General features: G+C 42.3%; 3 protein-coding genes and 1 pseudogene across 4 annotated transcripts; 2 read left to right on the top strand and 2 right to left on the bottom strand.

Annotated features, from left to right (window-relative positions):
• Positions 1–13648: 13648 nt before the first annotated feature.
• LOC124004060 (serine incorporator 1-like) lies at positions 13649–38154 on the top strand. Its single transcript, XM_046312823.1, has 10 exons — positions 13649–14097; positions 18389–18550; positions 19092–19270; positions 23366–23445; positions 24421–24558; positions 25034–25203; positions 34693–34783; positions 35135–35336; positions 35597–35842; positions 37510–38154. Exons 1-10 carry the CDS (start codon positions 14059–14061, stop codon positions 37646–37648), a joined length of 1446 nt encoding a protein of 481 aa, XP_046168779.1. The 5' UTR covers positions 13649–14058; the 3' UTR covers positions 37649–38154.
• A 7341-nt stretch (positions 38155–45495) lies between these two features.
• LOC124004131 lies at positions 45496–46828 on the bottom strand (annotated as a pseudogene).
• A 463-nt stretch (positions 46829–47291) lies between these two features.
• Positions 47292–52779, top strand: slc2a10 (solute carrier family 2 member 10). 2 transcript variants are annotated; one of them, XM_046311751.1, is made up of 7 exons: positions 47292–47415; positions 48441–48523; positions 48920–50176; positions 50348–50470; positions 51827–51962; positions 52073–52172; positions 52476–52779. In XM_046311751.1, the coding sequence occupies exons 2-6, from the start codon at positions 48520–48522 to the stop codon at positions 52170–52172; spliced, it is 1620 nt and encodes a 539-aa protein (XP_046167707.1). In that variant the 5' UTR covers positions 47292–47415; positions 48441–48519; the 3' UTR covers positions 52476–52779. The 2 variants fall into 2 exon arrangements, with proteins under 2 accessions (XP_046167707.1, XP_046167708.1); XM_046311752.1 differs by having other exon boundaries at positions 52436–52779.
• Positions 52780–57494: 4715 nt separating this feature from the next.
• On the bottom strand, positions 57495–70149 carry LOC124003156 (casein kinase II subunit alpha-like). The gene is made up of 13 exons (XM_046311221.1): positions 70017–70149; positions 66657–66922; positions 66356–66467; positions 66122–66223; positions 65979–66029; positions 65067–65126; positions 64667–64750; positions 64294–64404; positions 63986–64087; positions 63608–63708; positions 61821–61969; positions 60474–60563; positions 57495–58913 (listed from the first exon to the last, which is right to left on the bottom strand). The coding sequence occupies exons 2-13, from the start codon at positions 66755–66757 to the stop codon at positions 58804–58806; spliced, it is 1173 nt and encodes a 390-aa protein (XP_046167177.1). The 5' UTR covers positions 66758–66922; positions 70017–70149; the 3' UTR covers positions 57495–58803.
• Between the last annotated feature and the right edge of the window lie 1940 nt (positions 70150–72089).

Below are 72089 nucleotides of genomic sequence, written 5' to 3'. Positions count from 1 at the left end.
GCTCGCATTAACTGTGTCCCCCCCTCTCCCCGACACTACCATCTTTCCCCACTGACTCAGGTGTTGAGCCCATGCAGCTGGGGGGTATTCGCATCTCGACTAAGGAGAGGGAACGGAGAATCACCAACCGCCTCTGTCTCTATTGCGGTTCCGCTGGTCATTTTGTTATTTCATGTCCAGTTAAAGGCCAGAGCTCATCAGTAAGCGGAGGGCGACTGATAAGCGCTACTACACTGTCCTCTCCGTCAAGTACCTGTACTACCTTGCCGGTCCATCTACGCTGGACCGGATCGGCAGCTTCCTGCAGTGCATTAATAGACTCTGGGGCGGAGGGCTGTTTTATGGACGAAGCCTGGGCTCGGGAACATGACATTCCTCTCAGACAGTTAGGGGAGCCCACGGTCATGTTCGCCTTGGATGGTAGTCCTCTCCCCAGTATATTATGTGAAACACTACCTTTAACCCTCACAGTATCTGGCAACCATAGTGAGACCATTTCTTTTTTGATTTTTTGTTCACCTTTTACACCTGTTGTTTTGGGTCATCCCTGGCTAGTGTGTCATAATCCTTCTTTTGATTGGTCTAGTAATTCTATCCTTTCCTGGAACGTTTCTTGTCATGTGAAATGTTTAATGTCTGCTATTCCTCCTGTTTCTTCTGCTCCCTCTTCACAGGAGGAACCTGGTGATTTGACAGGAGGGCCGGAGGAATATCATAATCTGCGCACGGTCTTCAGTCGGTCTAGAGCCACCTCCCTCCCTTCTCACCGGTCGTATGATTGTTGTACTGATCTCCTCAAGAAGCGTTTTGCATCCGCTCCTATCCTTGTTGCACCTGTCGTCACTAAACAGTTCATTGTCAAGGTAGACGCGTCGGGGGTGGGCGTGGGAGCCATTCTGTCCCAGCGCTCCCATACTGACGATGGGGTCCACCCTTGCGCATATTTTTCTCATCGCCTGTCGCCGTCGGAACGTAACTATGATGTGGCTAACCGCGATCTGCTCGCCATCCGTTTAGCCTTAGGCGAATGGCGACAGTGGTTGGAGGGGGCGACCGTTCCTTTTGTCGTTTGGACTGACCAAAAGAACCTTGAGTACATCCGTTCTGCCAAACGACTCAATGCGCGTCAAGCTCGTTGGGTGTTGTTTTTCGCTCGTTTCGAGTTCGTGATTTCTTATCGCCCGGGTACTAAGAACACCAAGCCTCATGCTTTATCCCGTCTCTTCAGTTCTTCTGTAGCGTCTACCGATCCCGAGGGGATTCTCCCTGAGGGGCGTGTTGTCGGGTTGAATGTCTGGGGAATTGAGAGACAGGTCAAGCAAGCACTCACTCACACTCCGTCGCCGTGCGCTTGTCCTAGTAACCTTCTTTTCGTTCCTGTCTCTACTCGTCTGGCTGTTCTTCAGTGGGCTCACTCTGCCAAGTTAGCTGGCCACCCCGGCGTTCGGGGTACGCTTGCTTCTATTCGCCAGCGGTTTTGGTGGCCTACTCAGGAGCGTGACACGCGCCGTTTCGTGGCTGCTTGTTCGGACTGCGCGCAGAATAAGTCTGGTAATTTTTTTTCTGCTTCTGCTCCTGGTCTTGCTGGGTCTCAGTCTGTCCCCAGCCACCGCATCTCTCCTGCCCTTGCTGTGTCTCAGTCTGTCCCCTGCCACCGCATCTCTCCTGGTTCTGCTCCTGCACTTGCTGTGTCTCAGTCTGTCCACAGCCACCGCCTCTCTCCTGTTCCTGGTCTTAGCCTTGCTGTGTCTCAGTCTGTCCCTAGTTGTTACTCTCCTGGCCTGTTTGGTCCTGATTGCTCACACGCTTACAGTTCTCTACCCGTGTCTCATTTTTATAAGAGTAATAGCCCTAGATTCCCTCTTCATCGTCTCCCGTTATGGTCCTGAGGAGAGGAGTTGGGTTCTTTCTCGGGACATGCTGGACCGTTTGTTGATCTATGATTTCCTCCGTTGCCGCCAGGGTTCCTCCTCGAGTGCGCTCGGTGAGTGGGGGGGTACTGTCATGTTTTGTCATATATTGTCTTGTCCTTGTGCTTTCCCTTCTGTTCGTTTCCCCTGCTGGTCTTATTAGGTTCGTTCCCTCTTTCTATCCCTCTCTCTCCCCCTCCCTCTCTCCCTCTCTCTCTCTCTCTCTATCGTTCCGTTCCTGCTCCCAGCTGTTCCTCATTCTCCTAACTACCTCATTTACTCTTTCACACCTGTCCCCTATTTTGCCCTCTGATTAGAGTCCCTATTTCTCCCTCTGTTTTCCGCTTCTGTCCTTGTCGGATCATTGTTTGATGTGTGCTGTGCTGTGTTCTTGTTCCGTCGTGTTTTTGCCTTCTTCAGATGCTGCGTGTGAGCAGGTGTCTATGTCAGCTACGGCCTGTGCCTTCCCGAAGCGACCTGCAGTCTGTGGTTGCGTCTCCAGTCGTTCCTCTCTACTGACGAGAGGATTTCAGTTTTCCTGTTTTTATTTTCCTGAGATAATTTCCAGGATTATCGTTTTTGTTAAAGACTGGACTAAAGACTCTGTTTCTGTTAAGTCGCTTTTGGGTCCTCATTCACCAGCATAACAGGAATAGGGTCCAGTATGCAGCTTGAAGGTTTAGAGGCCATGATTATTTTCATCATTGTGTCAAGAGATATAGTACTAAAACACTTGAGTGTCTCTCTTGATCCTATGTCCTGGCAGAGTTGTGCAGACTCAGGACAACTGAGCTTTGAAGGAATACGCAGATTTAAAGAGGAGTCCGTAATTTGCTTTCTAATAATCATGATCTTTTCCTCAAAGAAGTTCATGAATTTATTACTGCTGAAGTGAAAGCCATCCTCACTTGGGGAATGCTGCTTATTAGTTAGCTTTGCGACAGTATCAAAAATACATTTCGGATTGTTCTTATTTTCCTCAATTAAGTTGGAAAAATAGGATGATCGAGCAGCAGCAAGGGCTCTTCGATACTGCACGGTACTGTCTTTCCAAGCTAGTCGGAAGACTTCCAGTTTGGTGTGGAGCCATTTCCGTTCCATTTTTCTGGAAGCTTGCTTCAGAGCTCAGGTATTTTCTGTATCCCAGGGAGCTAGATTCTTATGAGAAATGTTTTTAGTTTTTAGGGGTGCAACTGCATCTAGGGTATTGCGCAAGGTTAAATTGAGTTCCTCAGTTAGGTGGTTAACTGATTTTTGTCCTCTGACGTCCATGGGTAGGCAGAGGGAGTCTGGAAGGGCATCAAGGAATCTTTGTGTTGTCTATGAATTTATAGGGCGGCAGGGTAGCCTAGTGGTTAGACTAGTAACCAAAAGGTTGCAAGTTCAAATCCCCGAGCTGACAAGGTACAAATCTGTTGTTCTGCCCCTGAACAGGCAGTTAACCCACTGTTCCTAGGCTGTCATTGAAAATAAGAATTTGTTCTTATCTGACTTGCCTAGTAAAATAAAGATAATAAATAGCATGACTTTTGATGCTCCTTGGTTGGTGTCTGAGCAGATTATTTGTTGTAATAAAATAGTGGTCCGATAGTCCAGGATTATGAGGAAAAACATTTAGATCCACAACATTTATTCCATGGGGAAAAACTAGGTCCAGAGTATGACTATGACAGTGAGTAGGTCCAGAGACATGTTGGACAAAACCCACTGAGTCGATGATGGCTCCGAAAGCCTTTTGGAGTGGGTCTGTGGACTTTTCCACGTGAATATTAAAGTCACCAAAAATTTGAATATCATCTGCTTTGACTACAAGGTCCGATAGGAATTCAGGGAACTCAATGAGGAACGCTGTATATGGCCCAGGTGTCACGTTCTGACCTTTATTTCCTTTGTTTTGTCTTTATTTAGTATGGTCAGGGCGTGAGTTGGGGTGGGCAGTCTATGTGTGTTTTTCTATGTTGGGGTTTTGAGTTCAGCCTGGTATGGTTCTCAATCAGAGGCAGGTGTCGTTAGTTGTCTCTGATTGAGAATCATACTTAGGTAGCCTGGGTTTCACTTTTGAGTTGTGGGTGTTTGTTTCCGTGTTAGTGTTTGTTGCCACACGGTACTGTTTTGGTTTTTGTTCATATTCACGTTAATTGTTTTGTATTTCATAGTGTTCAGTTAATGTCTTAAAATAAACGTTATGGACACTTACCACGCTGCACATTGGTCCTCCGATCCTTCTCGCTACTCCTCCTCAGAAGAGGAGGAAGAATGCCATTACAGAAACACCCACCAACCAAGGACCAAGCAGCGTGGTAACAGGCAGCAGCAGCAGGAGAGGCAGCGATACATTTACATTTACATTTAAGTCATTTAGCAGACGCTCTTATCCAGAGCGACTTACAAATTGGGTCTCAGTACCTGGAGAGATGGACTTGGGAGGAGATTCTGGATGGCAAAGGACCCTGGACTCAGCCAGAGGAATATCGCCGTCCCAAAGCAGAGCTGGAGGCAGCGAAAGCAGAGAGGCGCCGGTATGAGGAGGCAGCACAGCAGCGTGGCTGGAAGCCAAAAATGTCTTGGTGGGGGAACACGGGGAGTGTGGCGAGTTCAGGTAGGAGACCTGTGCCAACTTTCCGTGTTTACCGGAGAGTGAGAGGGACCGGGCAGGCACTGTGTTATGCGGTGGAGCGCACGGTGTCCCCGGTGCGTGTACATAGCCCGGTGTGGTACATTCCAGCTCCTCGTATCGGCCGGGCTAGAGTGGGTATCGAGCCAGGAGCCATGAAGCCGGCTCTACGCATCTGGTCTTCAGTGCGCCTGCACGGTCCGGTCTGCCCGGTGCCACCTCCATGCACCAGCCCTCTGGTGGCAGCCCCCCGCACCAGGCTGTCTCTCCATCTTCTCCCTACAGGTGCTCCCGCCTGTCCAGCGCTGCCAGAGCCTTCCTCCTGCCCAGAGCTGTCAGAGTCTCCCGTCTGTCCTGAGCCGTCAGCCAGCCAGGAGCTGCCAGCCGCCAGTCAGCCAGGAGCTGCCAGAGCCGTCAGCCAGACAGGAGCTGCCAGAGCCATCCTTCACTCCGGAGCTACCAGAGTCCATTCGGGACCCATTTCTAGGGTTCCCAGTCCGAGGTCGGCGGCGAGGGTCGCCGTGTTTAAGAGGCCACGGAGGCGGACAATGAGGTGGAGAAAAACTGTGGTGAAGTGTGGTCCACGTCCCGTGCCAGAGCCTCCACCGCGGACAGGCGCTCACCCAGATCCTCTCCTATAGGTTCAGGTTTTGCGACCGGAGTCTGCACCTTGGGGGGGGGGGGGTACTGTCACGTTCTGACCTTTATTTCCTTTGTTTTGTCTTTATTTAGTATGGTCAGGGCGTGAGCTGGGGTGGGCAGTCTATGTGTGTTTTTCTATGTTGGGGTTTTGAGTTCAGCCTAGTATGGTTCTCAAGCAGAGGCAGGTGTTGTTAGTTGGTCCTCCGATCCTTCTCGCTACTCCTCCTCAGAAGAGGAGGAAGAATGCCGTTACACCAGGAGGCCTGTAAACAGTAGCTATAAAAAGTGATTGAGTAGGCTACATAGATTTCATGACTAGAAGCTCAAAAGACGAAAACGTCATATTTTTTTGTAAACTTAAATTTGCTATCGTAAATGTTAGCAACACCTCCGCCTTTGCGGGATGCACGGGGGATATGGTCACTAGTGTGACCAGGAGGTGAGGCCTCATTTAACACAGTAAATTTATCAGGCTTAAGCCATGTTTCAGTCAGGCCAATCACATCAAGATTATGATCAGTGATTAGTTCATTGACTATAATTGTCTTTGAAGTAAGGGATCTAACATTAAGTAGCCCTATTTTGAGATGTGAGGTATCACAAACTCTTTCAACAATGACAGGAATAGAGGAGGTCTTTATCCTAGTGAGATTGCTAAGGCGAACACCGCCATGTTTAGTTTTGCCCAACCCAGGTCGAGGCACAGACACGGTCTCAATGGGGATAGCTGAGCTGACTACACCGACTGTGTTAGTGGCAGACTCCACTATGCTGGCAGGCTGGCTAACAGCCTGCTGCCTGGCCTGCACCCTATTTCATTGTGGAGCTAGAGGAGTTAGTGCCCTGTCTATTTTGGTAGATAAGATGAGAGCACCCCTCCAGCTAGGATGGAGTCCATCACTCCTCAGCAGGCCAGGCTTGGTCCTGTTTGTGGGTGAGTCCCAGAAAGAGGGCCAATTATCTACAAATTCTATATTTTGGGAGGGGCAGAAAACAGTTTTCAACCAGCGATTGGGTTGTGAGACTGCTGTAGAGCTCATCACTCCCCCTAACTGGGAGGGGGCCAGAGACAATTACTCGATGCTGACACATCTTTCCAGCTGATTTACACGCTGAAGCTATGTTGCACTTGGTGACCTCTGACTGTTTCATCCTAACATCGTTGGTGCCGACGTGGATAACAATATCTCTATACACTCGCCAGTTTTAGCTTTAGCCAGCACCATCTTCAGATTAGCCTTAACGTCGGTAGCCCTGCCCCCTGGTAAACAGTGTATGATCGCTGGATGATTCGTTTTTTAGTCTAATACTGCGGGTAATGGAGTCGCCAATGACTAGGGTTTTCAATTTGTCAGAGCTAATGGTGGGAAGCTTCGGCGTCTCAGACCCCGTGACGGGAGGAGTAGAGACAAGAGAAGGCCTTGGACTCCGACTCACTGCTTAATGGGAAAAACCGGTTGAAAGTTTCTGTCGGCTGAATGAGCGACACCGGTTGAGCATTCCTACAGCATTTCCCTCCAGAAACTATGAGAAAGTTGTCCGGCTGCGGGGACCGTGCGAGGGGATTTATACTAACGTTACTATCTGTACTTACTGGTGGCACAGACGCTGTTTCATTCTTTCCTACACTGAAATTACCCTTGCCTAACGATTGCGTCTGAAGGTGGGCTTGCAACACAGCTATCTTCGCCGTAAGGCGATCGTTTTCCTGTATATTATGAGTACAGTGACTGCAATTAGAAGGTATCATGTTAATGTTACTACTTAGCTTTGGCTGTTGGAGGTCTTGACAAACCACGTCCAGATAAAGCGTCTGGTGTGAAAAAGTTGAATGGAAAAAACAGAAATATAAACGGTAATTAAAAAGTAAAAACCGTAAAGTTGTCAGGTAGCAAAGTAAGGTTGGCAACAAAACGCACAGAAACACGTAAACAAGTCTGCAATTTGTGACCGGAAATGGCGTCAGCAATGCAACAATCAAAAATGCTTAGGCTATAGCCTGCAAATTGGTATACCACGTAGTTGTATACTATTGTTTGTTTCTGAACTGGCCAAATGGCAGAACTATCATTCAGCTGTCCTTCAGCACCACAAGTTGGTTCATCTTCTTTAACATCATTGCGTGATCCTGGCGCTGTCATTTCAGTACCACGAAGGGCTCCCATCCTTTAAAATAACACTCACCAAGATCTGTTGCCTACGCCTAATAGTCCTCCTCATCACTTATTGTTGTTATTGCCAGTGGAAGAGTATCACTTCTCACAATGGTGGTTGTTTGGCAAAGTTAGATCAAAGCTGAGTCAATGCTTGATTCAATGCTTGCAAGATCACATAATGATTCATTAGTATTTTACGTAAGAGAACCAAATATAATAGTATAGGATAGTAGGGCCTATAACGTTACTGTTACACCAAAAAACACCTCCTAATTTCTAACGAGATTTTAGGATGGTTAGCAGTTAGCCGAAGCTGAATAGTCTCAATTTTCTTCTCATGCGCCAAAACTCAGCACAGCGTATGGTCTTTCATTAAAACAAAATACAAGAAGACTAAGAGTTTGTTAACACCATCTGCTCTAATTTGCTCACAAAGCAGTAATTCAAGATCTAAATGCATATTCCCATGAAACTTATTGAGATCATGAAACTGATTGAGATCAATCAAATGATTGGCATGCCGATGCAGCTTCACCAGTAAAACGTGAAGAATTATCATTCAGGTTGACAACTATATATACAGAAGTATGTGGACACCCTTTCAAATTAGCTTCCCCGGTCAACTGTAAGTGCTGTTATTGTGAAGTAGAAACGTCTTAGGAGCAACAGCAGCTCAGCCGCCGCAAGCTCACTGAACAGGACCGCCTAGTGCTGAAGCGTGCAACATTCACTACAGAGTTCCAAACTGCCTCTGGAAGCAACATCATCACAATAACTGTTTGTCGGGAGCTTCATGGAATGTGTTTCCATGGCCGAGCAGCCGCACACTAGCGTGAGATCACCATGCGCAATGTCAAGCGTCGGCTGTAGTGGTGTAAAGCTCACCGCCATTGGACTCTGCAGCTCTAGAAACGCGTTCTCTGGAGTGATGAATCCCGCTTCACCATCTGGCAGCCCGATGGATACCAGAAGAACGCTACCTGCCCCAATGCTTAGTGCCAACTTTAAAGGTTGGTGGAGGAGGAATAATGGCCTGGAGCTGTTTTTAATGGTTCGTGCTATGCCCCTTAGTTTCAGTGAAGAGAAATCTTAACACTACAGCATACAATTACATTCTAGATGATTCTGTGCTTCCAACTTTGTGGCAACAATTTGGGGAAGGCCCTTTCCTGATTCAGCATGACAATGCCCCCGTCCATACAGAAATAGTTGGTCGAGATCGGTGGGGAAGAAGTTGACTGGCCTGAAGATTGGAGGCTGTTATAGCAGCAAAGGGGGGGCCAACTCCATATTAATGCCCATGATTTTGGAAAGAGATGTTCGACGAGCAGGTGTCCACATTTTTGTTATGTTGGGATCACCAGTTTTATCTTGTGATCTCGACAAAACAACTTTTGTTATATAGTGATCATGAGATAAATCAGTCGTGATCTCAACATAATGAGGAAACCATTTTTTAAATTAATATATGTCCTCTATGGACTTTTAATGCATTTTCTGAAACATACATTTTTGTAAATGTATCAATCATTGCCTTTGAATTATATATACAGTAACAGTCAAAAGTTTGGACACACCTGCTCATTCAAGGGTTTTTCTTTATTTTTTACTATTTTCTACATTGTAGAATAATTGTAGAATAATAGAGAAGACATCAAAACTATGAAATAACAACCAAAAAAGTGTTAAACAAATCAAAATATATTTGAGATTCTTCAAAGTAGCCACCCTTTGCCTTGATGACAGCTTTACATGCTCTTGGCATTCTCTCAACCAGGTTCATGAGGTAGTCACCTGGAATGCATTTCAATTAACAGGTGTGCTTTGTTAAAAGTTATTTGTGTAATTTCTTTCCTTCTTCATGCATTTGAGCCAATCAGTTGCGTTGTGATAAAATAGGGGTGGTATACAGAAGATAGCACTATTTGGTAAATGACTGTCACATATACTCCCTCTCCGGCCCCTAGGACATCAAGCTGCTGATTATCCCGCACACCTGTCACCATCGTCAAGAGCACCAGTGCCTCATGACACTCACCTGGACTCCATCATATCCTTGGTTATCTTCCATATATCTGTCACTCCACTTGGACTCTGTTCTATGTCGGTGCGTTGTTTGTGTTTCGTGTTTATTGTTTTGTTTTGTTTATTCATTAAAACACTCACTCCCTGTACTTGCTTCCCGACTCTCAGCGCACTCGTTACAAAGACGAAGTCCACACATTTGCAAGAACAGCTCAAATAAGCAAAGACAGTCCATCATTACTTTAAAAGACATGAAGGTTAGTCAATCCAGAAAATGTCAAGAACTTTGAAAGTTTCTACAAGTGCTGTCGCAAAAACCATCAAGCACTATGATGAAATTGGCTCTCGTGGGGACCGCCACAGGAAAGGAAGACCTAGAGTTACCTCTGCTGCAGAGGATAAGTTCATTAGAGTTATCTGCACCTCAGAAATTGCAGCCCAAATAAATGCTTCACGGAGTTCAAGTAACAGACACATCTCAACATCAACTGTTCAGCGGAGATTGCATGAATCAGGCACACTTAACCAGCATGGCTACCACCGCATTCTGCAGTTTCATGACCTTGTGCTACACTTGTTCTTAGAGCTTACTTTCTTACAACAACAAAATAAATTACAAAAAATGTACGGATGTAATATGTGGCACAAATTATAATCAAATTAACTCCCGCTGTTCGTTAGTGGAGAATCCTGAATTATCAAATAAAAACATCATAACCTTGAAGATGAGTTTATTTATCAAATCTTTTCCATTTTAGAACTGGTCAATAACACTATGTTATATCCCCTCTAGATGGCACAATTGTAACACTTTTAATCAAGTTTCTCCTGATGTTCCTTTGGAATTTATTAAAATTATTTTATATAGGCATATTCAATTTCTAAAACAAAACATAAACAAATCATATTCAAAACAGTTAAAAAAGAACTACAACCAAAAAGTAAGTGTACATTATATTCACTTTCATGGAATCACGTGACTTTAATCACTCAAGTCAGGCTCTGTTAATTGTAACTGGCAGTTACACTTCAGATGGTGATTTAGGCCCCAATTCCAACCCGAGTTAAACTCGCCTACAATGACAAGACAGCCTGTGGGAAGGAAGTCAGTGCCCTGGGAGAGGGGTGCAGGAAAATAACCTCTCACTCAACGTCAACAAAACAAAGGAACTGATCGTGGACTTCAGGAAACAGCAGAGGGAGCACACCCGTATCCACATCAACGGGACTGCAGTGGAGAAGGTGGGAAGCTTCTCCAGGAGGCTGAAGAAATTTGTCTTGGCCCCTAAAACTTTTACATTTGGAGAATGACCGGACCAAGGTGCAGCGTGGTAGGCGTACATTACCGTTATTAACATTCCACCAAAAACCAATAAACAACACAACGAACGTAAAACTTAGTAGTGCTAAACCTGCAACAAACAAATACAAAAAATGAAAGCGCACAGTTCTGTAAGGCTAAGAAACTATATAGCAAACAAGATCCCACAAAACCCAAAAGGAAAATGACAACTTATATGTGATCGCCAATCAGAGACAACAATAGACAGCTGCCTCTGATTGGGAAACACACACATGGACAAAAACAAAGAAATAGAAAACATAGACTTTCCCACCCGAGTCACACCCTGACCTAACCAAACATAGAAAATAATAAGGAACTCTAAGGTCAGGGCATGACGACAGATGCACAATTGAGAGCATCCTGTCGGGCTGTATCACCGCCTGGTACTGCAACTGCACCGCCTGCAACCGCAGGGTTCTCCAGAGGGTGGTGCGGTCTGTCCAAAGCATCACCGGGGACAAACTACCTGCCCTCCAGGACACCTACAGCATCCAATGTCACAGGAAGGCCAAAAAGATCATCAAGGACATCAACCACCCGAGTCAAACATGTTCACCCCGCTATCATCCAGAAGGCGAGGTCAGTACAGGTGCATCAAAGCTGAGACCGAGAGACTGAAAAACAGCTTCTATCTTAAGGCCATCAGACGGTTAAATAGCCATCACTAGGCGGACTCCACCTGGTTATGCAACCCTGCACTTTAGAGGCTGCTGCCCTATATACCTAAACTTGGAATCACTGGCTACTTTAATAATGGAACACTAGTCACTTTAATAATGTTTAAATAATGTTTCCATACTGCTTTAATCATCTCATATGTATATACTGTATTTTAGTCAATTCCACACCGACATTGCTCAAACTAATATTTATATATTTCTTAATTTCTTATACTTTTAGATTTGTGTGTATTGTTGTGAATCGTTTTTAGATACTACTGCACTGTTAGATACTACTGCACTGTTGGAGCTAGGAACACAAGGATTTCGCTACACCCACAATAACATCTGCTGACAATGTGTATGTGACAAATACAATTTGATCTGATTTGGTAAGGACTCACTCCATGGTGCTGAAAAGAAAGCTCTGCTGTTGGGACAGCTTTATGTAAGCCCTTGCAGTTCGTGGGCACCATTTGTCACAATATTAGTGCTATTAATGTATTGTTTAGAGTTGTGTAGTGGCTTTGCTGGCATGCTACAATCGCCACTGGACCAATGTAATGGTTGCCGACATTACTTTTCTTTTAGTAAAGGTGGCCGTTTTGGTAGGATGAGAAATAGGATGAGAAGTATCTGTTTTGTTAATGACTCTTCTCTCTTTAGGTTTTCAAGGATTGTGGTGCTCGGCTGTTCAAAGGTGTTGTGAATGTGGTCACACTAGGGAGCTGTTGACCAGGAGACTGAGCTGTCTGGCCCTATTACAGAGGCATCGCTGTTGATTCTGCAAAGGGGTAGAACCAGAACCAAAACCAAGCCATGAGGTTGAATGAACTGTCTGTAGAGCTCAGAGACAGGATTGTGTCGAGGCACAGATCTGGGGAAGGCTACCAAAACATTTCTGCAGCATTGAAGGTCCCCAAGAACACAGGGGCCTCCTTCATTCTTAAATGAAAGAAGTTTGGTAACACTAGACTAGTCAGGGTTTAGGGAAAGATGAATGGAGCAAAGTACAGAGAGATCATTGATGAAAACCTGATCCAGAGTGCTCAAGACCTCAGACTGGGACGAAGGTTCACCTTCCAACAGGACAATGACCCTAAGCACACAGCAAAGACAATGGCAGGAGTGGCTTCGGGACAAGTCTATGAATGTTCTTGAATGGCCCAACCAGAGCCCAGACTTGAAGCCGATCAAACATCTCTGGAGAGACCTGGAAATAGCTGTGCAGCGACGCTCCCCGTCGAACCTGACATAGTTTGAGAGGATCTTCAGAGAAGAATAGGAGAAACTCCCCAAATACAGGTGTGACCAGCTTGTAGCGTCATACCCAAGAAGTCTCGTGGCTGTAATCACTGTGAAATGTGCTACAACAAAGTACTGAGTAAAGTGTCTGAATAGTTCATATGCAAATTGGGATATTTCTATTTTTATTTATACATTTGCAAAAATTTCTAAAAAACTGTTTTTGCTTTGTCATTATGGGGAATTTGATGTAGATTGATGAGGGGGGAAAACGATTTAATCAATTTTAGAATAAGGCTGTAACGTAAGAGAATGTGTAAAAAGTCAAGTGGTCTGAATAGTTTCCGAATGCACTGTAGCTATGAGTAACACTTTTTATGAACTTAACATCATAACAGTGTCATAATAATGGCATAAAATTACTTAAGTGGGTAAGTAGTATTGTTTGGTCAACTTATGTAATTACTCCTGTTATAACGATTACAAAATGAGACAGCCTTGTCACATAAAATGTCATGACAGGTTTTGACATTTGTTATGTCATGTTTATGACCATGTTATGACGTACAGTTCAAATGAACTGTTACCAATGTATGGTTCGGGTTCATGAAGGCTAACATGTCATCCTAAAGTTGACAACATATGTTTATTTTGATGTTGTTGTTGTTTTCTCATGGGATATTGAATGGAAGCTTTATTAGGTCTACAATATATTTAATCAAGATCGTGTAAATTAAATCTGACAATTAGCCTCCACAGAGGAAATCATTCATATTTACATTTTATTAATGACAGATTTGTGTTTGTGTAGGTTACTAAATAAAATGTCAACTGTAGCTTAAACTGTATGTTGAGGTTCGAATTCAAACGTTTGATTTTACACCAATATCAGACAGCATTACGGGATGATTCCGATTGCAACAAGGTTCTCTCTAAAGTAAAATGACATTCGAATTCACAGCCACCGCAACATCGACGTTGCATCGACTGTACTGATGTTAACGTAATGACATCATCCTGTGTTACGCATAGTAAAAAATAATTCACCGCAAAGAAAGCACGCACCTTGCTATGCGGTATCCTTTAGAGGTCCATACTCTGACGTCCCCACACTGAAGTTGACATCTATAACGGTTAAAGTATAGGTTAAAGTTTGGGTTTAGGTAAGGGTTGTTGTTCAGGTTAGGGTTAGGATAATGGTTAAGGTTAGGATTTAGGGTGTGGACGTCCCAAGTATCCCGGTTTGCAGTAACCAAGAAAGCATAGACGATTGCGCGAGTTGAAGAAGTAGGGCTCGCCTGTACGACACGACAACAAAATCGTTTAATTCAAATATTTAGAATTTTCAAAAGTTGGTACTCTAATTGTATCTACATTTACAATTCAACCTGGAGGGACAGAAACGTAACGGGTGCCGTTACTGGAAGAAAAACGCTATAGATTTAGCCGAAACTGGAATATTATGGGAGCTGTTTTGGCGGCCTTTTCTGTCGCAAGCTGGGTACGTTTCTTCTCATATGATATCACGAACATATTTGTGCACAAGAACCAGGTTGACATATGTGACAAACATAAAGAATGGCATAGTATCAATCTTCGACTGAACTCATACAAGGTTGTCAGGATGATGTGACGTAAGCAACAGGTCAGAATCATGAGGAGGCGCAAGCGCCTGCCACTCATCTTGAAACGAATTACCTGAACTAGCGGACTCGAATGGTGGTAGCCTATGTGATTGACTAGGAGTTGGTTAAGTATCTGCTTGTGTGAAAAACATGGTTTTGATTTGCCTCTGCTTTTGCTCTGGCTTGCTCTGGTCTCCACAAATGTCAGGTCTCAATATGTGTTCACAGTTATAGACTAGAATATACATTTTCATAGGGAAAAGGGAAACAAACTATTTTCCTCTCCCAAGTAGCCCACAATACACACATATTATGGGGCTACTGTAAGTCCTAAAGGGTTAATCATGCTACTACTGGTCATCTGCTCTACTCATGATTAATTGGATTAACAGTGCTTGCTGCCTTGTCCTAGTCCAAAAACAAAGACCATGGCATGCTTAAACTGTTGCCATAATATGTATGTGGAGCAATCTACATGTAATAACGTACATATAATAGTCTACATGGAATAACGTACATACAATAGTCTATATGTAATAATGTACATAATAGTCTACATGGAATAACGTACATATAATAGTCTACATGTAATAACAGACATATAATAGTCTACATGGAATAATGTACATATAATAGTCTACATGTAATAACGTACATATAATAGTCTACATGGAATAACGTACATACAATAGTCTATATGTAATAATGTACATAATAGTCTACATGGAATAACGTACATATAATAGTCTACATGTAATAACAGACATATAATAGTCTACATGGAATAATGTACATATAATAGTCTACATGTAATAACAAACATATAATAGTCTACATGGAATAACAAACATATAATAGTCTAAATGGAATAACAAACATATAATAGTCTACATGGAATAACTTACATATAATAGTCTACATGGAATAACATACATATAATAGTCTACATGAAATAACGTACATATAATAGTCTACATGGAATAACGTACATATAATAGTATACATGGAATAACTTACATATAATAGTCTACATGGAATAACATACATATAATAGTCTACATGGAATAACGTACATATAATAGTCTACATGGAATAATGTAATATAATAGTCTAAATGTAATAACAAACATATAATAGTCTACATGGAATAACAAACGTATAATAGTCTAAATGGAATAACAAACATATAATAGTCTACATGGAATAACTTACATATAATAGTCTACATGGAATAACATACATATAATAGTCTACATGGAATAACGTACATATAATAGTCTACATGGAATAACGTACATATAATAGTCTACATGTAATAACAAACATATAATAGTCTAAATGGAATAGCAAACATATAATAGTCTACATGGAATAACTTACATATAATAGTCTACATGGAATAACATACATATAATAGTCTACATGGAATAACGTACATATAATAGTCTACATGGAATAACGTACATATAATAGTCTACATGGAATAATGTACATATAATAGTATACATGGAATAGCGTACATATAATAGTCTACATGTAATAACGGACATATAATAGTCTACATGGAATAACGTACATATAATAGTCTACATGTAATAACAAACATATAGTCTACATGGAATAACAGACATATAATAGTCTATGTAATAACATACATATAATAGTCTACATGGAATAACAGACATATAATAGTCTACATGTAATAACGGATATATAATAGTCTCCATGGAATAACGTACATATAATAGTCTACATGTAATAACAGACATATAATAGTCTACATGGAATAATGTACATATAATAGTCTACATGGAATAACCTACATAAAATAGTCTACATGTAATAACAAACATATAATAGTCTAAATGGAATAACAAACATATAATAGTCTACATGGAATAACTTACATATAATAGTCTACATGGAATAACATACATATAATAGTCTACATGGAATAACGTACATATAATAGTCTACATGGAATAACGTTCATATAATAGTCTACATGTAATAACGTACATATAATAGTCTACATGGAATAACGTACATATAATAGTCTACATGGAATAACAAACATATAATAGGAATAACAGACATATAATAGTCTATGTAATAACATACATATAATAGTCTATATGGAATAACAGACATATAATAGTCTACATGTAATAACATATATAATAGTCTATGGAATAACGTCTATAATAGTCATGTAATAACAGACATATAATAGTCTACATATAATACATATAATAGTCTACATGGAATAACTACATGTAATAATAACGTGTCTAATACATATAATAGTCTACATGGAATAACATACATATAATAGTCTACATGGAATAACGTACATATAATAGTCTACATGTAATAACGTAATAACATATAATAGTCTACATGTAATAACGTACATATAATAGTCTACATGTAATAACGTACATATAATAGTCTACATGTAATAAAGAACATATAATAGTCTACATGTAATAACATACATATAATAGTCTACATGGAATAACAGACATATAATAGTCTACATGTAATAAAGAACATATAATAGTCTACATGTAATAACATACATATAATAGTCTACATGGAATAACATACATATAATAGTCTACATGTAATAACAGACATATAATAGTCTACATGGAATAACAGACATATAATAGTCTACATGTAATAAAGAACATATAATAGTCTACATGTAATAACGTACATATAATAGTCTACATGTAATAACGTACATAGAATAGTCTACATGGAATAACAGACATATAATAGTCTACATGTAATAAAGAACATATAATAGTCTACATGTAATAACGTACATATAATAGTCTACATGGAATAAAGTACATATAATAGTCTATATGGAATAAAGTACATATAATAGTCTACATGGAATAACATACATATAATAGTCTACATGGGATACATGTATCTCTGTCAATCTCATACAGTGTTATCGTCATATTATAGCCTAGACTAGAGACGTCATATTATAGCCTAGACTAGAGACTAGAGCAAAATATGTTATGATGTAACAACAAGAGGACAAAGGGGCATTTGTCCTGCATTGGGCGCAGCTCAGAGATAAGTTATACAGTCGTACTTTATCTCAGACCCAACTAATAAGTGTCGGCCAAGCAACCAAATACACATCCACCACACAACGTTGCCATGAATAGTTTCAAAAACATTAGTAGGCCAGGACGTTCAGTAGCTACTCTAGTACATGCCGCTAGACATATGAATTTAGGCTTAGCTGGGGAGTAGTATTGGGATTGAGACACATGCATACAACAACAAGCCTAATCCAATGCCTTCCGACCTCCATTTTAACTGTCTAGCTATTAGACAGTCAACTTGTGATTCCTGGTTCTTCTCCACATTGACCCAGCTAAAGCTGATGTTCAAATGTTCATAAATGACCAGCATGGTCAAATAATAATAATCACAGTAGTTGTCGAGGATGCAGCAAGTCAGCACCTCAGGAGTAAATGTCAGTTGGCTTTTCATAGCCGATCATTGAGAGTATCTCTACTGCTCCTGCTGTCTCTAGAGAGTTGAAAACAGCAGGTCTGGGACAGGTAGCACATCCGGTGCACAGGTAAGGGTTCTCATCAGTCATGTGTAAAAGATTTGTCTTGCCGGCTTGCCCATATTCTGGCTACCCATGGCTAAGCTGACCTTGTGTCTGTCTGCCTGGGGTATTACGTTGTTTACAAGCTAGTAGGCTACTTAGGGCTGACAGAGTCAGGTGTCTTAAAGGTACAATGCCGTGATGCCTTTGTAATGGTTACTGTAACACTGTTGTATCACTGTTGTGGTGGATTAGACATGTTTTTTGTTTCTCTGTCTTGGTTGAATATCTCGAATTCTCCTAAGTACACTTGATTTTACCCCCACGGTCAAAAAGACAGTTGTTTACTTGTTTTTATTGCGTTTGGATTAGGTTCAGGCCTACCACCACATTGCTGCAGTATGTAGTGTTTCAAGTGCCAAGACGAAGGTTAATCAGTCCATTCAGTGTCTGCACTGACTCTGGCTTGTCCCTAGCTGACCTACAATGTAGGGGAATGTTTCGCAATGATTTCCCACCCTATCTACAACCGCACAGGAACGTTTGACAATGGTTTTCCCTCCTCTATTTCCCTCTAGGTGCCGTGTCTGTGTAGCAGTGCGACATGCTTGTTGTGCAGATGTTGTCCCCAGAGCAAGAACTCCACGGTAACGCGAGTCATCTACGCCTTCATCCTGTTGCTAGGGACCATTATAGCCTGTATCATGCTGTCACCAGGAGTGGACGAGCAGCTAAAAAAGGTAGGAGACGGGCCAATCAATTGAATTCATACACACACTTCCTGTGTGAGACATGAAGTGTGTGTGTGTGTGTGTGTGTGGAGGTGTTATGGAGACGATGAATCATGCTGTGTCAGTAGATGTTTGTGTATATGGTGAATGATCATTTGTTACTTAAATAATGCTTGAATACATGGGGAGGCTATTGGTGAAAAGAGTCAAGTCACACATACCTAAAACGGTGGGGGCCTACACACAGAGTTGCAACTTCCAATGCAACCTTACTGTATGTTTAAGGTTGCATTAACATTGCAACTATGTCTAAATTGAAACATTGACATATATTCATTCCAAATGGGAATTTTGAATGACTATGGTTGGTTACTTAGAAATTGTGACAGTTTTGTGGTACAGTACTGATAGTAGCCAACTTGTTGATTTACAGTACCAAAGCAAAAATGTAATGTTATTGAATTGCAGACTCGCACAGCCAGACTATGGAAATGGACAGTAGATAAGACTTACCTGAATGGTTTATGCCTATGTCCGTCTGTGCCTGTAGATTCCTGGGTTCTGTGAAGACGGAGCAGGCATCAATGGAAACATCAACTGTACGATCTTAGTGGGCTATAAAGCCGTGTACCGGGTGTGCTTCGGAATGAGCATGTGTTTCCTGGCGTTCGCTCTGATCATGATCAACGTGAAGAACAGTCGTGACCCGCGCTCCGCCATCCACAACGGGTAACCACCCCATAACGCAACGCACCCATCAGAAAAATAAAAAGGGCCCACATGCTACATGTAATTAAACTTAAATGCCAACTTTGACTTTAAAGTCAGTATTTCATTGAATACCTTTTATTAGTAACCTTTTACACTTGTGGGAATTGGTCTATATGGGTAGGGCTGAATTGACATGTTTCTTACAGATGAAATATGGAAAGCCTATATGCATAACCATGGTAACAGTGGAAAGGGAACAGTTTGAGATTATGGTAAAATGATTAGACCAAAGGTGAGGAAACAACAGTTCACCTGACACAAGACGGAATCCAAACATTACACTGTTGATTTTATGTTAAGTTGACATTTACTGTACTTTTCACCAGTAACATGTTAAGAATATTCCTGTAAAATGTGTGGTAGGTGCAACATAAGACAAAAAGACATGACAAGGGTTAGAGTGAGAGGACTAACCGGTGTCTCCAAGTAGCCACACACCTCTCCAAAGTGTGCACAGTTCCTAAGTCATTTCATGGCACTTTTATGACTCAAAGAAGAATCTTCAACTATGCGTTTTTGTTGTTGTTTTGCTTTCTCCTCCTGCCGTTGAGGAACCAGAGCAAGCGCACTTGTAGTTGTTTTGTTTGTAACACAACCATGCGTCTCCGCTCTAACACAATTACTGATGTTGTTTACACAATCCAAAAAAAACGGTCCATTATGAATCGCAATCTGGTTCAGATGGGCATCATTTGAAAGCCTGGTCTATTGCCAACGTGAGTAGCTAAGTTATAAAATATCCAAAATTACACCTTTAGGCTTTCACAGTGTAATTAATGGAAACAAGATCTTCATTTTGGTGCCCATAGAAAGGAGCAATGAGTGCATTCAGGTGTGTGTGCCAAGACACCAAAAAAAAAATCACAATAGACAAACATAGGCTCATTCTGTTCAGAACAACCAATGGTATAACACCATGTCATCTTGTAACTGTACATCGAGCATAGTGATCATAAATGTTGACACTACAGTATATGACATGAGTTTCATGATACAGTGGGGCAAAAAAGTATTTAGTCAGCCACCAATTGTGCAAGTTCTCCCACTTAAAAAGATGAGAGAGGCCTGTAATTTTCATCATAGGTACACTTCAACTATGACAGACAAAATTAGAGAGAGAAAATTCCAGAAAATCACATTGTAGGGTTTTTAATGAATTTATTTGCAAATTATGGTGGAAAATAAGTATTTGGTCAATAACAAAAGTTTATCTCAATACTGGTGTTCTTTGGATGTCAATAATGGTGTTCTTTGGATGCAACTCAGCATTCTTTGTCCTCCAAACACAGCGAGTTGAGTTTTTACCAAAAAGTTATATTTTGGTTTGATCTGACCATATGACATTCTCCCAATCTTCTTCTGGATCATCCAAATGCTCTCTAGCAAACTTCAGACGGGTCTGGACATGTACTGGTATAAGCAGGGGGACACGTCTGGCACTGCAGGATTTGAGTCCCGGGCGGCGTAGTGTGTTACAGATGGTAGGCTTTGTTACTTTGGTCCCAGCTCTCTGCAGGTCATTCACTAGGTCCCCCCGTGTGGTTCTGGGATTTTTGCTCACCGTTCTTGTGATCATTTTGACCCCACGGGGTGAGATCTTGCATGGAGCCGCAGATCGAGGGAGATTATCAGTGGTCTTGTATGTCTTCCATTTCCTAATAATTGCTCCCACAGTTGATTTCTTCAAACCAAGCTGCTTACCTATTGCAGATTCAGTCTTGCCAGCCTGGTGCAGGTCTACAATTTTGTTTCTGGTGTCCTTTTGACAGCTCTTTGGTCTTGGCCATAGTGGAGTTTGGAGTGTGACTGTTTGAGGTTGTGGACAGGTGTCTTTTATACTGATAACAAGTTCAAACATGTGCCATTAATACAGGTAACAAGTGGAGGACAGAGGAGCCTCTTAAAGAAGAGGTTACAGGTCTGTGAGAGCCAGAAATGTTGCTTGTTTGTAGGTGACCAAATACTTATTTTCCACCATAATTTGCAAAAATCCTACAATGTGATTTTCTGGATTTTTTCTACTCGTTTTGTCTGTCATAGTTGAAGTGTACCTATAATGGAAATTACAGGCCTCTCTCATCTTTTTAAGTGGGAGAACTTGCACAATTGGTGGCTGACTAAATACTTTTTTGCCCCACTGTATGTAACTGTGAAGTGCACATTTGGACTCACGGCTGTTTGGCTTGCTTTTATGACATCAAAGCGGTATTTATTATAATCCTCAACGTCTCATCTTTCAAAATACATTGTCCTCCTTAATTTACAGAATTTCCCAGCATTTACAGACAATAAAGTATGTGCAAGTTTGCCAAACTAGCAGGAGGGATGGGGGCAACTTCTTGTCGCGTGAGATGCTCAAGTTCAGAACGTCTGTCAGTCAAAACCCACACAGCGCTGTGAAGCGCAGAGCCAGGGCTCTTACGTCATGTATAGCATGTTACTGTACAGCCACCGTGTTCCAATTAAGGTGTTTATGGGGCGGCTACGTAGCCTAGTGGTTAGAGCATTGGCCTAGTAACTTGAGAGGTTGCAAGACCAAATCCCAGAGCTGACAAGATACAAATCTGTCGTTCTGCCCCTGAACAAGGCAGTAAACCCACTGTTCCTAGACCGTAATTGAAAGTAAGAATTTGTTCTTAAGTGACTTGCCTAGTTAAATAAAGGTTAAAACTTCTTAGGGGTCAAATCCTATTAGCGGGAAGGATTTGACAACATCCGGTGAAATGGCAGAGCACCAAATTCAAATTAAATTACTATAAATATTTAACTTTCATGAAATCACAAGTGTAATACATAAAAATAAAGATTACCTTCATGTTAATCCAGCCACCATGTCAGATTTCAAAAAGGCTTTACGGCGAAAGCAAACCCTGCGATTATCTGGACAGCGCCCCATAATACAAATGCATGACAAACATTTTTCAACCAGGGAGGTGCGACACGAAAGTCAGAAATAACGATATAAGTCATGCCTTACCTTGAAAGATCTTCTTCTGTTGGCACTCCAAAATGTCCCAGAAAAAATGTCCCAGAAATATCATAAATGGTCCTTTTGTTCGATAAATTGCTTCTTTATATCCCCAAAATGTCCATTTATTTGCGCGTTTGATTCAGAAAAACACCGGTTCCAACTCGCCCAACATGACTACAAATGATCTAATAAATTACCTGTAAACTTGGTCCAAACATTTCAAACAACTTTCCTAATCCAACTTTAGGTATCCTAAAACGTAAATAATCAATAAAATTTAAGACGGAATATACTGTGTTCAATAGCGGATAAAATCAACGTGGTGCGCACGGCACCAAACTAAAGTACACTTGGCTTGACACTCAGTCTGAACAGCCGTACTTCTTCATTTCTCAAAGGAAAAACATCAACCAATTTCTAAAGACTGTTGACATCTCGTGGAAGCCAAAAGAACTGCAACCACAGGTGCCTCATAAATCTAGTTTCCCATAGAAAACCAATAGAAAACACAGTCACCTCAACAACAACACGATTTGTCCTCTGGGTTTCACCAGCCAAATAAGTTCTGTTATACTCAAATACATTATTTTAACAGTTGTAGAAACTTTAGAGTGTTTTCTATCCAAATCTACCAATTATATGTGTATCCTAGCTTCTGGGCCTGAGTAGCAGGCAGTTTACTTTGGGCACGCTTTTCATCCGGACGTCAAAATAACGCCCCCTATCCCAAAGAAGTTTTAAAAAGTGCCCAAATCTGCCATTTTCAACCCATATACAGGTACGATTGTAATGTGCTACCTCAAAAAAGCATGTAGACTGCTTGTAACTTAACAATTCTCATAATGGGGGACTGGTAAGACACTGACAACTTTCACTCATATGATTATCACACTGCCGCAACCAAGGGCAATATTAGTGAAATGATCTCATACACAACGGGTCACTCAGCTAACGTGCTTCAGGCCACCATGCCGAGGAACCCGAGGAGAATAGCTGAACTAGAATTTTCCGTAGCAGCTAGACATCATAAGCCTATTCACGTATATTTACTAGTTGATAAATTACCTCTCTTTCCCCCCCAGGTTTTGGTTCTTTAAGGTGGCTGCCATGGTTGCCGTGACAGTCGGTGCCTTTTACATTCCTGAAGGGCCTTTTACTCGCAGTAAGATTGACACAATTTAAATCCTTTCGGTCATAGATTATTTTGTGATAGTTGATATTTGTATATTATTATGATTTATCAATGCAGCCTTTGACCATGCATACCATGCACAATCAGCATACATGAGTGATATACAATTAGTCTGATATTAAAATGTAGTGTAATATTAACACTATTAATTATTGATATACACAATGATAATCATGTAATAGTAATATTTTTTGAAACTGCTTGTTGATACGTGTAATATAATGATGAGGGCCTCCCGATTGGTATCACTACAGACCCGGGTTCTTTCCCAGGCTTTGTCACAACTGGCCGTGACCGGGAGTCCCATAGGGCGGCGAAAAATTGGCCCAGCGTTGTCCGGGTTAGGGGAGGGTTTGGCCGTTGGGGTTTTACTTGACTCATTGCGCTCTAGCGACTCCTCCTGGCGGGCCAGGCGCCTTGCAGGCTGACTTCGGTCATCAGTTGAGCGGTGTTTCCTCCGAAACATTGGAGCGGCTGGATTCCGGTGGGTGTTAAGGAGCGTGGATTGGTGGGTCATGTTTCGGAGGACGCATGACCTGACCTTCGCCTCTCCTGAGCCCGTTGGGGAGCTGCAGCAATGAGACAAGATCGCATTTGGATTGCAATTGGATATCACGAAATTGGGGAGAAAAGGTGGTAAAAAAAGTATAATTAATATTTATCATGACTGTAAGTCGCTTTGGATAAAAGCGTCTGCTAAATGGCATATATTATATTATTATTTCTTTTTTAAGTGTCATGTGATGATGGTCTCTGTGTGTGTGTGTGTGTGTGTGTGTGTGTGTGTGTGTGTGTGTGTGTGTGTGTGTGTGTGTGTGTGTGTGTGTGTGTGTGTGTGTGTGTGTGTGTGTGTGTGTGTGTGTGTGTGTGTGTGTGTGTGTGTGTGTGTGTGTGTGTGTGTGTGTGTGTGCGCGTGCGCGTGCGCGTGTGCGTGCGTGTGTCTAGCGTGGTTTGTGGTGGGTACCTGTGGGGCGTTCTGCTTCATCCTGATCCAGCTGGTTCTGCTGGTGGACTTTGCCCACTCCTGGAATGAATCCTGGGTGGATAACATGGAGAGAGGGAACTCCAGGGGCTGGTACGCAGGTGAGTCTTCCTGGCAAATCAAATCCACTTTTAAATCCACTTACGATCGCAACACACTTAGTAAACAGTAAAGCAATAAAATGAAAGCGGGGGTGAAAAGAACAAACACACACACACTCAAACAGTCAGAATGATTAGCCAAATGAATGATGTTTTGGTGATTAGGAATGCTGATGGGAGGTTTAGTTTGATGTTTCAGCAAGTATTCACCTTTTTTTAAAGTAAGTGATATCAATTCACCACAATTGGTAACTACCTGGTACCAAATAGCACATAACAGTAATTATTTGAATGATTCCAAAAGAGTAATTACTGTATTAAGTAAATACCAGCTAAATAAATGGTAACTGTAACATACAGTAAGTGCAGGTGTCAATAGTGCTCACACTCTGTATAATGCTCTTAGACAGAATATGTTCTGCTTCATAATAACAACGCAACTTGAATCTGATTCGGTCTATCCTCTCGTCTCTAGCCTTGCTCGCTGTAACTGGACTCAACTACGTCATGGCCTTTATCGTTATCATCCTGATGTACATGTTCTACACTCGGTCAGAGGGCTGTCTACTCAACAAGTTCTTCATCAGCTTCAACTTGCTCCTCTGTGCCGTAGCCTCTGTTGTGTCTATCATGCCCAGAGTACAGGTGAGCCCTCATTCAACAGATAGGACTATTAGAGTGTAAAATAGGGACCTTGTAGCAGTCGCAAGGACAAAAAAAATCAGCACGAGGCAGGGAGGTAGAGGTGGAAATGAATGTTGTATTTATTTAGACAGCGCTGGTGATGACGGTGATCAATTCACAAGTAGATATATTTACAAATATCTGACTTCAAAATGTCAGTATTGAAAAAGAAAAAAGCCTCCTATCAGACATAACCTGTCCTAAGCATAAAGAAACAGGTGGGGTCTACTACACTCAATTGCATCCTACCCAAACGAATTGTCAAACAGAACTGACCAGAACATACCCAAGCGGGCACTTACAGTGCCTTCAGAAAGTATTCACACCCCTTGACTTTTCCCACATTTTGTTGTGTTACAGCCTGAATTTAAAATGTATTTCATGTAGATTATTTTGTCACTGGCCTATACACAATACATCATAATGTCATTTGTACATAAATGGAAAGCTGAAATAACTTGAGTCAAGTATTCAACCCATTGTTGTGGCAAGCCTAAATAAGTTCAAGAGTAAACATGTGCTTAATAAGTTGCATGGACTCACTCTTTGTGCAATAATAGTGTTATATACCCTGATGAAGACAGCTTGTCTGTCGAAACGTTGGTTATTCAATTATTGCATCTGAGCTCCTAGTGTGCAGCTCTCCTTTCATTTTTCAATAATAGTGTTTACCATGATTTTTGAATGACTACCTCATCGCTGTAACCCACACAAATAATTATATGTAAGGTCCCTCAGTCGAGCAGTGAATTTCAAATACAGATTCAACCACAAAGACCAGGGAGGTTTTCCAATGCCTCGCAAAGAAGGGTACCTATTGGAAGAAAATAAGTGAATATTGATTGGGATATCCCTTTAAGCATGGGGAAGATATTAATTACACTTTGAATGGTGTATAAATACACCCAGTCACTACAAAGGCACATATCAGGTATGAAGGTAAGACCCAGATGCAGACCACTTCGAATAACCAATAGTTTAATATTCCAACAGGGGGAGGCAATAGACAGGTCAAGGCAGGCAGGGGTCAGTGAACCAGAGGTGGGGCAATGGTACCGGACGGCAGGCAGGCTCAGGGTAAGACAGAGGTCTGTAATCGAGAGGGGGGCAAAGGTGCAGGTCGGCAGGCAGGCTCAGGGTCAGGGGCAAGCAGAGTGGTCAGGCAGGCGGGCTCGGAGTCAGGACATGCAAGGGTCAAAAACCAGGAGGGTGAGAAAAGAGAGACTGGAAATAACAGGAGCTGAGACACAAAACACTGGTGGACTTGAACAAACAAGACGAACTGGCAACAGACAAACAGAGAATGGGAGAAAAAGGGCTGAAAGGTGTACTGTATACAAAGGGTACGAGCTGCACCCTGGACATAGGCTGAAACCAACCCACCACCGTTTTCACCTTCTCGGGATCCATCGTTGACACTCCCAGCAGAGATGATGTAGCTCAGAAGGGAATGGTGGAGCGATGGAGCTCACACTTTTCCGCCTTAACGAACAACTGGTTCTCCAGAAGGCGCGGGAGAAGACGAGGATGTCATCAATGTAGACGAAGGCGAACTGGTTCAGCATGTTGCGGAGAACGTCATTCATCAGAGCTTGGAACACGGCAGGGGCGTTGGTGAGGCCAAAGGGCATGACCAGATATTCGTAGTGGCCGCTGGCTGTGTTAAAGGCGGTCTTCCACTCATCCCACTCTCGTATCCACACCACGTGGTAGCCGTTACGTAGATCCAGCTTGGAGAACTCATTGGCCCCCTGGAGCAGCTCGGAGGCAGAGGAAAAGAGTGGTAGGGGATAACGGTTCTTTACAGTGATGTCACTAAGCCCCGATAGTCAATGCACGGACGCAGGGTTCTTCTTCGTGGAGATGAAGGACAAGACGGCGGGAGAGGAAGACGGATGGATAATTCCAGTAGCTAGGGAGTGCCCAATGTAGTCCTCCATAGCCTTGGAGGCGAGTACAGATGCCCCTGGGGCGGCGTGGTGCTATGGAGAAGGTCAATCCCGAAGTCATAGGGGCGGCGCGGCGGAAGGGAAATGGCCCAGGACTTGCTGAACACCTCCCGGAGATCCTGGTACTCCTCGGGAATGGCGGAGAGATCCGGAACCACCTCAGAGGGCCCAGGAAGCTGGTTGCGGGGCTGGTCCCGGGGCTGGTTGCGCCGACTTCAATTGAACTATTTAACCTTTATTTAACCAGGTAGGCCAGTTGAGAACATTTTCTCATTTACAACTTCGACCTGGCCAAGATAAAGAAAAGCAGTGCAACACAAACAACAACACAGAGATACACATAAACAAAAGTACAGTCAATAAAACAATAGAAAAAATCTTTATACAGTGTGTGCAAATGAGGTAAAATTAGGGAGGTAAGGAAATAAATAAGCTGTAGTGGCGAAGTAATTATAATTTAGCAATTAATCACTGGAGTGATAGATGTGCAGAAGATTAATGTGCAAGTAGAGATACTGGGGTGCAAAGGAGCAAAACAAATAAATAACAATATGGGGATGAGGTAGTTAGATGGGCTATTTACAGATGAGCTATGTACAGGTGCAATATCTGTGAGCTGCTCTGACAGCTGATGCTTCAGTGATTTTTGCAATTCGTTCCAGTCATTGGCAGCAGAGAACTGGAAGGAAAGGCGACCAAAGGAGGAATTGGCTTTGGGTGTGACCAGTGAAATATATCTGCTGGAGCGTGTGCTATGGGTGGGTGCTGTTATGGTGACCCGTGAGCTTAGATAAGGCGGGGCTTTACCTAGCAAAGACTTATAAATGACCTGGAGCCAGTGGGTTTGGCGACGAATATGAAGCGAGGGCCAGCCAATGAGAGCATACAGGTCATTGTCACGGATCTCATCGTAATGAGGATCGGACAAAAACGCATTATGGTAAGTAGGGTAGCCTAGTGGTTAGAGCGTTGGTTAGAGCGTTGGACTAGTAACCGGAAGGTTGCAAGTTCAAATACCCGAGCTGACAAGGTACAAATCTGTCGTTCTGCCCCTGAACAGGCAGTTAACCCACTCTTCCTAGGCCGTCATTGAAAATAGGAATTTGTTCTTAACTGACTTGCCTAGTTAAATAAAGGTAAAATAAAAAATAAAATAAAAATTAACCAAAACACTTGAACAAAATAACAAAGTGAAAAAACCTAAACAGTTCTGTAAGGTGCATAAACCATACAGAAAACAACTATCCACAAAACACATGAGCGAAAAAGGCTGCCTAAGTATGATTCCCAATCAGAGAACACGATAGACAGCTGTCTCTGATTGGGAATCCTACTTAGGCAGCCTTTTTTCCTTTTGTATTTGTGGGTCGTTGTCTTCGTTTGATGCAGGTATAGCCTCACGGAGCTTCATGTTCGTTTTTGTTAATTATTGTTGGCGACATTTAAAGAAATAAAGAGAAAATGTACGTTCACAACACTGCACCTTGGTCCGGTCATTTTCAAGACAGCGATCGTGACAGTCACAGTGGTGGGTAGTATATGGGGCTTTGGTGACAAAACGGATGTCACTTTGATAGACTGCATCCAGTTTGCTGAGTAAGAGTGTTGGAGGCTATTTTGTAAATGACATCACCGAAGTCAAGGATCGGTAGGATAGTCAGTTTTACGAGGGTATGTTTGGCAGCATGAGTGAAGGATGCTTTGTTTTGCAAAATAGGAAGCTGATTCTAGATGTAATTTTGGATTAGAGATGCTTAATGTGAGTCTGGAAGGAGAGTTTACAGTCTAACCAGACACTTAGGTATTTGTAGTTGTCCACATATTGTAAGTCAGAACCGTCTAGAGTAGTGATGCTGGACAGGCGGGCAGGTGCGGGCAGCGATAGGTTGAAGAGCATGTATTTAGTTTCACTTGCAATTAAGAGCAGATGGAGGCCACGGAAGGAGAGTTGTATGGCATTGAAGCTCGTCTGGAGGTTAGTTAACACAGTGTCCAAAGAAGGCCAGAAGAATACAGAATGGTGTTTTCTGCGTAGAGGTGGATCAGAGGATCACCAGCAGCAAAAGCGGCATCATTGATGTATACAGAGAAAAGAGTCGGCCCAGATTTTAACCCTGTGGCACCCCCATAGAGAATGCCAGAGGTCCGTACAACAGGCCCTCCGATTTGACACACTGAACTCTGTCTGAGAAGTAGTTGGTGAGCCAGGAGAGGCAGTCATTTGAGAAAACAAGGCTGTTGAGTCTGACGATAAGAATGTGGTTATTGACAGAGTCAAAAGCCTTGGCCAGGTCAATGAATACGGCTGCACAGTATTGTCTCTTATCGATGGCGGTTATGATATCGTTTAGGACATTGAGCGTGGCTGAGGTGCACCCATGACCAGCTCGGAAACCAGATTGCATCGCGGAGAAGGTAATGTAGGATTCGAAATGGTCGGTGATCTGTTTGTTCACTTGGCTTTTGAAGACCTTAGAAAGGCAGGATAGGATAGATATAGGTCTGTAACAGCTTGGGTCTAGAGTGTCCCCCCTTTGAAGAGGGGGATGACCGTGGCAGCTTTCCAGTCTTTGAGGATCTTAGATGATACAAAAGAGAGGTTGAACAGGCTAGTAATAGGGGTTGCAACAATTGCGGCAGATAATTTTAGAAAGAGAGGATCCAGATTGTCTAGCCCCGCTGATTTGTAGGGGCCAGATTTTGCAACTCTTTCAGAACATCAGCTACCTGGATTTGGGTGAAGGAGAAATGGGGAGGCTTGGGCAAGTTGCTGTGGGGGTGCAGGGCTGTTGACCAGGGTAGGGGTAGCCAGATGGAAAGCATGGCCAGCCGTAGAAAAATGCTTATTGAAATTTTCAATTATCGTGGATTTATCGGTGGTGACAGTGTTTCCTAGCCTCAGTGCAGTGGGCAGCTGGGAGGAGGGGCTCTTATTCTCAACAGACTTTACAGTGTCCCAGAACTTTTGGGAATTTGTGCTACAGGATGCAAATATCTGTTTGAAAAAGCTAGCCTTTGCTTTCCTAACTGCCTGTGTATATTGGGTCCTAACTTCCCTGAAAAGTTGCATATCTGGGGGGCTATTTGATGCTAATGGAGTACACCACATGATGTTTTTGTGCTGGTCAAGGGCAGTCAGGTCTGGAGTGAACCAAGGGCAATATCTGTTCCTGGTTCTACATTTTTTGAATGGGTCATGATTATTTAAGATGGTGAGGAAAGCACTTTTAAAGAATAACCACCAGGCATCCTCTACTGACGGAATGAGGTCCATATCCTTCCAGGATACCCGGGCCAGGCCTGCTCGCTGAAGTGTTTTAGGGAGCGTTTGACAGTGATGAGGGGTGGACGTTTGACCGCAGACCCATTACGGATGCAGGCAATGAGGCAGTGATCGCTGAGATCCTGGTTGAAGACAGCAGAGGTGTATTTAGAGGGCAGGTTGGTCAGAAGGATATCTATGAGGGTGCCCGTGTTTACGGGGCATGGCAGAATGGACTCCAGCCCATTATGTCACCCATAGACCAGTTGACTGGGTTGTGTCGCTGTAGCCAGTAGAATCCCAACACCGTGGGGATTTGGGGGGACTTGATGAGCAGGAACTGAATGGCCTCACTGTGATTCCCTGACACACGTAGGTTGATGGGAGTGGTGTTATCTGTGACCCGACCTATAGAGCGCCTGTCCAACGCTCTAGCATCCACGGGAATGGAGAGGGGCTGAGTGGGGATGTTCAGCTCGGAAGCCAGAGTGGCGTCCAAAAAGCTCTCATCGTCCCCGGAGTCAATGAGGATACGGTGAGATTTGGACTGGTTTCCCCACAGCAGAATGACATGAAAAGGGGTACTCGCTCCTACCTGTGAGCCTGGTCTTTTACCTGGCACGAAGACACAAAATGACCAAAAGTCCCGTAATACAGACAGCTCCTTGTGCTGATCCGGTGTTGCCGTTCTGCTGGTGACAGCCCAGCCCTGTCTAGTTGCATAGGCTCGGCAAACAGTGCCTCTGCCCTCCTCGGTGACTCTCGAGGAAGGTCGGGAAATCTTGGGTCCTCTCGGCCACGGGACCGTCGGGGACTTCCGGGATGACTCGGAGGTGAAAAGGGGTACAGTAAGGGAAGCAGAAAAGCTTCTTTCCTGGAGTTCCCCACCCCTCCATGGCCCACCAGAGTACTCGCTCCTACCTGTGAGCCTGGTCTTTTACCTGACACGAAGACACAAAATGACCAAAAGTCCCGTAATACAGACAGCTCCTTGTGCTGATCCGGTGTTGCCGTTCCGCTGGTGACAAGCCCAGCCCTGTCTAGTTGCATAGGCTCGGGAAACAGTGCCTCTGCCCTCCTCGGTGACTCTCGAGGAAGGTCGGGAAATCTTGGGTCCTCTCGGCCACGGGACCGTCGGGGACTTCCGGGATGACTCGGAGGTGTGGTGGAATCCCTGGACGTGCAAGTGAAATCAAATTTACTCTCCATCCGTCGTTCCCGCAATTGGCCATCATTGCGGATGGTCAAAGCGATGAGGGAGTCAAAATCTGTGGGTAACAACCGAGCCGCAAGCTCGTCCTTAACCTCCTCCAAGACAACGTGGAGGAACATGTCGAACAATGCTTCCGGGTTCCACGCACTCTCTGCTGCCAACGTGACGGAAATCCACGCAGTCCACTACTTATGAAACGGAGATAACCCGGTCGGACACGCGCAATCTGGAAAGGCTGCGAACAGGTGTGGGAAGACTAAATGATTGATTGGCTTTCTGCTTGGACACCGGGAAACATAGGGACGACAGAACTCCTCCAAAACTGTGACGTGAATTGGTGGCCTCTGTCTGAAACGGCATCTAACGGGAGGCCAGAATTCTGAACACATTCTCGATAATGATTTGTGCCGTCTCCTTAGCGGAAGGAAGTTTAGCGAGGGGAATGAAATGTGCCGCCTTAGAGAACCCTATCGACAACCGCCACAGTGCAGGCGTCCTGCTGGAGCTGGATTAGCTTCCGGGCAGCTTCATTCCCGGAGAACGGGGCATCAACGACCTTCCTCACAAACTGGAGACTCTTCCTAAGGCACTTGAACCCCTCAGACACCTCTCACCACGGCTCGAGCATATGACCGGCTGCTGTTCCCATACAGCGGTAGCCCAGTTGAGAGCCCTTACAGACAACCGCGTTATGAGGTAGGCTAATTTGGAGCGATCCGAGGGGAAGGAGGAGGGCTGAATCTTAAAAATGAGGGCACACTGAGCTAGAAATGCCCGACAAGTGCTCATCTCTCCATTAAAGCGTTCTGGAGGAGGTAATTGGAGCTCCTGGGAAGATGGAGTGGCCGGTGGGGCGGCGCTGCTAACCGCCAAGTTGCTGAGAGGCGGTGGGGTTACCACTGTGGCAGGCTGCCCCCCAGATGACCCACCGAATTGCTCTAACAGCATTTCCAACGCCTGGGCATGGGGCTCAGCCAACGTTTGGACACCTTCCATCAGCCCACGAAGCAATACCTCGTACCTACCAATGGAGGCTCTTTGGGAGGAGATGGCATTGCGCAGCTGGTCCGGGTGTGCTGGGTCAGTCATGGCCAGTTTGTACTATCAGGTATGAAGGTAAGACCCAGATGCAGACCACGTTGAATCAACAATAGATTAATATTCCAACAGGAGTAGGCAATAGACAGGTCAAGGCAGGCAGGGGTCAGTAAACCAGAGACAAATAATATACAACACATTGTTGAGTGCTGCTCTCTATATTTTCAAGCATAGTGGTGGCTGCATTATGTTATGGGTAGGCTTGCAATCGTTAAGGACTGGGGAATTTTTCATGATAAAAAAAAACGTAGTAGAGTTAAGCACAGGCAAAATCCTAGAGGAAAAGCTGGTTCAGTTGGCTTTCCACATTTCCACAAAGAATTCACCTTTCTGCAGTAAAATACCCTAAAACACGAAGCCAAATCTACACAGGAGTTGCTTACCAAGAAGACAATGAATGTTCCTGAGTGGCCAAGTTACAGTTTTGACTTATATCTGTTTGAAAATCTATGTCAAGACTTGAAAATGGTTGCCTAGCAATGATCAACAACCAATTTGACAGAGTTTGAAGAATGTTGAAAATAATAATGGGCAAATATTGTACAATCCAGGTGTGCATAGCTCTTAGAGACTAACCCAAAAAGAGTCAAAGCTGGAATCGCTCCCAATGGGGATTCTAACATGTATTGACTCAGGGCTGTTAATACTTATGTAAATGAGATATTTCTGTATTTCTATTTCAATACATTTGCCAAAAATTCTAAAAACATGTTTTCACTGTGTCATTATGGGATATTGTGTGTAGATGGGTGTGAAAAATAATAAATGTAATCCATTTAGAATTCAGTCTGTAACACAACAAAGTGTGGAAGGAGTCAAGGGTTATGAATACTTTCTAAAGGCACTGTAAATACCATAAGCCACACCTATCCTGGCACGCAGGCCAGGTACATCTATGCGCGCTTAACCGTCTGGGAAACCAGACGTGTTCCAAACAAAGATAATTAAGAAATTGCCAGAAAACTGGTAAATAGAATGAAATAAAGCTAAGCTTCTCCATCAAAAGTGTTGCACAGTTATTGAGCGCTCCAAACAACGTGTCCACTACGAGAATGAGAATGGTATATGAATAATATTATATTCAATGAATTAGCAGAAGTCACCATAACCAAACATTCTAGATTACTGGGGAAATGCGCCGATTAACAGTAACTTCAATACTGAGTATATATTTAATGGGGAAGTGATAAACATTGACAAACAAAGGGCACACCATTGACACAAAGAATGCTCACTGATTTGGTGGGTGCTGATATTTGTCCTATTTCACACATGTACACGGGTTTATTAATACACGTGTGAATTGGATATCCCAACTCTCCCTATTATCAACAGCAACCCTGGAGCAATCAGGCCTAAGTGCCTTGCTCAAGGGCACATCAACAGATTTTTGACCTTGCCAGCTTAGAGATTTGAACTTGCAACCTTTTAGGTTACTGGCCCAATGCTCAAACCACTTTGCTACCCTGCCACCCATTTGCAAGAGTCAGTGTGCATCTAGTGGAGAGACGTGTCTAAACTAAGTTTCAACTCATATTCAGTTGATTCTGAGTTGTGACCAACTTTGTGATGCAAGGCGCAGCCACAGCCTAATTTAAATGATCAAAAATGTCACAGTGGGCCTAGTACAGCTTAAAGTACATACTAAAATGTCATGTGGTCAAGAACAAACCCAGTCCCTAATTATAACACACGTCTGCCAGTAGCGGCTGATGATTTAAAAACTTGTGGCGGTTAACAGATGAAAAGTATTAAAACAAATATTTATTACAAGGAGGATTTTTAAATATGTTTTTATTGTTGTTTTAAAACGGAGGTCCATCCTCCCTTTGCTACGTGGAGAAACCCCCACTGAGGCCTAGTCAGACAGTATTTCCATGTTTGGTATCCCTTTGTAAATCACGGTTACTTTTTTTTTTTTTTTTTAGGAATCCCAGCCCCGATCTGGTCTACTCCAGTCCTCCATCATGACCATGTACACCATGTATCTGACCTGGTCTGCCATGACCAACGAGCCTGGTCAGAGCCACTGTTATACAAGCTGCTGACCTAACAGCACTGCCTCCCTGACTTGTTCATCTATGTTCATTATTCATTTAATACCAAAAAATTAACAGTTCATTGTTCATATATCTAACCATTTAAATGCAATCATATTCATAATTATTGGGAACGATCAAATAGCTTCTCAGTCAGACTGACATCCTTTGAAACATTTGCCCATGAATTGCAAACACACCGCCATTCTCCATGCTAAATGCAAATGTATTTGTTCAGCTCGAGTTAAACTCAAAAGTCATTATTCATATTAAAATATAAACAAAAGAAATAATAAGAAAAAATACATATCTTTTTAAATTCCCCTCTTAGACCGGACATGCAACCCCAGCCTGCTGAGCATCTTCCAGCAGACACTGGTGCCCACGCTGGCCCCTCTGGAGATTAAGAACCAGACGGCCGTGGTGATCATCGGCACCGAGGAGCCCATCCTGTCCTCGCCCTATCTGCAGTGGTGGGACGCCCAGAGCATCGTGGGATTGGCCATCTTCGTTCTATGCATCCTCTACTCCAGGTATGATTCGGTGACTGGTGACTGGTGACTGGTGACTGGTGACCCCCCCCCGTTCATGAAATTAGAATATCAGTTTGCAGTTTGAGCACTCTGAAAAGGACTTTATCAATCCAATCCATGATTGTGACTTTTTAATCTAATACCTTTGGTTATACTTAATTATAACTTTATTGAATAATTATACATGCTTATAAATATTTACAAATGCTTATAAATGCTTTCGAAGTTATTATAAATTGTAAATGCTCACGTCCTTGTAGCATCCGCTCATCCAACACCAGCCAGGTGAACAAGTTGACCATGGCCTCCAACGACACGGTGACCCTGGAGGAGAGTAACGCGGGCACACCGGACGAGGAGGTGGGAGGGACGGGTACGGGGAGGAATGGACCCGGGCGTGTGGAGGACAACGAGAGGGACATGGTCCAGTACAGCTATTCCTTCTTCCACTTCATGCTCTTCCTGGCTTCGCTCTACATCATGATGACTCTCACCAACTGGTATAGGTCAGTAAGGCCAAACTACACAGATTACCAACGTCGTGAAGTGCTACATCTGAAAACGTTACTAGCTGTCAAGTCCTTGCTTCCTTCGCCCTTGTTTCCTTCGCCCTTGTTTCCTTAATTCCCCCTTAAGGATTTGTTCTTGACAGACCTTGGAGAGGATCCAAGGTCCCTCCCTCACACATCCTTCTCCACTGAGTTTTAAAAGTAATTGAGAAAATAAGGACGGAGGAAGCAAGTATTTGACAGCTAGTAACATTTTCAGACACAGCCATGGTGTCAAGTTTGGTTATGCAGATTTGGATTGAAGTGAAGTTGACTTCCAAATCAAATTAAATAAAATGTTATTGGTCACATACAGGTCACATACAGGTGTTTTTAGTAGATGTTATTGCGGGTGTAGCGAAATGCTTGTGCTTCTAGTTCCGACAGTGCAACAATATCTAACAAGCAATATCGAACAATTTCACAACATATACTAAATACACACAAATCTTAAGTAAAGGAATGGAATTAAGAATATATAGTTATATGGATGAGCAACGTCAGAGTGGCATAGACTAAGATACAGTAGAATAGTATAGAATACAGTATATACACTACCGTTCAAAAGTTTGGGGTCACTTACAAATTTCCTTGTTTTTGAAAGAAAAGCACATTTTCTGTCCATTAAAAAAACATCAAATTAATCAGAAATACAGTGTAGACATTGTTAATGTTGCAAATGACTATTGTAGGTGGAAATGGTTAATTTCTTATGGGATATCTGCATTGGTGTTCAGAGGCCCATTATCAGCAACCATCACTCCTGTGTTCCAATGGCACGTTGTGTTAGCTAATCCGAGTTTATCATTTTAAAAGGCTAATTGATCATTAAAAAACCCTTTAGCAATTATGTTAGCACAGCTGAAAATGGTTGTCCTGCTTAAAGAAGCAATAAAACTGGCCTTAAACTAGTTGAGTATTTCGGCATTTGTGGGTTTGATTACAGGCTCAAAATGGCCAGAAACAAAGACCTTTCTTCTGAAACTCGTCAGTCTATTCTTGTTCTGAGAAATGAGGGCTATTCCATGCGAGAAATTGCCAAGAAACTGATCTCGTACAACGCTGTGTACTACCACCTTCACAGAAGAGAGCAAACTGTCTCTAACCAGAATAGAAAGAGGGGTGGGAGGCCCCGGTGCACATCTGAGCAAGAGGACAAGTACATTAGAGTGTCTAGTTTGAGAAACAGACGCCTCACAAGTCCTCAACTGGCAGCTTCATTAAATAATACCCGCAAAACACCCGTCTCAACGTCAACAGTGAAGAGGTGACTCCGGGATGCTGGCCTTCTAGGCAGAGTTCCTCTGTCAAGTGTTTGTGTTCTTTTGCCCATCTTAATCTTTTCTTTTTATTGGCCATTCTGAGATATGGGTTTTTCTTTGCAACTCTGCCTAGAAGCCCAGCATCCCGGAGTCGCCTCTTCACATCTTTTATAGTTCAACATTTATATTTAAACTCTCTCACGCAACACAAGGCAGCTCTAGCTCTCTAACATGAAAGTGACCGCAAAGCAACACAGCAATGCTGCAACGCAATACTTCAACCATAGATATTTCTCTTAAAGATCCACACCATTACATTTGTTCAGATATTAATATAGAAATCTTACTTTTTTTCTTATACAGTCCTGATGCAGAATACAATGCCATGACCAGCAAGTGGCCGGCGGTTTGGGTGAAGATCAGCTCCAGTTGGGTGTGTCTCACCCTCTATGTCTGGACCCTGGTCGCCCCCATGATCCTCATCAACCGGGACTTTAGCTGAAAAGGTTTCCGCTAACGCAGTATTCTTCTTTCACTTTCCTTATCTTGATTCCTGATTTTGCTTCGTTTTTTTACGTTTTACATAAACATTGACCTTATTGCCTACTGTACATTTCACGTGATTTTCAGTCAAAATGGACTGTGTTGTTTTGTGTATTAGATGTTGATGGTTTTTCATAAAAATATCTCTTTAGTTAGCGTTTTAGATCTATTACAGTAGATAGATCCACACGTGAACCTGGTGTTAAATCTCCAGCCTTGTGGTACATTTGACATTTTATGCAATTTGGGACCAAACGCAGGGATAGTTGACCTTCATGTCAAAGGAACATCTTTCATTTAAAAAAATGTCCTTTATCTCATAGCAAGAAAAGTATGTTAACCCTTTGGAATTACCTTATTGATCTGATCTTCATCTAAGTCACAACAATAGACACACCAGTGTGCTTAAACTAATAACACACAAATTATTATATGTTTTGTCTATATTGAATACATCATTTAAACATTCACAGTATAGGTTGGGGAAAGTATGTGAACCCCTAGGCTAATGACTTCTCCAAAAGCTAATTGGAGGTAGCTAACCTGGAGTCCAATCAATGAGACGATATTGGAGATGTTGGTTAGGGGAAAGTATGTGAACCCCTAGGCTAATGACTTCTCCAAAAGCTAATTGGAGGTAGCTAACCTGGAGTCCAATCAATGAGACGATATTGGAGATGTTGGTTAGAGCTTGCCCTATAAAAAACCCTCACAAAATGTGAGTTTGCTATTCACAAGAAGGATTGCCTGATGTGAACCATGCCCCTAACAAGAGAGAATTCAGAAGAAATAAATAAGATTAAGAATTGTTGACTTGCATAAAGCTGGAAAGGGTTACAAAAGTATCTCTAAAAGCATTGATGTTCATCCGTCCACAGTAAGACAAATTGTCTATAAATGGAGAACATTTAGCACTGTTACTACTCCCCCTAGGAGTGGCTGTCCTACAAAGATGACTGCAAGAGCACAGCGCAGAATGCTCAATGAGATTAAGAAGAATCCTAGAGTGTCAGTTAGACTTACAGAAATCTCTGGAACATGCTAACATCTCCGTTGACGAGTCTACGACACGTAAAACACTAAACAAGAATGGTGTTCATGGGAGGACACCACGGAAGAAGCCACTGCTGTCCAAAAAAACATTGCTGCACATCTGAAATCTGCAAAAGTGCACCTGGATGTTCCACAGCGCTACTGGCAAAATATTCTGTGGACAGATGATACTAAAGTTGAGTTGTTTGGGCCTGGACAACTTGCTTTCATCAACGGCCAAATGAAGTCCCAAGTTTATCAAGACATTTTGCAGGAGAATGTAAGGCTATCTGTCCTCCAATTGAAGCTCAACAGAAGTTGGGTGATGCAACAGGACAAAGACTCAAAACACAGAAGTAAATCAACAACAGAATGGCTTCAACAGAAGAAAATATGCCTTCTGGAGTGGCCCAGTCCTGACCTCAACCCGATTGAGATGCTGTGGCATGACCTCAAGAAAGCAATTCACACCAGACATCCCAAGAATATTGCTGAACCCAAACAGTTTTGTAAAGAGGTGGTCCAAAATTCCTCCTGACCGTTGTGCAAGTCTGATCCGCAACTACAGAAAACATTTGGTTGAGGTTATTGCTGCCAAAGGAGGGTCAACCAGTTATTAAATCCAAGTGTTCACATACTTTTCCCATCCTCCACTGTGAATGTTTATACGGTTTGTTCAATAAAGACATGATAATGTAGAATTGTTTGTGTGATATTAGTTTAAGCAGATCAAATTTATGACCAATTTATGCAGAAATCCGGGTATTTCCAAAGGGTTCACATGCTTTTTCTTGCCACTGTATGTTATGCAGGTGAGTGAGGACCCAAAAGCGACTTAACAGAAACAGAGTTTATTCAAGTCCAAACAGAAAAATAACAAATCCTGAATCCTTAACAGGAATTGTCCAAACGGGGATAACAGAAATCCCCTAGTTTGTAGAGGGGAACAACAGGATTAGCGGCCACAGACTGCAGGTCTCTTCGGGTAGGCGCAGGCCGTAGCTGACAGAGACACCTGCTCACACGCAGCATCTGATGAAGGCAAAAACACGACAGGACGGAACAAGTACACAGCGAACAGCAAACAAGGATCCGACAAGGACAGAAGCAGAAACAGAGAGAGAAATAGGAACTTAATCAGAGGGCAAAATAGGGGACAGGTGTGAAAGAGTAAACGAGGTGGTTAGGAGAATGAGGAACAGCTGGGAGCAGGAACAGAACGATAGAGAGAGAGAGGGATAGAGAGAGGGAAAGAACCTAATAAGACCAGCAGGGGGAAACGAATAGAAGAGAAAGCACAGGGACAAGACATGACAATATATGACAAAACATGACACTGTATGTCTATGGATGTTATATTCCTGCATTATGGGAAATGTTGGGTTAACAATAGACTCAAACTACGAATCTGACCAGTCCTGACCCTCTCCAAGTACCATAAGTGGTGTAAGGAAAATATTGTTCAACCAATGTTATATTTGGCCCACAAATATTTAGCATTTATAATCACATCTATTGACTATGTCACAATTATTGCTTGATATCTGAGTTCAATTTTTATTTTCAAAAGCATTGATTCCCTTTTCTGTTATATTTATCTTTGTGCTTGAAGAAGCTGCTTAGTATGACCTTTGGTGACATGATTTTCGGTAACTGTTTTGTTTGTACTTATACCCTGAAAGTTTTCAGTCTTACAGATGCTTATTTAATTGTAGCCAACACTGTTCAGTCGTAATTGAATTTGCATGGGTTTATCCTTACATTATTTGATATTGTAGTAAGCTGCTATGCCTTCCAATGCCTTACATATCTGTAAATGTGTGTATTTTGAATTGAAATCATCACAAAATAAGAGAGCTTAGCAATCAGTGTTTTGAAAAATTACGTTTTTGGAAAGCGATCCACAATCGACTTAAATGATTTATGCTTCTGCCAAATATTTGTGTTATCTTATCATGTTCGTGTCTTGGAGATTGAATGTAATTGACTGAATCAATAATGCTTACTGAAGGAATTTAAGCATATTTTGAAATGCATGTGCAGTATCTACAACAAAAACCCAGCGTAATTTGTTTTTAAATATAGGCCTCCACAAGCCATCTAGGTATGTTTTTGCAATTTATGCTTTGCATTTAGTTCTACGGTTCAGTTCCAAATGGACATACATTATGTCATATTCACATACCACAAAATGTTAGCGGATATTTAGTAAAAATGACATAATTAGAATGATATCCTCAAGCTCAGTTATGACCGCAAATACAAAGAAAAAAAATGTTGATGCACTTGATCGGCGCACGATGGTTTATAGATTAACACTGCCATTGTGATATTGATGAAAATGTATCATAAGTATTTAATTTCATTCTGAGACCAAAACCTTCTGTAAGCTGTAGTTGTGATGAGAGTCTGCTTATGGAACCTGCTTCAGTTCCCATTGAACCACAACTGTTTGGAAAGTCTTGTACAATAAATAAAAATAAAGTTTATTACAAATGTTTGGTGCAACTGTGAGTTATATTTGAGGCGGCATGCAGCCTAGTGATTAGAGCATTGGGCCAGTAACCAAAAGGTTGTTGGATCGAATCCCCGAGCTGACAAGGTAAAAAAAATCTGTTCTTCCCTGAGCAAGGCAGTTAAATCAAGGTTAAATTAAAAATATATACTACATATACTATATAATATATACTACATACTATGACTGTGTCACACCCTGATCTGTTTCACCTGTCCCTGTGATTGTCTCCACCTCCTCCATGTGTTGCTGATTTTCCCCAGTGTATTTATCCCTGTGTTTCCTGTCTCTGTGCCAGTTCATCTTGTATGTTTTTTCAAGTCAACCAGCGTTTTTCTGTTCTCCTGCTTTTTTCTATTCTCCTTTTTCTAGTCCTCCCGGTTTTGACCCTTGCCTGTTTCTGGACTCTGTACCCGCCTGCCTTGACCACGAGCCTGTCTGCTACTCTGTACCTCCTGGACTATGATCTGGTTTTGACCTTTTTCCTGTCCACGCCCATTCTCTTGCCTACTTTTGGATTAATAAACATTGTAAGACTCCAACCATCTGCCTCCTGTGTCTGCATCTGGGTCTCGCCTTGTGCCATAATAGACTGTCTAGCAACAAGAGAATTACGAGTAACTAACGCTGACTGTAATTCTCTATCAACAAAGCAGGACATCTTCTCAATGATCAGGGCCCGTATTCATTAAGTGCTAATCTAGGATCAGTTTAGCCTTTTAGATCATCTGATCATAGATCAGCACTCAGACTCACGTCAACATTTCCCATCTTTTGAGGATGAATAGAGCGAATGAAATAAACAAAAACCAGGTTAAAGACATCAAACTACTGAACGTACAAAAATAACTCTACATAATGCTACAAACTTGAGCGGCAATATCCTTCTATACATCCTTTGACTATGCCTTAGCACTCTGGTTGTACAACTGATGTACAACCCATCCTCACAATGGTCGTGATACATCTGATGTTTTTGCAGACATCACACAACTATTGTATCACAACCATTGTGTCAAATGCTTTGTACAATCTGAGTGTGTCAGTTGTACAACCTGAGTGTCAGTTGTTGAGTATACACTATACACTAGTATACACTAGGCCTATGGGCTGTGACCACACTCTCTGAGGGTGTCATGGGGACAAAAAAAAACATTTCCTATTCACACATTGGTATAAAACACACTTGTACATGCGTGAAATAGGACAAACATAAGCACCCACAAAAGTATTATTATTATGTGCCTATGATATCTGACAGTGTGAACACTCTCTCCACGGCACCTGAACTCTGAGACGTAGTCCTCCGTGGTGGGACTCAGTTTGAGGAAGCTCCACATAGAGTACAGGCCGTTGACGTTCAGGCTGGGCGGTGAGTTGAAGACCCTCGGTCCGTCCTTAGACCAGCTGACCGACACTTGTTCAGGACACAGAGGTTGAGCGTGCACTCCTCATCCTGCAGAGGGCGTAGTGGCTCACACTTGATAAATATCACATTCATAGGGGTGCCTGTTGAAAAACACACATGGGTCCTATTGATTAGGCACAAAATGGAAGAGAATTTACAGAAACAGGGATGGAGTAGCTGGACTTTTTGTTTTGTAAGCCCTAGTGAACATAACATGATGAGGCACATTACGTTTGCACTAAAAAGTTATAAGAAGACACTTGAATATATATCTTGAATATCAGCTCCATCAGATATATTCTGTCTCTGTTGATGCATTCTCCTGACCAAAATTATGAAAACCAAACATGTAGAATTCAATTCAATTTCCAGGATGAAGACTTCCCCACTAACTTGTATTTCATCTACGCTCAATCAATATGACAATTACCACGATATAGCCAAGCTCTGATTGGCAGAATACATTTGTGAGATAAACAGGAGTCTCAAACTTGCGGCCTGTGTGCCAGAATGTGTGCCCAGGGCCGAACAGGTTTGTGACCCAGAGCTAAAATGGCTACCATGTCTCTGATGAGTTAGTTACCTTGTGTGTTGATATGATCAACAACGTATTTTGTATACTGGCCCAGAGAAACTGGAGTGATACACGCGGCACGTGTCGACCGCCCTCTTGTCCTCCTGAGCCATGGTCATCTCGATTTTACTCCACATGCTATATACCTGCTCCCAATTGTTTCTCGACCACTCGAGGTGGACTTTGTCTGGGTAGAACTTCTCAACCCGACAGCATAGCACCAGCAAACCTCTCCACCTTTGGGATCTGAGGAATGCTGGACATTTTTAAGAAAATGGGAAAGTGAAGAGTGAAAAGAGTGTGTTAATTCTAAGTCTAAGTATTCAGACCCTTTGACTTTTTCCACATTTTGTTACGGTACAGCCTTATTCTAAAATGTATTAAATGTTTATTTTTCTTCCTAAATCTACACACAATACCCCATAATGACAAAGTGAAAACAGGTTTTTAGACATTTTTGCAACTGAAGAACAAAAATAACTTATTTACATAAGTATTCAGACACTTTGCTATGAGACTCAAAATTGAGCTCAGGTACATCCTGTTTCCAATGATCATCCTTGAGATATTTCTACAACTTGATTGGAGTCCACCTGCGGTAAATTCAATTGATTGGACATAATGTGGAAATGCACACACCTGTATATATAAGGCCCCACAGTTAAAAGGCACGTACATTGCAGCCCACTTGGAGTTTGCCAAAAGGCACCTAAAGGACGCTCAGACCATGAGAAACAAGATTCTCTGATCTGATGAAACCAAGATTGACCTCTTTGGCCTGAATACCAAGTGTCACAACTGGAGGAAACCTGGCACCATCCCTACAGTGAAGCATGTTGGTGGCAGCATCATCATACTGTGGGGATGTTTTTCAGCTGCAGTGACTGGGAGACTAGTCAGTGATCGAGGGAAAGATGAACGGAGCAAAGTACAGAGAGATCCTTGCTGAGGAAGTAAGACTGGGGCAAAGGTTCACCTTCCAACAGGACAACCACGCTAAGCACACAGCCAAGACAACACAGGAGTGGCTTCGGGACAAATCTCAGCCAGAGCCCAGACTTGAACCCATTCAAACATCTCTGGAGAGACCTGAAAAAGCTGTGCATCGACGCTGCAACCTGACAGAGCTTGAGAGGATCTGTAGAGAAGAATGGGAGAAACTCCCCAAATCCATGCCAAGCTTGTAGCATCATACCCAAGAAGACTCGAGTCTGTAATCGCTGCCAAAGGTGATTCAACAAAGTACTCAGTAAAGGGTCTGAATACTTATGTAAATGTGTTATTTATTTTACATTTGTAATAATATGAAATGTGGAAAAAGTCAATGGGTCTGAATACTTTCCGAATGCACTGTCAATGGCTTCTCCACTCCCTGCGGCTGTAGCCTGGAATTGATTCAACTGCTCAAACTGTAGGTGCCGTCTGGATTGAACACAGCCATTCCGGTACACACGTATTGTGTGAGGGTCCTGCGGGCAAGATATCACCATAAAAAAACATGCATAGCATAAACAGCTACCCTAGGATGTATTCGCATACATTTAGTAATACAACAATAATAAAAACTGAACTTGTTTCATAGCCAAGACAAGTACTGTTGTTTGCTTGTAGGGCTGACTTTGACATTTGTCCCAATAACGTTACTTCTATGAAAACCCTAGTGATATTGCCATGACAATCAAAATACTGATCGTTGTTCCTCATACCTTTACAATCCAAAAGGATGAGCATAATTGTGATGGCATTGTTAATATCCCAGCAGCTATTCATTGGGATTCACGTTTGGTTGGGATGTTTACCGTGACAGGACTGGAGAGCAATTCTGAAAGTAAACATTTACGCGCCTATCTCAGTCATGTGATTTCCCAGGTCCAATTGAAACAGGAAAGCTCATAAAATAACTTCCCAGCTACAATTGAAACAGGAACGCTCATAAAATATCCCAAGTAAGGACTTCCTTACATGACAAGGGATATGATTGTGGGCCATCAGAAAGGCACAATAGAAATTGGATTGAGAAATCATTGCCTGCCTGCACACTGTGTGGGGCAGAATGAAGAACCTCATTCTAGATTCTCATTACATTGAATTAACCAGTGAAAGAAGTGGTCCTCTGTAGCTCAGTTGGTAGAGCATAGTGCTTGCAACACCAGAATAGTGGGTTTGATTCCGGGAACCACCCATCCTTAGAACGCATGACTGTGAGTCACTTTGGATGAAAGCGTCTGCTAAATAGTGTATATTATTATGTCAAGAAAAAACACAAACAAATAAAGCCAAGGATCTTTTATTTCAATAACAAATATTTGTAGTAACATAACATTATCGGACCGACAGATTCTCCACGGTCTATGCCTATATGCTACCATCTAAATATCAAATAGAACACTTAACAAATCAGTGCCAAACGGGACATGTCCTTGTAAATGCATTGGTACAAACGATCTCATAGGATTCCTTTAACAGACCATCGACCTCTTTCTCCCACTCACCCGAACTTTATCAAGCTTATTGACAACGGCGTGGGGCTTCTTGGACGAAGCTGCGTAGGCCTTCAGCAGCTTCTCGAACAGAACCTCTGTGTTGGGGTGGGTGCTCAGGAAAGCGTTCTCCAGCCTTCAGCAGCATGATGGACGTGGTCAAGTCTCCATGCACGGTGTCCTCGTCACGCATTTTGGCCAGAATCTGACCCATCTTCTTAGCGAGCTGTTCCAGACGGTCCTCTGGGATTTTCTGGGTGGAGGAGAGCTGCGTGGAGGCGATGTGGTCTCTGACGGTGATGTAGCCCACAATGTCTTCAAGAAAGATGCAGTGGGAGGTGTAGTCTACAAAGTAGACGACTGGTGCAGATATGCCTGGAGAGAGAGAGAGGGAGAGAGAGAGGAATATTAGACACTAATAAAGATTAATGGTAGGCAGGCATGTATATTACAAACTGGGTCGTTTGAGCCATGAATGTTGATTGGCTGAAAGCCGCGGTATAGCAGACCGGTATACCACGGGTATGACAAAACATTTATTATTTTTACGTTGGTAACCAGGTTATAATGCAATAAGGCACATCGGACGTTGGTGTATATGGCCAATATACCATGGTTAAGGGCTGTATCCAGGTACAGTCCTTAGCCGTGGTATATTGGCCAAATACCACAACCTGTTGGGCCATATTGTTTAAATATATTATTTGATATGTATGACCTCATATAAATAAGATAACATACTTACCGTATAGACCTTCCAATCATCAACATCCTGTAAATCGGAAGTATTTCACAGTTGTCCAGCTCACAAAGACACCACAGCAACATCTCTGCAGTGCGGTGCAGCTCTGCAACTTCAATTTATTTCATGATTTGAAACCATGTAGATCCCCAGCAGTCACTCAACAGCTTTTCAACAGCGAAGTATTGAGAGCACCTCTTGCATGATTCTGCGATGTGTGCGTTTTTCATCCAGCACCGGTTACCTATACAATTTAGGAAACCTTTACTTTACAATGGTCGGCCTGCCCAAAAACCCCCCGATATACACGGGCTTCTGCACCCTGTTTCATCAGTTCAATTTTCTTGAGAAACTGCAGGAGGGCCACACTGTTCGCCTCAACAGCCATGTTTACAAATCACTGTTTTTTTCTGCTTGCAGACAAGTGGCACAATTGCATGTATTTAAAAGTTCTGCCACCCTTAGTTTCAGTGTAAAACTGACAGGGATATTTCAACAGTCGAAATGTAAAAAGACTGGAGATTCAGCCAGGTCACAGATGCTATCACATCTGTAGGAATAATTCGCGAAGGCAAATGATAGCCTACTGCGATGTTTTTAAATGTTTTCATAAAATAACTATCACACATTACGTTTTTCCATACGTGTTGTCGTTCATGTGGGCTTAATCGATGTATGAGTTGAAATTAATGCTAGGCCTATGGTATGGGCCTACCATTTTTCAATGATAGTTTCACTAAGTGAAGCATGGGAAAAGTTTCATTAGGAGTTCGATTTCTTTGGAATATTTTAAATGTTGTCGAGATGTCGGCCCCTGGTGTCAAAAGTTTGAAATGGAGTCTCTTGCAATTTGAGACTTGCAATTTGAGACGCTTTTCTCTGCCACGTAGCTTCAACTTCCTGATGTAAAGTCATACATTGTGTTGCTCCGAAGTTAACCAAATGCATCTTCACCAGAAATATTGTAAGAACATGGTAAGCAAATTTACTACAAAAAGGCTACAAAAAACAAAGCATCTTAGTCATTGCCTTACGTAAATGAGTGCACTCGAGCGCGTTCTTTGGAGTTTAACGGGATACTTGACTTTGAGTCTATCCGCATGATGGGAAATCTTACATTTTGTTTTACCTCGTCGTTTCTTCTTTGATTTGAACTTTCAGCCAATTTTGGTAAGGGTAGTTAGTGTATGTAGTCGACTGTCTAGGCTATATCTGTGCTTTAGCCTATTAATATGCGAACATTCAATAACGGTATTCCATGATAGCAATGATGCCTACGGTCCAAAGATGTACAATCAAAGCAATAATTTATTTTACACTTCTGATATGATAAATATAAAACATACTGGTGTTTTACTGATAAGCGCATCAACAATGGCAACAGGTAAAATCGTGGTGAATATCGTATGTATTTTGTACCTTCAATGTATTTCTTATTTTCCATATAGCCATTAGTATGAACCAAATAGGCCTGTTTGTTTTGAGCAAGCAACAAAACTGTGGTGTTTGGATGGTGACAGAATAGAATATTATTATACTGTAAATTGAATAGAATAGATGGGATATAATAGATTAAAAGGCCTTGTAATCAATGTATTACCGTTATTCTAATTGAAACAACGCTGCTGCAGTATTTTTGAAAGGACATGTTAAATTCATCATTGCATTGTCATCTCCTCTCTGCAGCCTATTTGCAAGGAATATTACATTTGCTACCAGTGCATAAGGTGCTTTTTCAAACAGAGAAAACGAGCAATGATCTGATTAACGGCCAGAGTGCATTTTGTTGAGCCAATCTCAAGTGGTCTTGTCTAATGAAATCAGTGGCATAAACAGGGGAGTTGTCATGACTACAGAGCTGTGCGGCCTCTTGCGCTCGATGTTCTGTTCGTGCGCCGCAGGACATCTCCTTTTGGGCGCGCGAGGTCATAAGCGTTTTATTTCTCTATTTATAAACATAATTTTTTATGTTTCATGGATTATTTTTGCCTCTGTTTTAGAGTCGAGAAATGCCAACATGGACTGAGCCTTGCTTGAACTGAAATGTGTTTTTAGTTGAAGGAATAGCAACTCAATATTATGGGTAAGTTATTTGAATTATTTCAACCTAATTATCTTACAACATCAAGACAAGCTGTTATGAAATGACACAAAATAACTTATGAGACCACTAATTGTAAAATACAGGTGCAATATTTGCACATTGCCACTATGTTCTACTGTCCAGCTCGTTATTTCATTGGATGTGCATAAAACCCAATTATGTACATATGTACATATACAGGCACACATACAGTAATATGAAAATAGACACAAATGATTACATTGTGTTGCACCTTAATATTTTTTACCTTCTGTGGAAACCATTATCAATTGTATCACATCATCCAAAGATCATTCAAATGTTAACGAAATGAATCCTATACTCACATAATGAATTGTATACTTATATACTCCAAACCTTTTTCCTCTTCCCTAGGTTGCTCCACCCTGGCCCTCTCCAGTGTGGTGTCCACGCTTGGTGGCCTGGTCTTTGGCTACGAGCTGGGGATTATCTCCGGGGCTCTCCTCCAGCTCCAGGCCGAGTTCCGACTCACTTGTGTCCAGCAGGAGGCTGTGGTCAGTGCCCTTCTGATCGGGGCCTTGCTGGCCTCCCTGGTTGGTGGGTGGCTGATCGACCGCTACGGCCGGAGGAACTCCATCCTCCACAGCAACGTCCTCATCCTGGCCGGGAGTTTGATTCTGGTCAGCAACTCTTACTTGGCACTGGTGGTGGGCAGAATCACAGTGGGCTTTGCCATGTGCATCTCCTCCATGTCCTGCTGTATCTTTGTATCGGAGATGGTCACCCCCAAGCACAGAGGTTTTTTGGTGACTCTGTACGAAGTTGGTATCACTGTGGGCATCCTGGGAGCTTACGCCATAAACTATATCCTGTCCGATGCCAGGCAGGGATGGAAGTATATGTTTGGCTTAGCCATCGTGCCTACTTTGGCTCAGTTTGTCTCCATTTGGTTTCTCCCGTCCAATGCCGGAACACCTGCAGCAGTCCAAAGAGGTCTTATTCACTCCATTGAGAATCACAAAGTGGAGAATTCGGCACATGTTTCCAACATACTCGATAACCCACAGTACAGCTTTCTGCACCTCTTTCAACAGAAGGACAACATGAGGACCAGGACTACCATTGCGCTAGGCTTGGTGATCTTTCAACAGTTCACAGGTCAGCCCAATGTGCTCTTCTACTCCTCAACCATCTTTCAATCAGTGGGCTTCAAGAGCAATGCCTCGGCAGTGCTGGCGTCCTTGGGCTTGGGGGTAGTCAAGGTGATCGCCACCTTGGTCTCCATGGTGTTTGCCGATAGGGTTGGCAGGAGGCCTCTGCTCATTGGTGGATGTATAGTAATGTCCGTGTGTTTGATGACCATAGGACTTTTGAGCGGGCATTCAGTGGTCAACACCAACACACCCTGTAATGCTGGGGATTATGTCAATAACAGCACACCCCTATCGCAGCTAACGGTGGGAAATCAATCAAGCTTTGACATTTCTGTCAGTCAACACCTTGGACGTCACGATAGGACTGAAGTAAGGCATATCGCTTACGATGCTGAGAGATCCTTAGGTACTTTGATGCCAGTGGCTTCTCCAGCTGTCCACAATGGAGTGGTGAACTGGATCATTTTATTCTGTATGATGGCAGTCGTCAGTGCATACTCAGTTGGATTTGGACCAAGTAAGTACTTTCTCCTAGGATTATTCATAATTATTGTGTTTTCTGGCAAATTATCTAAATGTGGGGCCACAAGATTATTGTTAAGCTTTGCTAGAACTTGCTTTTGACAATCATATGGCGTTGTCTTGTGAATGACTAGAGGTTAATGTTTGTGAATTTTCCGTTGCATAGTGACCTGGCTCATTTTGAGTGAAATATTTCCTGCTGCGGTCAGAGGGAGAGCATTTGCCTTCACAAACTGCTTCAACTGGGCTGCCAACTTAATTGTCACATTCTCCTTCTTGAATGTCATCAGTAAGTGTCTACCTCTATGAATTCACATTCAAACAAGTCCGGTTTACTACCATGCATTCAGAAAGTATTCAGACCCCTGGACTTTTTCCACATTTTGTTACGTTAGAGCCATATTCCAAAATTGATTCAATATTTTTTCCCCTCATCAGTCTACACATAATACCCCATAATGACAAAGCGAAAACAGGTTTTTAGAATTGTTGCACATTTATTAGAAATAAAAAATGATATACCTTATTTACATAAATTTTCAGACCCTTTGCTATGAGACTCGAAATTGAGCTCAGGTGCATCCTGTTTCCATTGATCATCCTTGAGATGTTTCTACAACTTGATTGGTGTCAAACTGTGGTAAATTCAATTGATTGGACATGATTTGGAAAGGCACACACCTGTCTATATAAGGTCCCACAGTTGACAGTGCATGTCAGAGCAAAAACCAAGCCATGAGATTCTCTGGTCTGATGAAACCAAGATTGATCTCTTTGGCCTGAAAGCCAAGCATCACGTCTAGAGGAAACTTGGCACCATCCTACGGTGAAGCATGGTGGTTGCAGCATCATGCTGTGGGGATGTTTTTCAGCTGCAGGGACTGGGAGAACAGTCAGAATTGAGGGAAAGATTAACGGAGCAAAGTACAGCGAGACACTTGATGAAAACCTGCTCCAGAGCACTCAAGGCCTCAAACTGGGGTGACTTTTCACCTTCCAACAGGACAATGACCCTAAGTACACAGCCAAGACAACGCAGGAGTGGCTTCGGGTCTCTGAATGTCTCTGAATGTCCTTAAGTGGCCCAGCCGGAGCCTTGATGTGAAACCAATCGAACATCTCTGGAGAGACCAGAAAATAGCTGTGCAGCAACGTTCTCCATCCAACCTGACAGCGCTTGAGAGGATCTGGAGAGAATAATGGGAGAAACTCCGCAAATACAGGTGTACCAAGCTTGTAGCGTCATACCCAAGAAGACTCAAGGCTGTAATCGCTGCAAAGGGTGCTTCAACAAAGTACTGAGTAAAGGGTCTGAATACTCATCATGTATTTTCCAAAAACCTATTTTTGCTTTTTCATTATGGGGTATTGTGTGTAGATTGACGAGAAATAAAACACAATTTAATCAATTTTAGAATAAGGCTGTAACGTAACAAAATGTGCAAAAAGTCAAGGGGTCTAATTACTTTCTGAATGTACTGTATATATAGTGCCAGTCAACAATTTGGGCACATCTACTCATTCAAGGGTTAAATCTTCAAAGATTGAACTATATTCCTTGTATGGCGCTCAATCTAGAATGCAGTGCAGTATTTAGTTAAAAAGTATCTACCTGGCAATTAAGTTGATGATGTTTCGTCACCAGATGTGATTGGTTTGTCTGGGACATTCCTTTCTTATGGTCTGATTGGAGTGGGAGCGGTGGTGTTCTTTTACTTCATGTTACCAGAGACCAAAGGGAAATCACTGGAGCAAATAGACAGGGAGCTCTGTTTGAAAAGGTATAACTCAAACTTCAGTCTATCATTATGCAGTGAAAATAGAAATGCTATTTTCAACATGATCTGAAATGCAGTTAGATCTAGGAACTTATCTGTTATTTCTTTTGTAGGGTACACAACAGTGAAGAATGCTGGAACATCCTTAGCAGGAGAATCACTTCCCCCGGGTATCAAAGAGTGCACATTGTTAGCTCAGCAACCCAATGTTGAGTAAGTCTACCCAAGTGTTACATTCTAAGTATATATACTGAAACAACGGACTGATGCTAATGGCGGTATTGAAAAGTTTAGCATAGTGATCCGTCCAGCTACCATAGCAGAGCTTACGACATGACTGAACAATGTTTTCATTGCACTGGTATTTCAAACGTATTTTTCGAATGCTTGTGAACAATTCTGTCACTTGTTTTCACAAATGAAAATGAAACACAATGTTTTTGCAAGTGACTCTGCTCTTTCTACTACTTTTCAAGTCTGCAAGAAAAATAACAGCAGTTTTTCATTTCCATCAAGAGTCAACCTATACGGAGGTCATCATCTGGCATCACCATCATCAGTTTAGGAGTCTGAGATCGCTGATCCACTGAGGGAGTCTTGCTCTAACCAATGACAATGTTGTCCTATCCTTCACTTTGTTCTATGTATAACCCAAGTATGCCTAGCCTACAATGTTTGTTTGTAAAATGTTTAACCATTTAGAGAACCATAATGGAAATAAGTTTTCAAACTTTTGTGTCATCCTCAAAGATTTTAAATGCATTATCCACGTGTGGTTGTATTGTGTTTGAAATCAAATAAATCTATAACCTCGACTCCATAGCCGCATGGGGCTCCTTAACTGGGCCGTTACGGCGCAATTGGTGATCTAATCTAATGAGTCATTCAAAGTAATTAGTCTTTCAAGTTCACAAGAATTCATCAAATGGCACTCTGCCAGATAATGAAGCTCTAAAACAGTAGTCTAACTAAACCTAGCATTACAATGAAAATGTATCACAATTGTCACAATTAATTTCAAACATAGCAAAATGTATATACAGTGCATTCGGAAAGTATTCAGACCCCTTGACTTTTCCACATGTTACGTTGCAGCCTTATTCTACAACATGCTCCTCAATCTAAACATAATAACCCACAATGACAAAGTGAAAACAGGTTTTTAGAAATTGTTGCATATTTAATCAAAATCATCTTATTTACAGTTGAAGTCAGAAATTTACATACACCTTAGCCAAATACATTTAAACTCAGTTTTTCACAATTCCTGACATTTATTCCAAGTAAAAAATGCCCTGTCTTAGGTCAGTTAAGATCACCATTTTATTTTAAAAATCTGAAATGTCAGAATAACAGTAGAGAGAAGGATTTATTTCAGCTTGTATTTCTTTCATCACATTCCCAGTGGGTAAGAAGTTCACATACACTCAATTATTATTTGGTAGCATTGCCTTTAAATTGTTTAACTTGGGTCAAACATTTCGGGTAGCCTTCCACAAGCTTCCCACAATAAGTTGGGTGAATATTGGCCCATTCCTCCTGCCAGAACTAGTGTAACTGAGTCAGGTTTGTATGCCTCCTTGCTCCCACACGCCTTTTCAGTTCTGCATACAAATTTTCTACAGGATTTAGGTCAGGGCTTTGTGATGGCCACTCCAATACCTTGACTTTAACTGTTTATATAAATACTTTTGTACCCGTCTCCTCCAGCATCTTCAGAAGGTTCCTTTGCTGTTCTGGGATTGATTTGCACTTTTCGCACTAAAGTACGTTCATCTCTAGGAGACATAACGCGTCTCCTTCCTGAGCGTTACGACGGCTGCGTTGTCCCATGGTGTTTATACTTGCGCACTATTGTTTGTACAGATGAATGTGGTACCTTCAGGCATTTGGAAATTGCTCCCAAGGATGAACCAGATTTTCCCACTCAGGCACTGAATATGAAGGTAGGCCTTGAAATACATCCACAGGTACACCTCCAATTGACTCAAATGATGCCTATCAGAAGCTTATAAAATTATGACAATTTTCTGGAATTTCCCAAACTATTTAAAAGGCACAGTCAACTTAGTGAATGTAAACTTCTGACCCACTGGAATTGTGATACAGTGAATTATAAGTGAAATAATCTGTAAACAATTGTTGGAAAAATGTGTGTCATGCACAAAGTAGATGTCCTAACCGACTTGCCAAAACTATAGTTTGTTAACAAGAAATGTGGAGTGGTTGAAAATGAGTTTTAATGAGTCCAAACTAAATGTATGTAAACTTCCGACTTCAACTGTACATAAGTATTCAGACCCTTTGCCTATGAGATTCGAAATTGAGCTCAGGTGCCTCCTGTTTCCATTGATCAATCAAGTTGTAGAAACATCAAGGATGGAGTCCACCTGTGGTAAATTCAATTGATTGGACATGATTTGGAAAGGCGCACACACCGGTCTATATAAGCTTCCACAGTTGACAGTGCATGTCAGATCAAAAAACAAGCCATGAGGTAAAAGGAATTTCCACCGAGCTCAGACAGGATTGTGTCGAGGCACAGATCTGGGCATGTATACCAACAAACTTCTGCAGCTTTGAAGGTTCCCAAGAACACAGCGGCCTCAATCATTCTTTAATGGAAGACATTTGGAAACACCAAGGCTCTTCCTAGAGCTGGCCACCCAGCCAAACTGAGAAAGCGGGGGAGAAGGGCCTTGGTCAGTGAGGTGACCAAGAACCCAATGGTCACTCTGACAGAGCTCTAGAGTCTCTCTGTGGAGATGGGAGAACCTACCAGAAGGACAACCATCTCTGCAGCACCCCACCAATCAGGCCTTTATGGTAGAGTGACCAGATGGAAGCCACTCCTCCGTAAAAGGCACATGACAGCCCACTTGGAGTTTGACAAAAGGCATTTGAAGGACTCAGACCAAGAGAAACAAGATTCTCTGGTCTGATGAAACCAAGATCGAAATTGTCGGCCTGAATGCCAAGCGTCACATCTGGAGGCAACATAGCACCATCCCTATGGTGAAGCATGGTGGTGGCAGCATCATCATACTGTGGGGATGTTTTTCCACCGGCAGGGACTGGGAGACTTGTCAAGATTGAGGGAAAGATGAACGGAGCAAAGTACAGAGAGATCCTTGATGAAAACCTGCTCTAGAGTGCTCAAGACCTGACTGGGGCGAAGGTTCACCTTCCAACAGGACAACACTAAAGCGCACAGCCAAGACAACACAGGAGTGGCTTCTGTACAAGTCTTTGAATGTCCTTGAGTGGCCCAGCCAGAGCCCAGACTTTAAATGTATGTCATTCTGTCCTTGAGCTGTTCTCGTCTATATGGTTCTGTATTATGTTTCCTGTATTGTTTCATGTTTTATTGTGGACCCCAGGAACAGTAGCTGCTGCTTTTGCAACAGCTAATGGGGATCCTAATAAAACACCAAAATACTCAAACATCTCTGGAGACCTGAAAACAGCGGTACAGCGATGCTCCCCATCCAACCTGACAGCGCTTGAGAGGATCTGGAGAGAAGAATGGGAGAAACTCCGCAAATACAGGTGTGCCAAGCTTGTAGCGTCATACCCAAGAAGACCAGAGGCTGTAATCACTGCCAAAGGTGCTTTAACAAAGTACTGAGTAAAAGGAGGGATTACTTATGGAAATGTGAGATTTCAAAAAATATTATAAATGTGTAACTGTTTCTATAAACCTGTTTATGCTTTGTCATTATGGAGTATTGTGTGTAGATTGATAAGAAAAACTATTTAATACAATTTAGAATAAGGTTGTAACAAAATGTGGGAAAGGGCAATGAGTCTGAATACTTTCCAAATGCACTGTAAGTGACCTCTCAAAAGAATAGTATAAGGAAAGTAATGTTAATAAAACCTTACATACAATCAGGAGACACTGAAAAAAACCTTCTATACAGTCAGATTTACTTGATAAATAAAACACGTGTTTAATTTACACAAATATTTTCAAAGGACATACAAATATATACAGTGAAGGACTCACATTTGTCGATGTATGCATGTATTTTTCATATATTGAGATTTCAAATGAAGAAAAAAAAGGATGCATATGTACAGCAGGGTCTATCCTTACACAAGATGAACATTTATGGCACTAAAACGCAGAGAAAATGTTCAATACATCTTCCAGTATCTACAGTGGCAAGAAAGTATGTGAACCCTTTGGAATTACCTGGATTTCTGCATAGATTGGTCTTCAAATTTGATCGGATCTTCATCTGAGTCACAACAATAGATAAACATTGTGCTTAAACATATAACACAAATTGTATTTTTCTTGTCTATATTGAATACATCATTTAAAGAATCACAGTGTAGGTTGGAATGTGAACCACTAGGCCAATGACTCCTCAAAAACTAAATGAAGTCAGGAGTCAGCTAACCTGGAGTCCATTCAATGAGATGAGACTGGAGACTGGAGCTGCCTTGCCCTGTAAAAAAAAAACCTCAACACTCAAATTTGAGTTTGCTACTCACAAGAAGCATTGCCTGATGTGAACCATGCCCTGAACAAGAGCAATCTCAGAAGACCTAAGATTAAGAATTGTTGACTTGCATAAAGCTGGAAAGGGTTACAAAAGTATCTCTAAAAGCCTTTATGTTCATCACTCCACAGTAAGACAAATAGTCTATAAAATGGAGAAAGTTCAGCACTGTTGCTACTCTCCCTAGGAGTGGCCGTCCTGCAAAGATGACTGCAAGAGCACAGCTCAGAATGCTCAATGAGGTTAAGAAGAATCCTACAATGTCAGCTAAAGACTTACAGAAATCTCTGGAACATGCTAACATCTCTGTTGACGAGTCTACGATACGTAAAACACTAAACAAGAATGGTGTTCATGGGAGGACACCACGGAAGAAGCCACTGCGGTCGGAAGAAAATCCATTGCTGCACTTCTGAAGTTTGCAAAAGTGCACCTGGATTTTCTACAGCGCTACTAGAAAAATATTCTGTGGACAGAAGAAACTACAGTTGAGTTGTTTGGAAGGAACACACAACACTGTGTGGAGAAAAAAGGCACAGCCCACCAACATCAAAACCTCATCCCAACTGTAAAGTATGGTGGAGGGAGCATCATGGTTTGCGGCTGCCTCGCTGCCTCAGCACGCTGTCCAGGCTCTATCATCGACGGAAAAATGAATTCCCAAGTTTTTCCAAGACATTTTGCAGGAGAATGTAAGGCTATCTGTCCGCCAAGTGAAGCTCAACAGAAGTTAGGTGATGCAACAGGACAACAACCCAAAACACAGAATGGCTTCAACAGAAGAAAATACACCTTCTGGAGTGGCCCAGTCAGAGTCCTGACCTCAACCCGATTGAGATGCTGAGGCATGACCTCAAGAGAGCGGTTCACACCAGACATCCCAAGAATATTGCTGAACTGAAACAGTTTTGTAAAGATGAATGGTCCAAAATTCCTCCTGACTGTTGTGCAAGTCTGATCCACAACTACAGAAAGCATTTGGTTGAGGTTAATGCTGCCAAAGGAGGATCAACCAGTTATTAAATCCAAGGGTTCACATACTTTTCCCATCCTGCACTGTGAATGTTCACACGGTGTGCTCAATAAAGACATGAAAACTTACAATTGTTTGTGTGTTATTAGTTTAAGCAGACTGTGTGTATTGTTGTGACCAAGATGAAGATAAGATTTGATCACCAATTTATGCAGAAATCCGTGTATTTCCAAAGGGTTCATATACTTATTCTTGCCACCGTAAGTGTTAGCCAAACAGGTGATCAAATCCAAGAAACGTATCCCCGAAACAAACTAAATACAAAAAGAAAACCACTCTCCTTAGGTACCAATAGCAGATAAATACAAACCCATTTCAAGCCAACTTAACCAGGACTCTGGTGCCTTCATATTCAGTTGTGAACACCATCCATATTTGCTAACTCTCCCCGAGAAAACAAATAGATTTAGTCGGTCTCCTCTTTCTCAAGCGATTGAGTGAACATAGTTTTTCAAGGAACTGCAAAGCAGCACGTTTGAGAGAAACTTTTCAAAATAACAGAACGGATAGTTTTGCCTGGCTTTCGAAGGGATCGAATGACAATACTGCCATCAAACCATTGCCGCAGTAAATTAAACCCATCCAACACACCACAGCATTTCCGTAAAAAATATTTTTTTTAAAAGGAAAACTGTCAGGGAATCCTTACATCAAAAACTAGGTATCCAGTACAGTAGAAAGGCAAGACATACTATTCAGGCTGAAGTGTCATTAGGATACGTTGAGTGAGGCAGCTTCAGTGTTTCAACTCACCACTGGAGCACAGAACAGCACCAAACACTTCCAAATACTATCGGGAAGTGTTTTATAATGGTGGTATAGAGTAGTAGACTGGACTAAATATGGGAATTGCTTAAGGTGTGCTCGCCAGCACTCGTTTGACAAGGTTGCATTCGTAAACTGCAGACTGTTCCTTTTGGTCTAAACACTAATGTCTCTTCCCTGTTACCTTCCGATGAAGTACTTGTCAGTAATGTACAAAAACAAAACGTGTTCGGGGGGGAGAAACCCCCATCACCCTTGGATTCGTGACTCATTCTCAGATTGTGGACATAGCCAGCCACACACAGCCATCAAGATTAAATAAATACCTGCATGTGTCGATTACACAGAACATTCATTTCATGTCTGGTTAACACAAGTTCATTCAAGGAGAAACAAATAAACATTGTTCAGGCGAGATAGCCTTCAGAGGTTGGCATTCCTGGATCTCAGGGCAGTCGGACTGACTGAGTAAGTACAGATGTTGGTGCGTGCCTGCATGAGTGGCACCCATAGGTTCTCTCTCCTGGGGGTGCCATCACTGGGGGGCACTAACGGAGGCGGGCACAGGGGTGCTGGTGGCAGCAGAGAGGACGGGCGAGCCGGTGAGGGTGCCCAGGGCAGTAGCAGCTGGCAAGGCAGATATACCTTGAGAGGGAAAAGGGGGGGGGGGGGTTTAGCTTAACCACCGTATACCTCAGAGATAACCACGGGGTTACTTAGAAAACTCTCCCAAGGGAGTGCTGATGATGCAGTGAGCTACAGTATAACCAGACCTGCCAACCTGGTCCAACTTTAGACGTGTGTGGCAAATTGGAGATTTGTGTGCTTAGACAAACATTATGGATCACACACTGGTTCAGTTCAGTCCTCTAAAAAGGTATGTACAAAACATAAATAAAATAAATATATGTTTTGTGTAATTAGCACAGATTGTATGTTTATTCCACTACATGCAGTGTAGAATGGAGATAATTATCTATAACGTTGTTCTTCGCACATGCCCCCAAGTTTAGTCTCTATAGTAGAGGAACGCTTGTCACCTCTCAAACAGGGCCAGCTCACAAGTATGGTCTTTTTAGACACGGTTCCTATAATAAACACTAAAAGAGAAATCATTTTGAAAAGATAAAAACAAATGATCGTGTCCAAACAGACCGCAAATTGGCTACACAAAACAAAACTTAAGTAGGCTACCGCAAAGGGAATCTGCCCGCTGTTTGCTAGAAGAGCCCGGTGTTTCAGCCTACGCCAAGGTCCCGATTGTGTTTCTTTGAGGCGCATACATGATTTCAGATTTTCAAACTTGATCAAATCGAGTGCAAAGGCATTTTTAGAAGCATTGCTTCTATAGCTAATAACGAACGCTCATTCATTCTTCACCGAGCAGTCTTCTAAACTCCCAACTCTCATTTAATGCCAAGAAGTTAGATTATTTTATTATACTTTTGTAATGCTTTTTGTGACGTGGATCATAATTACAGTTGCTGTCAGTCAGGTTGCGTGATCCTCGTAATGTTACGTGGAAAATACAACTAATGGGATGCAGAACTAAAATGTATATCACACTCGAACAAAATGCGACCAGTTATTTTTCGCATATGCACTTAATTTCTTTCACTAGTAAATGCGAGTGAACTGCTGGCACTTTAGAGCCCACGGAATGTCCATCCTGTGTTCGCAAACGTTAGCTTGAAACAATGTGTTTACCTTTCCTAGTTTTTATTATTGAAATGTAAAAAATATATATATATATATTTTTTTTAATCAGGCTGTATTTATTTCTGTGTACTTTTAACTCGGATATCGTACTTGCGTACATGGACAGAGAATTGCGTAGTTGGTACGCAAAATGCGTGCATGTTGGCAGGACTGTATAACCAATGAGTTACATAAGAAAGATGACAAGGGATGCACTGGCATATGGTGAGTTTAGCTCTTATGAAATGTACTGGATTTAAATTACAGTATGTCAATTATGACAATGTGGTAACCCTTGATAAGAAGATTGTCCAATTTGTGTGGACCAATATAGCCGCTTAATTCAATCTTAACACAGACCAAGTCGGCTGCTTGATTTGGTTTCATTTCCAAACTTGGCCTCCCGCAGACAAAACATCCTCCTTAACACTGGAGTCTCGGGGAGTTCAGATGAGGATGCATGGGTGGGAGGGTTAGGATGATTAGGGTGTGTGTGTTTGCACTCACCAGTGACCGTGTTGGCTGTGCTTACAGCTGTATTTCCGCCGGCAGGGTTAGCCGACCCCGGCATGCGACCCTGGTCTTTGACAACGGTATCTTTGTGGAAAAAAATAACTCATATTAAAAACACTGAACAACCTCTAGTCTCGAGTCCATAGTCACTGCAAGTAGATTGTCATAAGGAACTGCAGATAACCAGTGAACTGGGTCGTGTTCATTACACACAAAATGAAGGAAAGCAGAGTAAACCGAGGCGGCGCTACCTGAACGTTTCCAACATGACACGCTTGTTTTTGTTTGCAGTTGTAAAACGTTTTGCTAGTGTGCCCGAATGAACAAGACCCCGATTAGAACAAACAAAATAATCTTCTTATAGCATGACATACAGCCTACGAATGACAAACTTCCTGCTCCTTCATTACATGAAAATAACATATCTTTTAGCTGCGAGTTGCATTCAACAGAGACATTTGGTTGAGATGCCAAGTAACCCCAGTCATAACAAGCCTTTGATTTGTGTCAAAAATACATTTGCGGGGCAGAAAAACAGCAGTTAATATAAAGGTAACTGACTAAATCAAGGAAACACCAACAAAGTGTCTTAGAGTGTGGGGCCACCACGAGCCAGAACAACTTCAATGCTCCTTGGCGTAGATTCTACAAGTGTCTGGAACTCTATTGGTGGGATGTGACACCACTCCTCCACAGAGAAATTCAATCATTTTGTGTTTTGTTGATGGAAAAAGCTCTCGGGCACCACTCCAGAATCTCCCATAACTGTTCAATTAGGTTGAGATCTGATGACAGACAGCATATGGTTTACATCGTTTTCATGTTCATCAAACCATTCAGTGACCACTCGTGCCCTGTGGAAGGGGGCATGGACATGGTTGCCAAAATAATGGCCTGTCCAGCATTTTCACACATGACCCAAAGCATGATAGGATGTTAATTGCTTAATTAACTCAGGAACCACACCCACTTTCAATATACTTTGTAACCCTCATTTAAGTGTTTCCATGATTTTGTCAGTTACCTGTAGGTCCATTGTCAATTGTACATCATTTTCTATTGCGTTTTAGGCATTCAATTGTGCCCTGGAGTTTTCTAAACCAAAATAAAACATTTCCACCCTACTCGGAAAACTAAATCCACCGAGGGCCAAAAAAAACATCTGCAGTATTTTGCACACCCCTGCGATAAACCCACAGGTCCCTTCCAATCGCATCAATATGGGACCATGGTCTAATTAACCATACCCCCTAACCTTACATTTTCTTTTCACGGTATAGACAATTTTGACTTTGCAGTTGGGCTAAATGTACTGGCAACTGGATCCCTCCTCGCACTTACAGTAGTAAGGGTGAGCCATGGCCTCGTGGGCGGTCAGCCGGGCCTGATGGTCATAGCGCAGCAGCTTGTCCAGGAAGTCCAGGGCCTCGGGGCTGACCAGGTGCTGGTTCTCACTGTGGACGAAGCGCTCCCACCGCTTACGAGAGTGTCTGGAAGGGGAGAGCAGGTTAGCAGCAGTGCAAAAAAAAAAAAAAAAACCTATGCACAGCAGGGTCTAGATTCAGGAGTTTTTGTAAGGCAGAAACAACTAACATCCCTTTCAAACTAAGACGAAACCCTTTAGCGGGGAGGGGGGGGGGCTTTTTCCAGCTACAAAGCCTGTACTTTTATTTTTCTCGCCAACTGACCTAGTCATGATTGCTGCAATGTGTTTAAAAGCCTCACCAACCCCTCGGTATAAAAGTCCCCTTTCATCTTACCGTCTTCGGCATGCATTAAATCATGTTCTATTGTTGTTGTCCGACATCAAACTTGTTCTTGCCATTATGAAAAATGTTAAAACACAAATGGCAGTAATGCTGATCATTTCAGCACTGTTTTGACTGGGACAGCGTCAATGTCAGCTGTTTGTTTTCGCTGAATCTGTTTGGATATTTGGTTACAATTAGGCTGGAGAAATGTTAGCTAGGTTGAGGTGAGTGCTGCTCGTGATCATTTTTAGTCTAGTTGGCTGTATTAGCACTAATCAGAACATGTTGCTAGCAAGTTATGTAGCTTAACATGTTTATTATTTTGCTATTCACTCACACAGTAGCCTACTCCCAATCAAAAGCTCGTGACTTGCCTGATAATCAAGCAATGTGATTTTGATTCACATAATATTTTTGTAAATTTGGTTAATTGGTACCTGGCTGGGCAAATAAATACATGGAGGTGGTAGCTCATCTAGTCATCCATCACTGATCAGAAACATTTAGCATGCAACAATGAAGCCTAAAATCAAGTGTAGGCCGATTGTGTCGCTCGATCGGGTACAGGCAACTCCAAAAGCCTGCATAGGTTGTGAAATATGAACACGCATGCTTTTCAAAATATAGATTGCTTTTATTTTTTTAAATCACTCCCAAACAACGCAGAGTGAGGATAGGAAAACATGAAACCTGGATCAAAAGTGACTTTCAAATTAAACAGGTTCATTCAGGACCGATTTGGATTTTAGTTACATGATCAGAAAGAGCAGATTAAGGTTTCTCAAGCACATACAAATTCTCAAAAAGGTGTTGGCTTGGGCTCCCTTTAAAAATACTCTTTTTTTTTTTTACATGACCACAGTTCAACACGATCCCGTATTTTGTTATATTCCATTCTATTCTTACTATAAAATATATGAGTGTTGACTTATCAGGGCAGGGGAATGTGGGTGTGTATTGTCTGCTTTAATCAACAAAATAAACTGGTGATTTAATTTGCATGGTGCTGCCATGTAGCCTATAGGCTGCACAGACCAGTAACAATTCAAATACAAATATACTATTCTTTTAAAAACACATTTTATTCGTCTTAACTAATGAATAATGAACCGCCTAAACTAATTATTTTCTTTGTGATGGTGTATATTCATTGGACTTATTAAAATAGACGCCCCACCCACATCTGCACACTAGTCACCGGCATGCGCACAACGGGTGTAAAAAAAGTGTATTCAGGCGAGAATATGGAAAAAAATCTAATTAAAATGGGCCTGCTTGCATTTATTTTTTACAGTCTACATACCGTAAACCCTATGAGAAAGGAGTATAAGTTTACAAACCCAGTGTAAAACACACTAGTGAAGACAGACAACGTACCTCCCCAGAATGTCATTGAACCGAGGCTCCAGCTCAATGTTGTACTTGTCGATGTAGTCATACAGGTCTTCCGTTCCCAACACCTTGGCTATTCTTACCAACTACAAAGTCAGAAACAACACCAGGTCATTCATCTCACCTGGGCCGTATCCAGTGACGTGAAACGCTCTGAACGCTGCAGATAGAAATGGAATGAATAGAGCCGACAGGATTCCCTGTCGTCCCCAACAGAATCATATCTGTTCTACACACAGTCTATTTCTATCCGTTTGTTCTGTAACCTTACACCCTCCTGAACAGGCCCACGGTCATGTTCTTCACTGGTAATGAGTGTGACCTTTGAGACATGGTGGACAAAGTATCGGAGTGTGTGTTTACCTGGTCGTAGTTGTCGTGGCCGTGGAAGAAAGGTTCCTTCCTGAAGATCATGCTGGCCAACATGCAGCCCAAGCTCCACATGTCCAGACTGTAGTCATACATCTGGACGAAGATAGTGGGGGAAATAGAGAGAAAAAAAGTGAAGATATTTTGTTTTCACACTGCCGTGTAACTATGGTGGATGAGTAAACAGCACAGCTCAGTATTGTGAAAATGTTATCTATATGCATATATATGGGATGTACACAACAGCAAATAATATAGACTGAGCTGGTCACACAATTCATAACAGTAGCAGGAAAACATACCTGATAGTCGACCAGAAGCTCGGGTCCTTTGAAGTAGCGAGAAGCCACTCGGACGTTGTACTCCTGTCCCGGGTGGTAGAACTCAGCCAGACCCCAGTCAATAAGGCGCAACTGGAAGAATACACAAAACAGAGGCAAGTCAATACTGAGAGAAATACAACAGGGTTGTGCTCATTAGGGCACCAAACAGAGTGAAACTGGGAGAGACTACTTGGACTTTGTGGTACTGTATTGAGGATTGTCGTGGTACAATATCCAATTTCTATATAAACTAACCTACATAATGTAGTCACATTCAATGGATGACAAAGGTCTTGACTAGGGCGAATCAGGCAGTTATTGTGTCTCCGCCGCATTGGTTGTAAACACTCACCTTTCGGTGTTCGTGATCAATCATCACGTTGTGGGGTTTCACATCCCTGTGCATGATTCCCATGCTGTGGCAGTAGTCCAGGGCCTGTGCACAGAGCCAAGAGACAAAATGGCCGCTGGTTAGCAACGACGAGGCTGGGGATTTACTCAACACAGTAATGCAATAAAGGCGGAAATGACAAAACAGATGTTGTCTACCCGTCTTGGTGCACAAACATGTTGATGGGAAAGAGCTGGTATGTAACCATTGGACAAAGACAAAACAAGGGGCCTATACTCTAAGCACCTGAATGTTCTTGTTTTGAGAGGGGGAAATGCTGACTCATGTCTGGCAAAGCCTCTGGGCTTCTTACACAAATTAATGGGATAGTTCACCCAAATCACAACATTACGAGACTAACCTTGAGGATTTCGAACATGTAGAACCGGATGTCATAGTCTGTCAGGGTCTGGTATAATTGCTGCATGTAAAAACAGATGCAGTGAATCAATACAGTGATTTAACTACACCCTGAACATCACATGCAGATAGATAATGGACCTCGTGGGCCAGTAACCGAAAGGTTGGTAGATCGAATCCCCGAGCTGACAAGGTAAAAATCGGTCATTTTGCCCCTGAACAAGGCAGTTAGCCTAGGAACAGTGGGTTGTCATTGGAAATAAGAATTTGTTCTAAACTGGCTTGCCTAATCAAATAAAAAATAAAAAATAACAAGCGTATAGGTCTTTGCAACCTGAACACATTATCCAATAAAGAATTCACATATTCAAATCAAAAGCTATCAACTTGGGCATCTGACTGGTAACATTTAAGTCTGTTATTAAGTAATTCAACACCAAAGTTGCTCATAGTGTATCAGCGACTGAGAATAGAACCAGAAGACAAGAAACATCCTGGCACTGCACCTTTTTGTGCCTCAACACACACACACACACACACACACACACACACACACACACACTGGGGAAACAGCATGCATGCCAAGAACGAAGGTTTCACAGGGCTTTTTTTTCAGAATAGAGATGATGTACACAGTTAAGAATCAGAGTGGTATTCATTAAGTACCAAACGGAAGAAAACAGACTAAACCGGAGAGGGACTACCTGGGGTGTAATCATTAGTCCAAACAGTTGAAAATTAGAGTTTACTGGATAAATTCAGGTAGTTCCCTCCCCGTTTAGTTTGCTTCCATTTGGATCCTAGGGAATACACCCCAGAACTTGTCCTATAAGAATTTTCCGTTGCAAAACATTTTGCTGCGATGTGCATAAGACTCAGGTGTAAAAAAAAAAAACAGATGCTCTTGGCTTACCTTGAAGTCAGTGTTGTTGACATGTTCAAAGACCAAGGCGGGTGTCCGAGACTGAAAGAAGAGAACGGGTTGTTGCATCAAAGTCATGGCGTGCTCTAAAAGAACAACAGCGTTTTCACATCTTTCCCACCATTCCTACTCACCACTGGGTCTTTGACGATGTCTTTGAGGGAGATGATGTTAGGGCCCCCGCGGAGGTTCTCCAGGATCTTAATTTCACGCTTGATTTTCTTCTTCTTGACGGGCTATGAACACAAATAAAGACCAATTGTATTGATCGTCTGGGTGATTTTAATTCAATATGAATCCAATAAGAGTCTGTAATCGAATGGCAATCTATGATCTGAATGATGTTGATTTCTCATCGTGGCCCTTACCTTGAGTATTTTCACCACAACCTTCTCGTTGTTGGTGATGTTGATTGCTTCAAACACTTCACTGTACTTCCCGCGTCCAAGCTTCCGCACCAACTGGAAGTCATCTTGATTTCTGCGGGAATAATTGTTTTGTCAATTACACCATTCAAGGTAATTAAAATTAAACTGCAAATGACAGAAAGGGAGCAGACCTTGATCTGGCCTTGAGATTTAACAAGGAATGAAGACAAATAGTCATTTCAGACTTCTCATAATGGTTTAGCAAGCACCAATGTCGCTGTGACTTGAGACTGGTATGTACCCCCATTCCACCACATGGGACTCGTAGTCCCAGTACTCCCTGGGCCGGTGTGTGTTGACATCTGTGTACACGCGGGCCCGACTCTGCACGGGTCCTGGCATGTCCAACAGCTTGGCAGAGGAGGGGGAGGGGCCACTTACTGCTGAGAAGGACAAGGAGGGAAGAGGGAGAGGAGGGAAGGTGGGGTGGGGCCTCTTCGTGACAGGGCAGGGGGTAAGGGGGGCGGGGGGCTTTGGCTGTAAGCCACCAGGGGAACCTCTGGACAGCTGAGACAACAGGGGGGAGAGAGGGGACAAAATAAACAATGTCAGTTATATTCGTGGACCTCTATAGCTCAGTTGGTAGCGCATGGCTCTTGCAACGCCAGGATAGTGGGTTTGATTCCTGGGACCACCCATGCGTAAAATGTATGCAAGCATGAATGTAAGTCTCTTTGGATAAAAGCATCTGCTAAATGGCATATATTATTATTATTTATCTTATTTGAGACCATCGCCAAGGCCAGATCAAATAAGCATAATTTACATGTGCGAAAAAGCAAAAGGACTTCTTGAAGAACTGATGGCCAGTGCAGACAATCACAAAGTTTCGACAGGTGTGTGTAAAATCTATTTGATGCACAGTTACATTTACAACACTGCATTTGTTGACCATAAGTCTAAAAAAAAAAGTGAAGAAGAAGCTAGAAAGCTATGGATTGTTGCATACAAAATTCCAGGCCTGACTACCAGTAGGTTGTTTTTAAAGTGCACCACCGCCAAAGTATTGACACAATGTTAAATTACTAAGGCTGGCGGGGATAAGCTATATGACTACTGACTTAGTGGCGCAACGGTCCAAGGCACTGCATCTCAGTGCTAGAGGCCTCACTACAGACCCTGGTTCGATTCCAGGCTGTATCACAACTGGCTGTGAATGGAAGTCCCATAGGGCGGCGCACAATTGGCCCAGCGTTGTCCCGGTTAGGGTTTGGCTGGGGTAGGCCGTCATTCTAAATAAGAATTTGTTCTTAACTGACTTGCCTAGTTAAATTAATTCATGCTAAATCCATTCCAGGGTTTTATCTACAGATACCTTTCAGTTACTAGTCCAACACTCTCACCACTAGGCTACCTGCCACCCTGCAGGATAATGGACCTATATATTTTTTAATAAGAGCATCTTTGAGAACAAACAATCAACAAAGGAAATGCTGCACAGGAAGAATTAAAAAGTCCAAGAATGATGCATTCAGGAGTATTTTTGTCATGGTATGAATTTGTTATAATGTTTGATCAATTCAGATTGCATAAGTCATAGCAAAATGTGTAGAATTGCAGGAAATTTGCTTTAAAACTGAAAAATGTTGTCAACTGCGGCCAACACGAGACCTCAAATGTTTGGTCGCCCGACCGCACCAATGGCCATGCCCAGCACCAATACCCCATTTTTGTCCAGAAAAAAAACTCTGCATCTCTTACATCCATGATCATGAATATGTTTGATGGAAATTCCTCATTAACTTATTTTTTAAGACAAATAATATAGCATTTGGCTTTTTATTCTATTTTTAACTGCAAAAAAATCATTTTGTTGAGCAAAAAGTTCATAATACTCATACAGGTATGCATTGCTAAATTAAGATTTCCATCCATATTTCTTGCCAATAGACCAATTTCATTTGCAATATTGTCAGTCAAGCCTTCGCTTATCTTTGCCAGCAATGAAACGGTCATAACCGTGGTTCCTGTCATAGATATCCTCACTTGAGCCAACTTAACAAAGCAGTCAATGCATTTGTGGTTCAACGGTTTTACCCAGAGGCTCCTTTAACCTAGCTTTGAGATATGTGCCTCAGATTACACTAGGTTTTAAGAACTGAAGTACCATCTTCTGGGATAGGCAAGAATATAAGATCTGCAACATTCATTGCACAATACTCTCACTGACTAGTGTTCATAATGTTACAACTTGTCAGCTATGTAGGACAAGGATCTCAGCTAGCTGCAGTAACTTCAATTTGTCCTCATGTCATTACAACAGAGCACATTTTGTTCTGCCAGGAGCTGGATGTGAACCACCAAACTTCTGCACCATCAACACATGGATCTCAAAGGCAACCGTCATAGCCAACAGAGTAACGCGAGTGTCCACTACTAAGCACTTGACACAGTACCTCACCTAGCCCTGCTAGCTTCACCCAGAGTGTCTCCTTATGTGGGTGCTAGCAAGCCAACAGCATGCTAGGGATCAAAAGTCAATCCAGTAGGGTCTGGAAGCCATAAATGAGCTTCGATTGGTCAATCGCCCCCTGATATGGCAGAGTATTTGCACAACGTTCAGCTTTCCAACTTTAGTCCCGGCCTGTTCACGCTCCCGTGACAAATACAATTTGATATTCCATTTAAACTGAATGGCTTCTGTTGTTGCATCGCCCCCAACAGGCTAGTCAGTCACTCCATGAGCGACAGTTGGCTTTAGATCGCAGGGAAGGTGTGATATCACCAATGTACTCCAGCAACCAGTCGCGTTTCACACCCATCCCATTTGACCCCTTCCTACACCTCCGAACACCAGCAGCCGGGCAGAGCCCAACTGTAGATCCGGGTCACCGCACCATTTGGGTGTGAATGTGAAAAATCACCTGGACTACATCACACCTTCCCTGAGGTCTAAAATCAACTGTTGCTCAATAAGTGATGGGGAGAGAACTAGTTACCACTATGTGAGCAACAGTTGCCTTTAGAATTCAGGGACGGTGTGATATTAATAGAGTGTATTCATTTCGCGGATTACGTTGCAAAACGTTAAACGAAAACCTGAGTTTCTATTGGACAAATTATGTTTGGTTTCAGAGTAAACATGCCACATGAGAGTTTCACATCCACTACATATCATAATATGATGAAGTTACACTAGCTAGTTTTAATTGAAAAAAATGTGGCTAGTATTAGTCCCCTTCTGTAATGGATGCAATCTCTTGGGGAAAAGTGGGGTTTCTGCGCCTCTGGCTAAAATAGTTAACTAATGCCATGTTTGATAAGAAACGCGTCTCGTTGTATTGAGGAATAACAAAAGTGTGTTAGCCCAGTGCCCCAGATTTCAAGTAGAGGTACGAAAGTTCGCTAACGTTAATTGGCAAAAGTTTGCGAAATCAACGTGTCAGCTGTAAATTGTTATCCAATTGGATAGATACCGGTAGTCTCCCTACTCCACCATCAACCTCTCGCCCCAACTTACATGCGTAACGCTAGTAGGTAACTACTAGTCACCGGGTCCCACTGCTGGCTTGGCTAGCTAAATCGGTTAGCATGTCTAACTGACTGCTTATTTCATAAAATAATTTAAACCAGAGGACAAACTTCCATTGTATATAGCTACCTCTTTGATCAAATATGGGATCCAAGTGAAGGCAGGTTCGCTTTCTTTCCTCTCGCCGGTGTACTTCTATATGATTTCTGCTGTCTCAGAGACAATATGGCGGACTACCGCGAAGGGTGTAATTGCAGACAGCATTTCTGGGCGTTTTCTGATAGGGGCGTTTCTTGATATCAGGTTCTATCCATTAATGGGTATAAGGCCATTTTTTTTAGGCTTAAAAAAAAAATCTACGAATAAATCTGGACAAGGCTAGCCAGTGTGAGAGAGGGCTTGACAATGCGCTTGGGATGGAAATGGAGAAAACGTTGGAGAAGCAACAGCTGTGCTGGAATGCAAACTATATATGGCCCTAAGTTCTAAAGCCATGGAAGTGGAGGATGAGGGTAGAGGACCTGAATGGTCTGCAGTGGAACTATTGTACTTAGGGAGAAGAGAGCTCATGATACTGAAAGCAGTGGCACGTCTCGTAAAGAAAGCATAAAGAGGGCCAAGGTATGAAGCAAGAGTAATAATGTGTTTGGGTGGAAAATGGTGATGGTGAAGAGCTTAATGGGAAGAAGACTAAAAGCGTGTCTCTGGTGCTAGGTTCAGGGGAGTCATCACTGGGGCCTAAATATCTATGTCCATTGATGATATTAAAGAAAATGTGATAGGAGGAAGAGTGATTGAAGCCTAAAGTTCGATCAGTAGGAAAGAGGGGCAAAGAAGCGGAAGCGTGTCGGTGCTGCTGAGGTTTGAGAAGGTTTTGTCTGGAAAAGTACAGATAGGATTCCTTAGTTTCGATGTCAGATAATTTGTCCCATTCCCACTGCAGTGTTTTGAATGCCAAATAATGGAATATGTAGTTGTTCAGTGTAAAGGAAAAAAAAAATGTGCCAAGTGTGGCGGGAAACATGACTATGGTGAATGTGGGAGAAATGGGAAGGCATAGTGCAGCATTTGGTGGATACCAGGTGCAGAGAGAGGCTCAACGATATACCCTGAACAAAACAATAAATGCAACATGTGAAGTGTTGGTCCCATGTTTCATGAGCTGAAATATAAATTCCTGGAAACAGTGGCAATCTGTCATTCAGGGCAGGTGGGGCAGAACCCCATCTGTTTTGACTCCCACCTGTTAAGCTTTAAAATAATATAAAAAAATAATTAAAGGGTTGGTAATGTTCTCTAGTTGCACCGTGATTGGCTCAGTGTTCTGCCACTCATGGGTACACTACGTCACCACAAAATCTACTGGGAAAGCTCGAAAATTCAAGCCTCTAGAGTTACATGAGAAGTGTCCATCCAATAATGAATAAGGTCATTGGCCACTGATAAAATAACGTCAAATCATGTTATATCTACGGTAGCTTTGATTGGACTGTACATGTCAACATCATACTTTCAAAATCTTAGCTAGCAAGCTAGCAGTCATCATCATCATGAATCAACTTGACTATCTACTGGCAAATCCATTAAAAAAAAATTGAAGACAAATTATAGATAAAACGTATCGGTGCTCATCGGCCATTGGACATAAACATTACACAACAAATTGGAAATCGCGAATTCAACAATGCGTGGTTTGGAAGGAATTAGTGGCTAACTGCAAGCATTGCAAAGCAATCACTAGCTTGCTATTCGGTGGAGTGTGTGTGGTCCAAGTCAGGGTTGAAGGGTCTCTTTTCCAAGCTTGGCCATGCTGTCAATCCAGCATGATTTCTGCCGCATTCAAAACAACTGGAAACTCGGAACCGGGAAATCTCAGACTTCAGTGAGTTCAAGACAACTGGAAACTCTGGGGAAAAAAACAAGCTCCGACTGGGAAAATACGTTTTGAACGGTCATAAAGCTCGGTGTTCCAAGTCGGGAATTCGGGCCTCTTTCTAGAGCTCCGACCTGTAAATCACTGATGTCATGATTCAACCTTGTTTTTTTCCAAGTTCCCATTTGTCTTGAAAGCACCATAAATCCAGAGAATGCCAGACTTTGACAAAATTTGCCCACGAAGGACTGCTGCACCACCTTCCTGTTCAAGTGAGTACAAAAATGTATTGTATGCTGATGCATAAAGGATGTAATATGCCAGGGAGA

The sequence above is a fragment of the Oncorhynchus gorbuscha genome, linkage group LG18 (assembly GCF_021184085.1).
Source record: "Oncorhynchus gorbuscha isolate QuinsamMale2020 ecotype Even-year linkage group LG18, OgorEven_v1.0, whole genome shotgun sequence".
In the NCBI taxonomy this organism is placed as follows: Eukaryota; Metazoa; Chordata; class Actinopteri; order Salmoniformes; family Salmonidae; genus Oncorhynchus; species Oncorhynchus gorbuscha.
Note: the sequence above shows the minus strand (reverse complement) of the source record. Positions and strands in the feature narration are given on the sequence as shown.

What these genes read in the sequence shown, in the direction of transcription:
- LOC124004060 (XM_046312823.1), top strand. Translation starts at nt 14,059, where the DNA reads ATGGGAGCTGTTTTGGCGGCCTTTTCTGTCGCAAGCTGG. An exon ending in CCTTTTCTGTCGCAAGCTGG is followed by an intron (nt 14,098 to 18,388) that starts GTACGTTTCTTC and finishes ATTTCCCTCTAG; the next exon opens with GTGCCGTGTCTGTGTAGCAG. An exon ending in TGGACGAGCAGCTAAAAAAG is followed by an intron (nt 18,551 to 19,091) that starts GTAGGAGACGGG and finishes CTGTGCCTGTAG; the next exon opens with ATTCCTGGGTTCTGTGAAGA.
- slc2a10 (XM_046311751.1), top strand. An exon ending in CTCAGTTGGATTTGGACCAA is followed by an intron (nt 50,177 to 50,347) that starts GTAAGTACTTTC and finishes TCCGTTGCATAG; the next exon opens with TGACCTGGCTCATTTTGAGT. An exon ending in AGGGAGCTCTGTTTGAAAAG is followed by an intron (nt 51,963 to 52,072) that starts GTATAACTCAAA and finishes TTTCTTTTGTAG; the next exon opens with GGTACACAACAGTGAAGAAT.
- LOC124003156 (XM_046311221.1), bottom strand. Translation starts at nt 66,757, where the DNA reads ATGCCAGGACCCGTGCAGAGTCGGGCCCGCGTGTACACAGATGTCAAC. An exon ending in TTGTGGTGAAAATACTCAAG is followed by an intron (nt 66,224 to 66,355) that starts GTAAGGGCCACG and finishes TTGTGTTCATAG; the next exon opens with CCCGTCAAGAAGAAGAAAAT. An exon ending in TTGATCACGAACACCGAAAG is followed by an intron (nt 64,405 to 64,666) that starts GTGAGTGTTTAC and finishes GTATTCTTCCAG; the next exon opens with TTGCGCCTTATTGACTGGGG.